The 63,133-nt window shown below is 30.7% G+C and overlaps 4 protein-coding genes across 9 annotated transcripts; 2 read left to right on the top strand and 2 right to left on the bottom strand.

The window, feature by feature from the left end:
• Positions 1–8,811: 8,811 nt before the first annotated feature.
• On the top strand, positions 8,812–15,674 carry LOC101250724 (protein ENDOPLASMIC RETICULUM-ARRESTED PEN3). 6 transcript variants are annotated; one of them, XM_069288855.1, is made up of 5 exons: positions 8,812–11,004; positions 13,462–13,626; positions 14,514–14,867; positions 14,962–15,015; positions 15,485–15,674. In XM_069288855.1, exon 1 carries the CDS (start codon positions 9,036–9,038, stop codon positions 10,452–10,454), a length of 1,419 nt encoding a protein of 472 aa, XP_069144956.1. In that variant the 5' UTR covers positions 8,812–9,035; the 3' UTR covers positions 10,455–11,004; positions 13,462–13,626; positions 14,514–14,867; positions 14,962–15,015; positions 15,485–15,674. The 6 variants fall into 6 exon arrangements, with proteins under 6 accessions (XP_069144956.1, XP_069144955.1, XP_010325797.2 ...); XM_069288854.1 differs by having other exon boundaries at positions 13,462–14,419; XM_010327495.4 differs by having other exon boundaries at positions 13,462–14,867.
• A 1,251-nt stretch (positions 15,675–16,925) lies between these two features.
• On the bottom strand, positions 16,926–20,072 carry LOC101251213 (starch-binding domain-containing protein). The gene is made up of 5 exons (NM_001324478.1): positions 19,738–20,072; positions 18,879–18,918; positions 18,625–18,785; positions 17,910–18,539; positions 16,926–17,317 (listed from the first exon to the last, which is right to left on the bottom strand). Exons 1-5 carry the CDS (start codon positions 19,930–19,932, stop codon positions 17,072–17,074), a joined length of 1,272 nt encoding a protein of 423 aa, NP_001311407.1. The 5' UTR covers positions 19,933–20,072; the 3' UTR covers positions 16,926–17,071.
• Positions 20,073–27,373: 7,301 nt separating this feature from the next.
• On the top strand, positions 27,374–30,574 carry LOC101267735 (uncharacterized). Its single transcript, XM_004246795.5, has one exon. The coding sequence runs from the start codon at positions 27,738–27,740 to the stop codon at positions 28,944–28,946; it is 1,209 nt and encodes a 402-aa protein (XP_004246843.2). The 5' UTR covers positions 27,374–27,737; the 3' UTR covers positions 28,947–30,574.
• A 5,420-nt stretch (positions 30,575–35,994) lies between these two features.
• On the bottom strand, positions 35,995–40,279 carry LAX1 (auxin transporter-like protein 1). The gene is given in 8 exon segments (NM_001246990.2): positions 35,995–36,594; positions 37,141–37,606; positions 38,583–38,680; positions 38,809–38,992; positions 39,093–39,205; positions 39,296–39,481; positions 39,561–39,749; positions 39,865–40,279. Coding segments are annotated over 7 exon segments (1,464 nt in total). The 5' UTR covers positions 39,741–39,749; positions 39,865–40,279; the 3' UTR covers positions 35,995–36,357.
• Between the last annotated feature and the right edge of the window lie 22,854 nt (positions 40,280–63,133).

The following is a 63,133-nucleotide window of genomic DNA, read 5'->3' as shown; positions in this document are numbered from 1 at the left end:
TCTTATCTTATATAAGTGGTGGATTGGAAGTTCAAAAATAAAATATAAAATCCAGGATTTAAACTTGGAACCTCATAAAAATTTTAAGTGAAGTATTAAAAACATCATGAACTTGTCGTAAATTATTATTTTCGTCATTAAACTATTAACAACTTTAAAAATGCTCATCTACTTGATTAATTAAATTTAAATGCACATCCAATTTATCACATGTCATAAAAAGTGGTATCGAATTCTTGTATGAGTATAGAGCTATTAATAATAAAGGTGAGAGAAGTATTCAAGATACTCCAAAAGTTAGAGAATATAAGAGTGTATTTCACTCATAAAGATCGAAATGTATTTAGGTTCAGTTAGTCATGTAAATTGATATTTTAAAGGTTATCACTAATTCATAGATGAAATAATAATGGAAAAATTGTATATAATAGCAAACTAATAACCTAAAATAAATAGAGTAGTTAGGGTTTTGATATAATTGTGCTCCATAGCAAACGTTTGCAAAAAATTGTCAGGTGCCTCTCTCCCAAATATCTCACTCGCCACTCTCCTCCAATCTCTCGCTCGCTTCCTCACTTTTTATACAAACACAAGTGTATAAAAATTGTTTCTAATTGTATAAAGCAGAGAAAATTGTATAAATATATATTTTTTTGTTCCCCGCTCTCACCTCTTTCAGATCTCGCTCGCCACTCTCCAAATCTCGCTCACCACCTTCGCCTTTCTCAATTATACAAACAGAAGCGAAATGTATAAATTGCGTTTATGTTTGTATAAAGCGTGAGAAAATTGTATATACACATGCAATTACATATATTTTCGTCCAATACACTTATAATTATACAATAAAAATACTTCCCTGCCCAGTTTCTTTTACCTTTCTCTCTTTCTCGTTTATACAATTTTCAAATTGTATCTAATTTCTCTCTTTCTCGTTTTATACAATTCGATTCAATTGTATATTACTTGTCAAGTCTCTTTTGTCTTTCTCTCTTTCTCATTTTATACACATTCAAATTGTATATAATTGTTCTATACACTTATAATAATACAATTCGTTTTATACACTTTGTTTTTATACAATTCTTTGCCCAAATGTCTTTCTCTTTCTTGTTTTATACAGTTCGTTTTATACAATTTGCTTTAACTGTTTATATGTAACGAATTATACAGTTTCTATGTTTGCTATGGAGCGCAATTATGCAAACTTTGTTATAGCATATAGCCATAAATTTTTTATTTGCTATACGTGAAAATTGCCCAATAATAAATCACATTGAAGTTTAGCAATATTTCAAACACTTATCTTAGAAGCAGGCCCATTGGACCAAGCCCACGTGATTAAAGGTTCATTTAATGTTTAAATTGTCTTTAATTTTTATTTTTGTAGGAAAACTACGTAAATTCCACTATTTTAAATTTTAATTACTAGGATTTCTATTAGTTTTTAATAGGAAAAATTATATATAATGATAAATTATTAATTTATATTAAATGTTAACCACAGTTGATTTAACTGTGCACTGTAGCAAACTGTTTGTCAGTAGCGTCTCTCCTTCAAACTCTCGCTCGCTACTCTCCCTCTCGCTTGCTCCCTCTGTCGCTCACCTCTCTCGCTCCCTTTGTCACTCACTTCTCTCGCTTTACACAATCAAGTGTAAAAGTTGTATTTTTGTTTGTATAAAGCGAGAGAAAATTGTATATACACATGCAAATATATATATCGTTGTCCTATACACTTATAATTATGTAATATAAATATTCCCCTGCTCAGTTCTCTTTTGTCTTTCTCGCTTTATACAAAATATCTTATCAAAATATAATCTATAACTTATGTTTGTAAAAAGCGAGAGAGAGACTGCCAACAATTTATACAATTTGTCTACCAGGGAAATTATATAAGTTTGAAGAGGAACCAACAAATTATATAAATGATTTATACAAACGAGAGGCTACCAACAATTTATACAAATGGCCCGCCAACAAAATTATACAAATCTGAAGAGGAGCCAGCAAATTAAACAAACGATTTATACAAACGAGAGGCTGCCAACGAAATTATACAAATCTATAGAGGAGCCAGCGAACTATACAATTTCTTCTTTTGTATGTATGTATAGCGAAATAACCTAGTTTCTTTTGTATATATGTATAGCGAAAATAATCATAGCAGGTTTGTTATGGAGCGCAATTATGCAAACTATAGCTATATTATACAAATAAGAATTTTGTGTTTACTATATGTGAAAGTTGTTATTTTTAATATTACTTTCTATACCACTTTCAGCTATATATCATAAGCCGTTAGATACATGTATCTAGCAGATTTTAAAGGATGAGATACATTATTTAACTGGTTTGAATTAAATTTTATAACTTAATTCCCTAAGTAAAGGACTAAATAATAGAAAATTAACAAACAAAACGGATTTAATAGATCTTTCCGTACCAACTATTATCAGTTTTAATATGAAATCTAAATCATAAACATTAGTAATTTTAAAATTGTTAACTTCATCTTCTTCATTAATTCCTTCTTTTGAATCTTCAATTTTCAAGGTTCTTTTTGCAAATGGTCAATATCATAGTATTTTTTAGATATTCGGGTTCATGGATTCCTAAAATCAAATTCTGGTTTAATATCACGTGTATCCCTAAAATTGATATATGTATCTCGCGAGTAATGAAACATGTATATCAAGGACGAATATTCAAAACTTTAAGATACAAAAGAAGAAATTGATGAAGAGGATGGAATTCACAATATTAGATACATAGATACATGAAAGTGGTGAAATATTCGAAACTTTAAGATACAAAGAAAGGATTTAATGAAGAAGATGAAGTTTACAATTACTAAGATACATGAAACTGGTAAAAATCACAGTATTATGAATCTCTTAAATCAATTATGAAAATTATAGAAGGACATAAGTTATACTTGTTAATTCAAAGTAATAAATTTGTATCTCAATTTTTAAAGTTGATGAATACACGTATCTCGCGATTAAAAATCAATTTCAAAACTCTAAGGATGCCAGGAACTTGATACTTGACATGTTTAACCATCTTACCGTCGGCCATAATGAATATTAAAAATAAGTATTTTACACTAATACGTCAACAAAAAGAAATGTATATGACAAATTCTTCTATTGGGATCTATCTAATCCAAAACAATTTGAATTCAGTGATATAAATTTTCCCCCAAAGTTAGGGCAAACATAGAGAAGGAAATGAATTGAATTGATATACAATGATTTATGGAGAAGGAAGATCTAGGGTTTCGATGGATGGAATTTAGATGAGAAGTCAGGGTGAGATACATATGGATAAAGGATTGGGGAGGAAAACGTTTGATGAAATGTAAGTGAAAGAAAATTTTTAATTGTTAGTGTTTCATTAATTAAGAAGATTAAAATTTAAGATAATTACTCATTGCCATATTAAAGAGACTTGTATATCTGATTTAACTTTATAAAATGTATAGTATAATTATTGAAAAATGATATTACATGTAAAAATTTTAAATTAGACGTAAATATCTATATATATGATAGTGAAGTATGTGTTATTAAGTAAGTTTTAAAATGAAAGGAGTCTTTAGTTATAGTAAAATCCTAACTTCGGAAAATATTATGATTCAAAAAATAAATATTTACAATTTACTCAATTTTTTGTTACGAGATATATATATTAAAAATTAACATAAAAACAAAGAGCAAGTATTAGAATAGCAAAAGTGTTTCTAAAACGATACTTTTAGTGAAAAATAATTATGTTTGTTAATAAATTTAGGAAACACTTTTAAATATAATAATTAGTGTTTTGGGTTATAAAGCCGAGGAGAATATTATCAACTCAATTTTCCAAATTATTTTTTTTTTGAGAAAAAGGATAAATATAACTCCGAACTATTACAAATGATATGTAGATACCCTTCGTCATACTTTAGAGATATTGTTGCCCCTGCCGTCCAAAACTAGAGCATATATGCCCTTCACGCTAATAAGATACTAAATAGGAACACGTGACTCAATCTTATGCATCGATCAAATGTCGAATCGGTGGATAAGATTATGACACATGTATGTCCGTTAGTATAAAGGGTATATATGCTCTAGATTTTGGACGATAGGGGCACTAACGTATCTAAAGTATGACGAATGATATTTGCATACCATTTATGATAATTCGGAAATATATGTGTCCTTTTTCCCTTATTTTTTAAAATAAAAATAACACCTCATACACATTTAAGGCTACATATATCGAGTTATAAACATACTTTTTAAAAATAAATCACTTATAGCAGATTATTATCGAGTTATAGCATATCAATTAAAATATATTTAATTAAAAATAAATTATAAGTAATTATTTAAATATTAATTAATATGTTTAAATATTTATTTTTATTTTTACAGTTAAATTTTATTTTATTTTTAAATAAAAAAAAAAGGTAAAACATGTTTATCCATTAATTGGTAAGTAGCACCAATTGTGGGATTTGAGTTAATTTCAATTAATAATGGATAATTAACACATTAGCATATATTAAGGAATTCAAAAAAGATTTAAATTATTCAGTTTCCTTAAAATGCTCAAATTAATTTAAATCAAATTAAAACATGATTTTTTCCTTTTTTCCTCTCTATCACGTTTCTCACTCTTCTTTTTGCAGAATTTTTACTCCCTTTTTTTCTTGACTGAGTTTTTCTTTATGTGAAAAAATTGTGATTTATTTTGATGGACAATAACTTATCAATATTAATTAAATATGGTGGCAGATGGGATCCGTCATGTTGGTATTTATTATAGTTTTCTGATTTTTTTAGTAATCTCTGTTAATTCATTGTATTAAGAGTCTTATAAGATTGTATGATATTTGTTTTTTTTTTGTTATTTGTGGATATGTGTAATACTAAAAGAATTGTTGGTGAAAAAATCGTATAAAATTGGTCAACATGATGTTAGTTGTCTGAATTGCATATTAATATTGTATGAAATATGAAATGCTAGTTTGTTTGTCTGTTTCTGATTTGTAACGCAATGTTTGTATTATTTTTTTTGACATTTATAATATGAAATGTGCATTATTTTGATATTAAAGATTTTTATTTTATTTTTAAATGACATATTTTTTGGAACTGTTTTTTAATGAGCATTGATTTTCCATTTTAGGTGATAGCACGACGGTTGATATGTATGTTGTTGTTGAGGGATTCAAAGAAGTACATAGTAAATTTAAACACAAGGTGTGTAGTTGCGGGAGATTTCACCATTCATGTAATTGCAGTTCTTAGATATAGGATACTTTCATGAAACATATTTATGTTCTGCTTTTTATAGCCTGAAGAATTTCAGAGATGCATATGTCATCTATCCCCTGCGAGAGTACGTGGAATATACCCAGTTATATTTCAAAGCTTAAATTGATGGCTTCCAATCCAAGTAGATCAGTTAGAAAATCGCATGTTGAACGCTGAAAGGAATTTGCTGATGTGAAATTCAAAAGGTCAAAGGTTACTTGTAGTAGATGTCGTCAAGTTGGACATAACAGGAAGACATGTTCAAATTATTCTGTTGAAAAATGATTTCATGATTTTTACATTTTGTTACACAACATGTTTTGTTTTATGGAATGAATTTGGTATAATTAATATTTGAGTAATTGTGGTTTTTTATTATTGTCCAACTATAAATAATATTGAAACACATTTTGTGTCCGTTTTCAAATTTTTTTCCTATATTAATATATAGTTAAACAAGAATCATACATAGTTCATACAAAAAGCATATATATTAAACAACTTTTTAAACATATAATTGTACAATAAAACTCTTCTTGAAATAGTTCATACATAGTTTATACATAGATCATACATAGTTCGTACAAAGTTCATACATATGGATCAAAAAATATATGATAATTGTCATACTAAAACGATAATAAATCAAAAGTGTGATATCATGTTCATACTAGTAGTAGTCAGACTTCATACATATTTCATCCAGACAGTAATCAGACTTCATACATAATCAATAATTGAAGAAAGATTCATACAAAAAGGCCAACAAAATAGAAATGTAATGTCATGCCCATACAATTACTAATCAGACTTCATACATACATCAAGTTATGTATCAATTCAAACATCATTCAAACACTGTCATATAAATGGACAACCAAATCAATTCATACACAAATCATGAAATGAAATTCTAAGGTACTTTCATACACAAATCATACAACAGTAATACATCAATGTATATATCAATTCATACAACATTTATACACAAGTCATATAAACTAATACATCAATCGACACAGAATTCATACGATATTAATACATATTACCAGTGTTTGAATGATGTTTCATTTTATATATAAATTGATGTATGTATGAAGTCTGATTACTAATTGTATGGGCATGATATTACATTTCTAATTTGTTGGCTTTTTTGTATGAAGTCTGATTATTAATTGTATGGGCATGACATTACATTTTTAATTTGTTGGCTTTTCTGTATGAAGTCTGATTACTAATTGTATGGGCATGACATACATTTCTAATTTGTTGGTTTTTTTGTATTAATCTTTCTTCCATTATAGATTATGTATGAAGTCTGATTATTGTTTGAATGAAATATGTATAAAGTCTGATTACTACTAGTATGAACATGATATCACATTTTTTATTTATTATCGTTTTAGTATGACAACTATCATATATTTTTTGATCCATATGTATGAACTTTGTACGAACTATGTATGATCTATGTATGAACTATTTTAACAAAAGTTTTATTGTACAATTATATGTTTAAATGTATGAACTATGTACGATTCTTGTTTAATTGTATATTATTATAGGAATAAAATTTGAAAATGGACACAAAATGTGTTTCAATATTATTTATAGTTGGATAATATTAAGAAATCACAACTACTCAAATATTAATTATACCAAATTCATTCCATAAAATAAAACATGTTGTGTAACAAAAAGTAAAAATCATGAAATCATTTTTTAACAGAATAATTTGAACATGTCTTTCTGTTATGTCCAACTTGACGACATCTGCTACAAGTAACCTTTGACCTTTTGAATTTCACATCAGCAAACTCCTTCCAACGTTCAACATGCGATTTTCTAACTGATCTACTTGGATCGGGTGCCATCAATTTAGGCTTTGAAATATAATTGGGTATATCTCACGTACTCTCGCAGGGAATAGGTTCAACAGGGATGACATATGCACCTCTGAAATTCTTCAGGCTATAAAAGACAGAATTGAAATATGTTTCTTGCAGTTTCTTGTATCTAAGCACTGCAATTACATGATTACATGGTATTTCATAATGGTGAAATCTCCCGCAACTACACACCTTGTAGTTAAATTTGTACTTCGTTGGTCCTTCAACAAGAACATACGTATCAACCGTCGATGGCCTTACCTAACATGGAAAATTAATGCTCATTAAAAACAGTTCCAAAAAAATATGTCATTAAAAAATAAAATAAAAATATTTAATATCAAAAATACACATTTCATACTATAAATGTAAAAAAAAAAATATACTAACATTGCATTACAAATCGGAAACAGACAAACAAACTAGCATTTCATATTTCGACCAATTTTATACTATTTTTTCACCAACAATTCCATTAATATTACACATATACACAAATACAAAAAAAAAATTACTAAACAAAAAAATAAATATAGCTTTCATCATCACAAAAAAAATTAACTAAACAAAAAAAAATTAAACAAAAAAATGCAGTTTTTATACAAAATTCATACAGAATTATATCACCATTTACCTTCATATGCCAAAGAGAAACATATATTCTAATTTCAACAAAAAAGAAACTTCATACATAATTGATACAAGTTTCATATAAGGTTCATACACGATTAATACAACTTTCATACTTCAACGATTCACATAATTATAAATACTTATTTTTTGACTAGTGACTAAATACACAATTATAAATACTTATTTTTTGACTAGTGACTAAATACACTGCATCATCAAATTCATTTTTTATATTTTTTTCATAAATTAAGTATTACGCGAACAATTTTATTAAAACTCAAACACATATACATTTACATGTTGTTTTTCAGATACTGTATATATACCAAAACACTGTTTCATCCCAAAAAAAATAATCTATAATCTATATCAAATTTTAAAATAACAAAAAAAAAATCGACACAATGTTCTCCATGTTAAAACCCAACAAATCATAATTAAAACCAACAAATCATAATTAAAACCAACCTGATGAATTTCACCTTCCACCATGTTTAATTAATATCGACACAATGTTTTCCATCATAGCAAATCAATTTTTTTCCAACGTCAAAATTTCTTCAATTACTAAAAAAAAACGAACTGATATCTGCTGCAAATCCGAAAGAATAGTGAAAATTGTAAAGAAAGAAAAAAACAGCTTGTATGTTGATGTCAATTTGTTAAAGCTTTTTAAGGAATTAAACCAAAATTTATCCTCATTTAAACTAATTTGAGAGATTTAACGCAACTAACTAATCTGAATATTTTTTAAATTTCCTTAAAACTTGTTAATCAATTAACACCAATTAATAATTGTATTTAATTTAAGTAATAAAGGATGTCATTTTCCATTTATATTTTTATCCATTTTTTATTCAATTTTTAAAAAAATAATTTTTTTAATTATTTCAAATTAACATTATAATTTATAATAATATGCTATAGCTTGAGATATTAAATGTTATATATTGAAATACACACTCTAATACTATATTTTAAGAATATTATTATAGAAAATGTTATATACCTCATTTACACTTTTTTAATCAATTGCCGATTGAAGTAATTTCTGCCTAATTAAAAAAAATTAAATCATATTCAGATTTATTTACTATTTTCCACCAAAAATAAAACAGCACGCTCCGGTAACTTGGTCAACTCAATCTTTTTGCTCAGTTCAACCTTTCGCCGGCATCACTATTTTTCAATTCTCCGATCAATGGAAGACGACGGTGGACGACGTACCATTCTAGGGCAAGGTGGTGATCGAGTAAAGCTCAACGTCGGCGGTAAGCTCTTTGAAACCACAGTATCAACACTTCGTTCTGGTGGACCAGATTCTCTTTTATCCGTCTTAACGAATCGGAATTCCGACGAGCCTGTTTTCATCGACCGGGACCCAGAAATCTTCTCGGCTCTTTTAGCTCTTCTCCGGTCTAATCGTCTCCCTTCAACAGCAAAACGTTTCTCTAATCAAGAGCTTATCGATGAAGCTGTTTATTACGGAATTGAATCACAACTCAGATCTGCACTCGCCCCGAGTCGACTCAGTGGAATCGACGCGTCACTTTTCTCAACCATTCGTCCTACCTCTGATGGCGTTGTAACGGACTTCAATGCTGTAGACTCTGATGGCTCCGTTTGGGTTGCTCACGGCGGGCAGGTTTCTGTTTATGATTGGAGTTTGACACATACCGAAACTATTAGGACACACCTTGATTACATCAGCTCCATTAGGAAGGTTGGACCCGATTTGGCTGGTGTTGCTTCTGAATTCGAATCCGGGCTCCATTTTTACAACTTGGCTAATGGACGTAGAGTTGGCTCTGTGGAATGGACCGACCCGTCTGACCCGAGAATCTACAAGGCCCGAGTACACGCTGTTGTTGACTCGCCGGACTCTGTTTTTGCTGCCTTCGAGTGTCAACATAGAGAAAATTGTGTTCTGAGTATTGATAAGTCTACGATGAAAGCGGTTTCGGAGTTGGGAAGACAATCTGGTAATTCGGCAAAGTCAACTGTTGTTGGAAAGTTAACATTTTTGCCGGAGATTAATGCGCTAGTCGGTGTTTCAGTTACTGCCGGAGCTTTTGGGTATGCCGGTTATGTGCGGTTGTGGGACTCCAGGTCCGGAGACGTTGTCTGGGAGACGAATGAGCCGGGTTCAGGTCGGAGCAGTCGGTTCGGGGACTCGTTTGCTGACGTTGACTTTGACAGGGAGGATTTGACTATGTTCAAGATATGTTCAAAATCAGGTGATTTGGCTGTGGCAGACCTACGTAAATTAAGTGAAGATCCATGGGTTTATCTGGAAGAGAAAAATCCATGCATGAGGAATTCAGGTGGTGGAACTAGTAGCTTGATTCACTGTTATAGACAGCAGGTGTTTGTGGGAAGAGAAGGAGGGCTGGAAGTATGGTCGAGAATGGTGGAGAATAGAAGTGATGTTGAGAGGGAAAGGGTGTTGCATGAAGGATTGTATAGGAGGAATTATATGGATAAAGTGGAGGATGCCGGAAGAGGGATCATAAAGAAGATTGAGGGAGCTGGAGATAGGTTGTTTGTTTCTAGAGAAGATGCTGAGGGGATTGAAGTGTGGCAAAGTTCTCAGTTTTCCGGTGCTGTTTTAAGTTTGTGATCGTGTGGAGCTGTGAGCTTTGTATGAGCTTACGTTGCCTGTTTCATGTCCTAACAGAGAAGAGGGTTGCAATCAATTGACGATTCGAGTGAAACTACGAGCCGACCTGAGCTACTTTGAGATTGAGCAGATTTGTTGTAGTATATTTTTGAGCTGTTTGCAATGGTCATCAATGGGAAGTTGGTCTATGGTCAGAGTAAAGTTAGAATCCACCCCGAACTAGTTTGAGATTGAGCTTAGTTGTTGTTGTATATATTTTAGCTGTCCAACTACAGCTTGCAATGGTCATCAATGAAATGAATTGTGTATTTGGTTGGATGTCAAGTTGATCAATCAAGGAACAATGTGCAAAGATTTGATACGACCGTGACAAATACCTGAAATCAGATTCTTGTTGATCCATTTTGGACATGATGTTGATCAATCAAGAACAATGTGGACGCGTGTTATGCCATCATGTGAAATGAATTTGGGGTTTATTGGTGAATTTGGGCATCCCTGTTATCAAGAAAGAATGGTATCCAAGCGTGTTTAATTATTTGTATCAGAGGTAGGCCTCTAATTGTTGCTTTTGATGCTGTATTTGTATTCATAACTTTGGTTGCTAGATTGCTGTATCATTTGGTTAGCTACATGTACACGTGAGGTTATAACGTTTTACCTTAGTATCATCCGTAATTCCACGTTGACAAGACTCATACCATATTCCTTAGAAAACTAGGTGGCAAAGCAGATTTGTAAGTATTGTATTCTTTGTTTCAGCTGATAGTGATGGTGAGTCATTTCAACAGAAAGTAACTCTTTTAGTTTACATGTCGCTTTTACCCCAAATTAGAAGTAATCCCTGTTCTTTTTATTGGTACTTGTCAAACTCTCTAGCAGGTGGTTTTTCTATTTTAATTTTTTCTTGATCTCCCCCAAGTAATAAAGTGAAAAGCATGTTTAACACTTGTTTCTTGCCATCTGCTGTAATTTATGTGCTGGAGGCACATTCTTGGGGTTATGTGGTTGTGTTACTAGTCTAGTAGGCAAGCAAAGTGGTGGCTTGAAGAATATGAGAAACAACTCTCCAGTATTCATATTTTCCTGTTGGGGAATCTTAGTAGTTCAGTTGGTTGGTTACTTGAACTCCTACCTTGTTGATGAGGGTTCGATTCCCAACATTGTGACCTTCTTCCCATTTCCCCTTCCCCTCCCCCCAATTTTTGAATAAATAAATTTTAAAAAAAATCATATTTTCCTGTTTAAAGAAGCTATAACTGAACATTGAAATTTTAATAGGCATTGAATCTGGGCTTTTGTGTAAAGAAACAAGTGCTGCTGTAATTTCAAAATCAGCAATTAAGCTTATCTCAAAAGATTGAAATCCCTAGACTACTAAAGAGAGCAACCTATAAGAGGAAAAGAATAAAGAGAATATACGGCGAAAGACTGAAGAAAGGGAATTGTTGTTTGCTGGTTTAGGAATGAATACCTTTCTTTGTATAGGGGCTGCTTTAGTGATGGCATTGTAGAGAAGTTATAATCTCCCTCTCATAGTTGTTGAAGGGTTAGAGGAGACATGAATGAGCTTAGAATTGATGGTAAAGGATCATATGATACCTGAAAGCAGCAAGTGAAAGTGTAGTTTCTTTATCTGTTTGCAGTCAATGCTCATGAGACCGAAGTGCTTTTCTTTGTTTATTTGTGAAAAATCTCTCCAGTCTGTTAAGCCCTCACATCATCTGAAGGTTTGTTGTGCTTGGCGATTACGAAGTGTTTGATGCACATACCAAGACTGAAAATTCTCTTTTGTGAAGGAAGCATTTCGAGTAATCTGTTCTGCTCTAGTCATGAAGGAGTAGGAACAAGGATTTCACTGAAAGAACAGGAACATCAACCTTTAGCTTTTTGTTTGGACAGTTAGTGGGAAAGAGTAGCTCTTGATAGTAAAAACTGAGGAAAAGATTTAAGGAATTTAAGAGGATAATGTTGCAAGTTTACTCATTTGTAGCAGCTTATTTTGAGAACCTCTCAAACATAAAAAGTTATTACGATGCACTTACAAATTAAAAAAAGAGGCAGCCTGGTGCACAAAGCATCCCGCGGACCACATCCCAAAGGGTGTGATGTAGACAGCTACCCTAATGATCCACTTGCAAATGCATTAAGAAATTGTTTATAATCCTATTACTGTCAGGCCTTTTCTTTTAAAAACTGTAAGACCATTATTTATAAGCTATAGCAGTAGTTATAAGTTTTCCCTCCTATGCATCACACCTTCTTGTCTTATTTGTGAGTTGCGACATACCTCCAACATACATGCATACTTCCATAACTCCACAATTTATGGTCGTTTTTGAAGTGTTCCTATGTACTCCAATCTTGTCGTCAGTCCCATCACATAAGGGGGCACATAAGTGTGGAGCAAACAGTGACTTTGGATATTGTTGGAGATGGAGCTAGAGTTCTTCCCTCGGAATGCTTTGTTTAAGTTGTGATTAAAGCTTAGATTCATTTTTGTATATTTTGTGCTTAGTGGCAGAGCCACACTTGGCCAAGGGATGTCGATTGACGTCTCTCCACTGGTTAATTATACTGTGTGGATAGGTAACTTTTTTGTATGTATGTATACTATTTGTTGAATCCCCCACACTTGGCCAAGGGATGTCGATTGACACTTCTTCACTGGAAATTATACCGTGTAGATAGGTACATTTTTTTTATATATATACATACTATTCGTTAAAGCCCCTTCGCTTCTTCATATGTTTACTTCTTTATATTTTGACCCCCCTGTGAAAATTGTGGCTCCGCCATTGTTTATGCCACATCTAATAGTTGTTAATGAGGATTAATTGTCTATACTGGTGCTCAGCTTATTTTAGAACTACAAGCTTAATATTTCATCAACCTGGACATTCCATATCACTTCATGAAAACATACTTCACTTAAAACTGATATGGTTGCTAGAGTCTACTGTAGAATATTGTACCCTTTCAAGCTGCTGATAATGCCACTGTGCAGGTTCAAGGACTAAGGCCTTTTCAATTAGTTCTTGTTAGAATTGTAGAGGAAAAGAAGTTACTCGCTGATGGAGTTGAATGATCCCAAGCCAGTAATATTCTTGAAGGTCACATTGCATACCAAGCAGAACAGCTGGGCTGCAAGCTTGGAGATCTTTAGGGTTTGGTAACCTCATTATTTTTTGTCGTGTTAGTACATTTACCTCAGGTCCCATGTTTTTCTAGGAATCTTTTAGTGAGAGAAAATAGTGAGAATCTAGTATTTGTATTCTGTTTCAAAAAAAAAGAATCTAATACTTGTATTTTTGTTCAATACTGGTCCAAGATGAGCTTAAATGGAGCAACATGCTCCGTGAGGATTTACATCGCTGACCCCAACTTGCAGCGTTGTTGTAAATTGGTTTGTGAAAATTTTCTTAGGAGGTTGAGATGCGCGCTATTTCCAAATGTTAAATGAAACAAAGCATGTCGGTCAACTAGCATAAACACTTGTAGTAATGCTCCATTGGCCATCCTTGTTGTTTAATTTCTTGTTATATGTTAGTTATGTAGGACAACTTTTCTTGATATTTATTAATCTGCTCATTAAATCAGCATTGTGTGTGGTGGTGGGTTATTGCCTCTCTTCAAAGCATTCTAGATTGACTGGTTAACCTATGTATATTCATTTTCTTACAGAGCTAACTATAGTAAGTTGTTGTAAGTAAGCTTGCAACATGATTTGCCTAATAGATACTGTATAATTGAACTACAGTAATAAATCATTCAACAATTATTGTTAATTGCTGTTTGCATATATACTATGCCTGGATGCTTTAGGAAAATAGTTCACAGTAAGTAACTTCTGGCCTCAATTTAAGTTTGACTGAAGTCTCTGCTGCTACTGATGTTTTCCTAAGGGCTAGTTTTCAGCTTGTGAATATGAGCCCCAGCTATCAAATTATAACAAATCCAACTAGGTGCGTGTTTATTTATTAATAATGGCGTGGGATATAATTTATCCAAACATGTAAAGAAGGCTGGAATTGCATACTATTACTTGTTGATTGCCAGGATGGTGGTATGTGTGTATCTTTAATGATCAAGATAGTGTTTGGCGGTGTTCGGGAAAGCGAGCGCTTCATTGCTTTAAGCGATGAAGCGAAGCGAAGCAAGGGTTCAGCGCTTCAGCGAGAAAATCATGAAGTGACCAGAAGCAGCCCCGCTTTTGGGATTGAAGTGTGAAGCGAGAAAAGCGGCACTTATATTTTTTTGATTAATAAGTGATCATTTTAAAGAATAAAAAGAGTCACCACTTGTAAGGTTTCAGTGTACTCTTCCCTTCCAACTAGAAGTTGGGAAAATGAACTTCTTGCATCTTTAGCTACTGGAGTGCTGCGAGAAATTGGACAGCGATGCAACTCAAAGGTATGTGCTACATACTTTTTAGCCAAGATGTTATCTCGGTTGATTTTTCTTGGTTGTCATAGTAAGAGCTCCACCAATGTGTCTTGTTTTGTAGGTTGAGCTCAGGCCTGTGGTGAGCACCAGTGAGGAATTGCAATTTTCAGTTGAGGTTAGAAAATTCATTATGGAAGAATGTTTTTCACCTATCCGAAGCTATTGCAGGGATTGATTAATTGCATTGTTTGTCGTATAAATATGAAGAGAAATTTCCGTTAAACAGCACTAGCTTCCACTGATAGTAATAGTGTTCCTCTTTTGATTCTAACGGGATACTAGGATGTACTGTGCAAGGTAATGGCTGACGAGATACCTGAAAGTCGTGTGCTAATGACTTTGACATTCATGGATATGTCTTGATATTTGACTCTGAAAATTGTATGAACTGTCTGTTAATGTCAATCTTTGAAAATGTTCATTTTGATATGGGATTGTTGCTCCTGTCATATAGAAGTGCATAATTATTTTGGCATCTGAATTTAGACAAACAGCATAAGGTTTTAGAGTAGTTTGTGCTTCAAAGAATGGTGCATAAAGTGATTCTAGAGATTATTTGTAGACTAATATTTGATTATACGCAGGTAATTATGTCTCAGACAGAAAAATTGTTTGCCCAGTTGTTCATCTGGGCCATTCTTGATGCTTCTTATTTTGGAGGTATAATGGTGGTTTTTTTAGTTTGTAATTCTACTCCCATCACAATTTTAGCAACTCATTTTTACCAGCTTGTATCAACATATATTTGATGGAATAAGAAGTTGAATTTGTTTACATTATGATAAAAATATTTAAATTATGTAACAATCATACGACTCACCTAAACATTTTTTCTCAATTATGTAATCTTTCACTAATAACTTAATTAAAAAAAGTCAAAAACATAGCATATGCAAATACGAATTTACTCCCAAACCAAAATTAAGCCTCAAATATACTTCTTGCACATTTCCAAAATGAATTCTTTATTTGACAAATCCTCTTTTTAGTTTTAGATAAGCACATTTTAATTTATTTTTTATCAGATTGATTAATTCAAATGTGTTCCGTCCAGTATTGTTTGTCATGATTTCTATTTTTAGAATCAAACTATAAAAATTTAGAAAATACTCAAGTACCCCCTTAATCTATGTCCGAAATTCTAGAGACACACTTATAATATACTAAGGTTCTATTACCCTCCTGAACTTATTTTATATGTAATTTTCTATCCCTTTTTAGCCTATGTGGCACTAGTTCGAAAAAAAAAAGTCAATCATCGTTGGGCCCACAAGATAGTGCCACGTAAGCTAAAAAGGGGTAAAATAATTTTAATAAAATAAGTTCAGGGGTAATAGGACCTTAGTATAGAATAAGTGTGTCTCTGAGATTTCGGGCATAGGTTGAGGGGGTACTTGGGCATTATCCCTAAAAATTTTACCTAACGATGCATTTTTTTATTATATTAATATAAAAAAATTGTAATTCATATTATTTTTTATATAATTTTAGAATATCTAAATTTTTTATTTAAAATATCAAATTATTATGATTTAATTTATTTTTAAAAATTATACGAATTGACTTTCGATAAGCGCAAACATCATTAATTCGTTAGATAGTGGGGCAAAAGGCCATGGGAACAGCGTAGGCGTTACGTATGGGTGGGGGCAGAATTCCTAGTGATAATAACAAGAAAACATTGAGATTTGTGAACACATTATCTTATTTACCTATAGGTCAGAACATATACTATTTCTTCTTGTTCTTCTCGCTTTGTCTTTATTAAATATCATAAAACTTAAAGTCTTTTTTATTTTCTTAAATTTCATTCTTTTCTGTCTAATGAATAGGAAGTCCACTTTTAAATCGTACACCATGCATCCAACTTCTTATTATATGCTTGAACACGAATTACACGAGGGTAGATTAAAAACGTATGATAAATACTATCAAAATGGAGACTATTGAATAAATTTACTATGATAAATATTTATTGACGTTTCAACCTTCCTTAGGATCTATTCGAAAGAAAATCCAAACAAATTGAAACAGAAAGAGAGTAGAACTATGTATTTGGAACAAAATATAGTACACACAGCCTCAAGATCAAAAGAGGATCATCATTCATTATTAGTTGATATACACAACTTTTTGTTTTTTTCCTTCTCTATGAGCTAATTTTTCATCCTTCAAGCTCTACTTTTACAGAAACCCAAACTTGCAAAGAACTTCAATAGTGTCTTTTTACCCCTTTGCATATCACTTACAAACACATTCTCTTTCATTGGCTTTCCATTAGACCAATCTCCTCCTCCTTCAACCATTTCAGACTTTTCTATATCTTCATGTCCTATTCTTACTTCTTCCTTCCCATTAATCTTCACCTTTTCTGGAGGATGTGTTGTATCCGTCGCTAACTCTTCCTTTGTACTCAACTGGACATTTAAAAGTGACAAACATATCAGTAACCTTAAAAGGCCTTTGAGTAGTTAAGATATGAAAGATTCCACCAAGTATATAAATGGAACCTAAAGCATACATGTTAAAGCAGACTAATGACATATGCAATACTTGAATTCTCGGTGTAGATGTTACATTGTTGGTTCTCATTCTTCAGGGATTACGAGTGTAATAAGAGCATCTGTTGACAAAAGGATCACCCTAAGATGTTCATCTCGTGGACATAGTGGGGTTGCACGTTTTGGTTTGTGCGTGTAACTTTTACAAGAACATCCATTGTTACAATGTGATTTAAAAGATTGTGCTATTCCCAGTTTTTCTTGAGAAAGAATTTAGAGAATGGAAATATTTGTTCGTTACTCGATATCAATTGGTGAAATGTCTCTATATCATTGTACGAAAGCTTATTTATTAAGAAGACAAACTGAGAGGATCGAACTACATTTACTAGAGACACTTTCCTCCATACAATTATCATTTATAACTGATATGTAAGGGGTCATCGACTCATCATCACTTGCCAAGCTTATAAAGAAACAGACTTTTTAAGAGGTGTTAAGCAGTTACCTCTGTTACACTGAACTCCTCCTCCGATTTCAATCCAATTGAGCCCTCAACAACAACTTTTTCCGTGTGAGCTTCATCCAACAACAGATTACACTCTTCACTATTTGATCCAGCTGAACTCTCGCCAACAACTTTGTTAGCGTGAGCCTCTGATGTCAAAATGTGTGTTAAGCCAGGAACCAAGACGGGAACTTGTTCTTCCTCCACTAAAATGGACTCATTTCTTGAGCTCAACACATCGTCAATAGAGGCCTCCATATTCTTGCCAATAGCTTTTGCTTCCATTGTGGTCTCCTCATTTCGATTAGTGTTCACATCCTCGTTTACTTCAGTGATATTTTTCGCGACTATAGCTAGAACATCATTAGTTTTTCCCTCATTTACACCATCTTCTATGGCTACAACTGACGGTGGAACCAGATTCTCAGCTATTAAAATTTCTGGGCTAACTGCAGGTTCCTCTTCTACAATTGTCTGCAGCTCAGCATTGTCCCAATCTTCAGAAACTGTGATCGTTTTATTCGTTTCCCATGTTTGAAGAATTCGATCAGGGCCTTGTTGCCACAAGATAGTCTCATCATCTACTGTCATAATGAACTTGTAGCTTATAGTTTTTCCACTCGGTATATCCTAAAAAAGTTCATAAAATTAGAACATCCTTAAGTTAACTACAACATTATCCATACTTAAAGATCAATCAACAACATGTTCTTACCAACTCGACGTTCCATACATGTCCCTCTGACCATTCAAGTGGCACTGCATTTGATGGATCCCATAAACCGAGCATTGGATCATCGCCCACTAAGTAGAAATGCTGACCAAAGGAACATTCCTTATTCAATTGAAATTTTACGCGAACTGGTTTGTATTGATCTAGAAAGAAAACAACAGAATCAAGTTGATTTAGTTTTTTGCAATAAAAATAGCTCCTACATCTAAGACAATGTCACAGTAGGATTGACTTACTTGTATCAGTTGTTTCTGTTTCTTCACTCTGATTATGTATCTGAATGAGTTATAAGTTAAATATCAATTATAAATTTTCAACCAGTTAGTGTAGATACCATTAATACAAATGCACCAAAGATTCAACTTTATATCTTAATATTAGTATATTATCTACATAAGCAGAACCAGTGGTGGATCCCCCTGCACGGACTCCACTTTCGATGCCGCACCCGTGTCGGATTCTCCAAAAATACACTTCTTCCACCAAATCCCACACACGCAGCCTTTGACATTATTGAAGAGTCCGAGCAACATAGGTGGAACCACCTTGCAATTAGGGGGTTCATCGTGAACCCCTTTTTGCCAGAAACTTATATGATTTATATGTGGTTAAAATATTTCTTAGGTATATATACTACATGTCGAATCTCCTTAGACTACTTTATGTGTCTATTTTTAAATTTTGAATCCCTTATTAAAAAGTGACTCTGCCACTGCAGAACACATGAGTGACTATAGTATCATGTTTTGGTAAAGAATCATCACAAATAAAAGCACCAAACTATGTGGCTAGTCAAATAGTGTCACATAAATTGAAACGAAATCGAGGGGAGTTATATCTTATTCTGAGCTACCATTAACTTCACTTCGAGGTGAACAATTTCAACTCTACAACATTTTCCATTATATTGCAAGCCAACACCTTTCTACTCAAAATTTGAATAGAAACAAACAAATTAATTAAAGGTGAACTACAAAGAAATCAACAAGAATCAATTTTTATTTTTTTTTTGCCAACATAAATCAAATCAAGCCCTAAATGAAATTGAAACTAAATAAGTAGTACAATATTCAATAAAAGAAAAATAAAACAAACCTGAGTGTCAGAAGCACAAAAAATAGGTTGAATAATTTTGTGCTGAACAGAACATGAGGTAATATGAACAATCTTCAAACTTGACAATCCAAGAAAACAAATTTCTGATTTTTTACCCAAAGATAAAATTTTGTGTTTATCTAAAACCTTATCTAAACAAACCCCTTTTATTGATAACCCTGTTATAGACTCCATAACTAAAAAGTTTGAAGCTTTTTTCTAAATCTAAATAGAAAAAACAGAAAAATATGATGATTATGTTTTTGTTTTTCTTCAGAAATAGAGTGTTTGTTTTGTCTTTTTAACAGTGGGAAGAGAGACTGGTGGCTATTAGGGAGTGGGGGTGGGGTTAATTTAAATACTACTTTATACTTTTTCGATTATTTATTTTAATTTTTGTGACATATTTAAAATTATTTAAATTTAAATATATTATTTTTACAATAATATTTTTATATTCAAACTACATAATTTTGTCCCCGATTAATATAATAGTCCAGAGAGCTTTCCTTTTAGTCTGTTTTAAGAAAACAAACATATTTACTCAGTACTCTTTTCGTCAATATTTAATTTGATAGAGTTTAAGAAATAATAAAAACTTTAAAATATTTATTAAAATGTTCTCTTAAAAAAATAAGCTCACTTTTATTTATTTTTTAAATGTATTTGAATATTATCTTTGAATTAAGTGAGACCAACAAGATTATAATATTATCATATAAAGAAATGTGACATTCTTTTTAGAATTGACCAAATAAAAAAATAATGTCACATAAAATAGAGCGACGGAAAGAATAATTATAAAGCTTTTCTTTTAGTCTGTTTTAAAGAAAACATCATATTTATATATTTAGTTATAATTTTTAATTTCAAAATATTTATTTATAGCCACACAATTCACGAATATCATTACTTAATTGAAACCACAAATTTCAAAAAGAAAAAAACTTAAGTTTAGTATCTGATCAAACTATATCACATGATTGAGACAAAAGAAAAATATAAATTATAATGATTAATAAATTAAATTATTTTTTTTAAAAAAAATTAAGAAACCTTTGTTAAATTTAAAAATTTTGTGTCACATTAATTGAAATCGAGAGTGTGGGGTCCAGTGGGTGAAATGGCCACGGATCAAGTACTAGGTGACTTCGTTGCCCACAAATTGAATCTTTTAACGTTAATTAGAATCTAAGTGAGTAGTGATTTATAATAGTGAAATCATCAAAAGAATGGGATACGATTAACTGTGAAAGTTGATAGAAGGTGAATTCAAATTTACCGAGTTTTAATATGAATATTGAACTCTAAGTAAAAGAAAAAGTAAATAATAATAGAAATGTTTTTTTTGTAATTTTCTTGTTCTTGGGAGTTTAAATTAAATAATTAAAGGTAACGCACAGCTTACGTTCTTACCACTAATTTATTTTATTTTATTTCTAAATAAAAAGGGCCCTAACTTTTGATCCTCCACATAATTAATAGAGTATTTACTCGTGATGTATTGTATTTGGGTCACATTATGGTCCTACAAGTGGACCTGTTTTTGGATATATCATTTTTAATTTATTTGTTTTTAAATTAAATTTCTTGAGTCGGATTCGTGGATATTGAAATATAAAAGAATTGATATTTTACACAAATTTAAAATTCATGAATTTGATTCTAGAATATATATATCTACTATACTATACATATAATAGTCGAACAAATTCAAAAATTTAAAATTTTTATGAGTTTGATTCTAAAAATAACGGTATACCTGAATTTGGAAAAATTTCTGAATATTGAGCACTCTTTTGAAAGCTGAAAAAGATATCAAAGACATATATTTTCCCAAAAAGGAATAAAAGAATTAAAAAAAAAGAACTTTATTTTTCTTATATTTTCCTAATATTTATTTCTTTGAAAATGCCAAAGACAGACCGGTCTTAATTAACTCAATTATTTCTGAAATTCTTAAAGCTAAAAGTTAAGTACAAGTTTCATTCAATTATGGAATTTATTACAATATCTTTTTTTTCTCAATCACTTGAATCACCTAAAATAAATAAAAAAGATTAATCAATAATAACATAGCCGTGAAATATCATAAAGTAGGGGCTAAAAAAGTAAATTATATACAAATCTTATTACTATCTCGGAGAAAAAAAATATATATATATATATATATTAGGTTATTAACATTTTAATATTAATATTTAACATATTAAATTGCTTTATTTTGGAGTTATAAGAATGACTTTTGGTTGGCATTTGTGTTTTAAACTACCAATTTAATCATGTTATTCATATTTGACTTGATAGTCATGTAATGCCATTACTTTTGGCTTTATTGGTTGAATTTATTGTAAGATAAAAACATTCCAAAAACATTGGAATGGATAACTTCTACATCATCCATTAGCATTGGTTGTCCATCACTTTATTTCATTCTTAATTCCTCCATTACTCTTTGTAACCTATGTAACTCTTATTGTAACCTATGAAACTCCTAAGGCCATTATCTTCACTATTTACTACCTCCATTATCTTCCCATTACTTTTGGCTTTATTGGTTGAATTTATTGTAAGATAAAAAACATTCCAAAAACATTGGAATGGATAACTTCTACATCATCCATTAGCATTGATTGTCCATCACTTTATTTCATTCTTAATTCTTCCATTACTCTTTGTAACCTCTGTAACTCTTATTGTAACCTATGTAACTCTTATTGTAACCTATGAAACTCCTAAGGCCATTATCTTCACTATTTACTACCTCCATTATCTTCCTATTCATTGCTAGGAAGACTTCTTGTAGTATAAATAGTAGTGGTCTTCATTTGGTTTGATACACACAAATCACAAGAGAAAACAAAGAGTGAAAGAGTTAGTCTAAAAGAGAGTTCTTATTAGTTGAAGACAAGTGTTCTTTTTTGTGGAGCTTTAGACTCAATTCTTGTCCAGAGTTGTTGAGTTATACTTTGTGAAGGTTGTTGTATCCTGGAGGGGACAAGCCAAATAGGACTTCTGCTGGACCGGTGAAAACATTTGCTGCAGTGGGCTTGAATCTCCTTAAAGAGAGCGAGTTATCCGCGCCTCAACATGAAGAGATTAATTTCTTCATTTTATTTTCAATTGTAATCTTGCAATTTTATTATCTTGTAAGTTTTTCACTAACAATTTTAAGGAGATTCAAAGATGGCTACAATTGAAAAAACCGCGGATGTCAAGATGGGAGATCTTAACAAGCCATTTCGGTTCAATGGTAACCATTTCAAGAGATGAAAGAGTAAAGTACTTTTCTACTTAAGTCTTCTCAAAGTTTCTTATGTATTAACCGAGAAGAATCCAAATAAAGAAGACATCACCACTATGAATGATGATAAAACTATTTCTCATCTAGAGAAAGTGAAAAAGTACGATGGTGATTCCTATAAGTGTATGTATTATCGTTTTAATTGTCTATCTGATAATTTTTTATGATTATTATGATAGAACTTACTCTAGTGCAAAGAAAATTTGGAAGACATTGCAGAGTAAGTATGATACCGAAGAGGCTGGAGCGAAAAAATATGCAGCTAGTAGATTTTTTCGTTTTCAAATGGTGGACAACAAATCAGTGGTAGATCAAGCTCAAGACTCCATCATGATTGTTGGAGAACTTAGGTCCGAAGAGATTAAAATTGGAGATAACCTTATTGTTTGTGGCATAGTGGATAAACTTCCACATTCTTGAAAGGAATTTCAATAAAATATGCGTCACAAATAAAATAAAACCTCTCTTGAAACATTAATAATGAAAATCCGCATGGAAGAAGAAGTAAGGGGACAAGATGCACTTTTACAAATAGAAGAGAACAACATCACATCGAAGGTAAATTTAATTACTTCGAATAATGCTACTCCTGAAACTCACAAAAATACTTTTTTAAAGCCTAAGAAGAGAAAAATTCAAGAAAAATAATGGTGGACCTCCCAAGAAAAATAATAGTAAAAATCACCAAGCACAAAATCAACAAGTTCAAGAAAAGGGACCATGCTTTGTTTGTGGCAAGAGTGGGCATATTGCTCGATTTTGCAGATTCTAAAAACGTGGTTCTAACCCTCAGACAAACGTTACTGAAGAATCTTTTATGGCGGTGATTTCCGACATAAACATGGTTGAGAATGTTGATGAATGGTGGGCTGATTCTGGTGCAAACCGTCATGTCTGTTATGACAAAGACTGGTTTAAAAAAATATACTTATTTTGAGGAGTCCAAAACCATCATACTTGGTGATGCTCACACTACTCAAGTCCTTGGAAAGGGAAATGTTGAATTGTGTTTTACTTCTGAAAGGATATTAACATTGAAAGATGTACTTTATACTCCTTCTATAAGAAAAATTTTGATGTCTAGTTTTCTTCTTAATAAAGCAGGCTTTAAACAGATTATTGAATCTGATCAATATGTAATAGTGAAGAAAGGTTATTTTGTGGGGAAGGGGTATGCATGTGATGGGATGTTTAAGTTGAATGTTGAAATTAATAAAACTTCTACTTCTGTTTATATGCTTTCTTCTACTAATTTTTGGCATGCTCGTTTGTGTCATATTAATGATCGTTATGTTGGAATTATGAGTAGTTTAGGATTACTCCCAGTGGTTAAAATTTTTTTTGAAAAGTGTGAGGCTTGTAGAAAAGCCAAGATCACTAAAAGGCCTCATTTTCAAGTTGAAAGAAAAACTGATTTGTTAGAATTAGTTCATACTGATATTTGTGAACTTGGTGGAATTCTAACTCGTGGAGGTAATAGATATTTTATCACTTTCATTGATGATTTTTCTAAGTTTACATATGTTTACTTGATGAAAAATAAAAGTGATGCTTTTAAAAATTTCAAAACTTATCTCAATGAGGTTGAAAATAAGTTTGGAAGAAAAATAAAAAAGAATTAGAAGTGATAGAGGCCGTGAATATGAATCAAATGAGTTTAATTCTTTTGTTAGATCATTGAGAATGCTTCAGGAAACTCCTCCTCCTTACTCTCCTTCGTCTAATGGAGTAGCATAAAGGAATGTAAAACTTTGGTTGAATTTATTAATGTCATGCTTATTGAGTCACATGCACCTATAAATTTTTGGGGTGAAGCTATCTTAACTGCTTGTTATGTGTTGAGTCGTGTGCCTCATAAAAAGTCTAAATTGACACCTTTTAAATTGTGCAAAGGTTACAAGTCAAGTTTATGATATCTAAGAGTTTGGGGTTGTCTAGCCTTTATGAGGCTAATGGATCCCAAGATTAATATTGTAATAGAATCTGGTGATGTTATTTTTCATGAAAATAAATTTCCTTTTGATACTAAAAATAGTCAAAGGATTGAAGAAAATATTTTTTCACTACCTAATTCTTCTACTTCAACTTTGAAAAATAAAGAAGTTGATGATTTTGAGTTAAGAAAAAGTAAAAGAGCTAGAGTAGAAAAAGATTTTGGTCCTGATTTTTATGTGTTTAATATTGAAAATGACCCTCTAACTTTTAATGAAGCATTATCTTCACATGATTCTATTTTTTGGAAAGAGACTATAAATGATGAAATGGAATCTCTAATTTCTAATAAAACTTGGAAGTTAGTTGATTTACCACCGGATTGTAAAACAATTGGTTGCAAATGGGTCTTAAGAAGAAAGTTGAAACCGGATGGTTCTATTGGTAAATTCAAGGCTAGGCTAGTTGCAAAAGGTTTTAAACAACTAGAAGGCCTAGAATTTTTTAATACTTTTTCTCCGGTAACAAAAATTACATCAATTAGACTTTTAGTTGCTATGGCTGCAATTTTTTATTTGCAAATTCATCAAATGAATGTAAAAACTGTTTTTCTAAATGGAGACCTAAATGAAGAAATTTATAGAGCTTTTCTTTTAGTCTGTTTAAGAAAACAACATATTTATATATTTAGTAATAATTTTTAATTTCAAAATATTTATTTATAGTTACACAACTCACGAATATCATAACTTAATTGAAACCACAAATTTAAAAAAAAAACCTTAAATTTTGTATATGATCAAACTATATCACATGATCGAGACAAAAGAAAAATATAAACTATAATAATTAATAATTTAAATTATTTTTTAAAAAAAATATTAAGAAACCTTTGTTGGATTTAAAAATTTTGTGTCACATTAATTGAAATCGAGAGTGTGGGGTCCAGTGGGTGAAATGGCCACGGATTAAGTATCAGGTGACTTCGTTGCCCACGACTTGAATCTTTTAACGTTAATTAGAATCCAAGTGAGTAGTGATTTATAGTAGTGAAATCATCAAAAGGATGGGATACAATTAACTGTGAATGTTGATAGAAGGTGAATTCAAATTTATCGAGTTTTAATATGAATATTGAACTAAAAAAGTAAATAATAATAAAAATGTTTTTCTGTAATTTTCTTGTTCTTGGGAGTTTAAATTAAATAATTAAAGGTAACGCACAACTTATGTTCTTACCACTATTTTATTTTATTTCTAAATAAAAGGGGCCCTAATTTTTGATCCTCCACATATTTTATAGAGTATTTACTCGCGATGTATTGTATTTGGGTCACATTATGGTCCTACAAGTGGACCTGTTTTTGGATATATCATTTTTAATTTATTTGTTTTTAAATTAAATTTCTTGAGTTGGATTTGTGGATATTAAAATATAAAAAAATTGATATTTATACAAATTTAAAATTTACAAGTTCATGAATTTGATTCTAGAATATATATCTACTATACTATATATAGAATAGTCGAACTAATTAGAAATTTAAAATTTATGAGTTTGATTCTAAAAATAACGGTATACCTGAATTTGGGAAAATTTATGAATATTGAGCATTCTTTCGAAAGCTGCAAAAGATATCAAAGACATATATTTTCCCAAAAAGGACTAAAAGAATTAAAAAAACAAAAAACTTTATTTTTCTTATATTTTCCTAATAATTCCTTTGACAATGCAAAAGAGAGACCCTTAATTAACTCAATTATTTTTAAAATTCTTAAAGCTACAAGTTATATACAAGTTTCATTCAATTATGGATTTACTACAATATCTTTTTTTTCTCAATCACTTGAATCACCTAAAATAAATAGAAAAGAATAATCAACAATAACATATCCGTGAAATATCATAAAGTAGGGTCTAGAAAAAGTAAATTGTATGCAAATCTTATTACTATCTCGGAGAAAAAAAATAAAAAAATAATAATAATAAAATATATATATATATATATATATATATATATATATAATTTCTAAATATAAAAATATTTAATATCTGTTAAAATATCCTTGCTGTTTGTCTTATTGTAATGTAATGGCATGCTTACACTTAATAATTCTTAGGCACCCTACATAATTTTTATGGAAAAATTACTTTTAATAAATAATTATAATATTTTGTTAAAATATCCTTGCTGTTTGTCTTATTGTAATGTAATGGCATGCTTGCACTTGATAATTCTTAGGCACCCTACATAATTTTTATGGGAAAATTACTTTTGATAAATAGTTATAATATTTGGTGATATTTTTTTTGTTTATTATTATTTATAGCAATATATAATAATACTATGACAAATTTACACTGTGAATAAGAGATCTTCTTTTTTAAACGTAGATATTCTGAAAAGACCATTTTTATTTTCTGTTCAATATATAAGTGTCCAAGAAACCTCATTTTCTGTTAGATTACTTTGTCAGATTCCTTAGTCCTTTATGAAATAAAATATACAACATTTTTACTTTTAGGAAGCCAAACAATATCAATTTATTCACTTAAGCTTTGTAGAATTTTGGTAAATATATACTTAACTAGGAATTGTTCACATTTCAACACGTTAAAACATTCAAAATGCTTCTTCACCAATTTTATTTTCATGCAAAAGACCATTATTCATCATTCATATATATTAGGCCTAATTGTTGTAGTTCTTTCACAATCCATAACTTTCTATGATACACTAAGAAGTGTTATTTTTAATGTCAAATGATGTTTAATTACTATACAAAGTTTAAACTTTTCTTTTTTTTCTATTTTGCTTTGATCATTTCCCTTATAATCCTCTATGATTCTCTCATAGCTAACATTTCATCCAAATCAATTGTCTTTCAAATCAATGTCAATTCCTTGCAACCATTGAAACCACCTTTAGCTAATCGACCGTTGTTTTCGACTAAGGAAGAGCCTAGTAATGAAGTTTATTTGAAGGAAGAAGAAGATCATGCACATTTGGTACCTCCTTATAATCTATCACAAGAAGAAAGAATTTCTTGGTTTAAGAAAAACTTGGCATATTTTGAGATATTAAAGTCAACAAATATCTCAAGAAAATTCAATGATAGAGTGAATGAATATTTTACAAGTCATTATTGTAGTGTTCAATTCTTTATGACATGGATTTCCCCTACAAAATCTTTTGGTAAAAGAGAATTTTTTACTCTAGAGAGTTTATTTAAAGCACATCCTAAAGGGTGTTTGATAATTTTGTCACATACTTTAGACTCACCAAGTGGAACTATGATATTTAAACCTATAGTTGAGTTGGGCTATAATATTCTTGTTGTCACTCCTGATTTGTATTTTTTGTTTGAAAATACACCATCTAAGTCATGGTTTATTGATCTCAAGAATGGGAAAAAGGACCCTGGTAAAATTCCTTTAGCACAAAATTTGTCTAATTTGATTAGACTAGCCATTTTGTACAAGTATGGTGGTGTTTATCTAGACACTGATTTCATAATCTTGAAGGATATTTCAAGATTGAGGAACTCAATTGGTGCACAAAGTGTGGATAGAAATGGGAATTGGACAAGATTGAATAATGCACTATTGATTTTTGATAAAAGTCATCCACTTGTTTACAAATTCATGGAGGAATTTGCTTTGAATTTTGATGGAAATAGATGGGGATATAATGGACCATATTTGGTTTCAAGAGTTGTAGAAAAGGTAAAAGATTACAACTTAAGTGTGTTGCCACCAAGAGCTTTTTATCCAATGAATTGGAATAGAATTAAAGGATTTTTTAATGCTAAAAATGATTCAAGATGGATAGAGGCTAAAGTGCTTGAGCTAAATGAGAAGACTTATGGTATTCACTTGTGGAATAGACAAAGTAAAAGTATGAAAATTGAACAAGGAAGCATCATACATAGATTGATATCTACTCATTGTGTGGTATGTAGTGACATTTAATTAAGTTGTTAATCACTTATGAATTTTGATTTCCTAGATAAGTTAATATAGAGGGAATGAATGTACCTAATTTAAGTACTTTTTAATACTTTTAAAACAAGTTCTTGATTTTGGTTGAACAAGGTCAAACTACAACAAGTCTAGATGTTTTTCTCATTCATTTTCTTTGTTTTCTTCATTCTTGTCATCATTTCGTTTTCTTTCGTAAAGATTAAAGGCAGATGTCATGATTAAACATGTTAAATTGAATTTAATATATTTTACAAAAAACATGATATATATATATATATATAATGAATAAAAAATTTAATAAGCATTCAATAACTTTTACAATTTGAGTATATAATTTCAAAAGTACAATGAATTTATTGGTAATTAATTATAACATAAAGGATGGATGAAAAATCAAATTTGTGTCTACTAAAAATTGTTTATCATCTATATTTCTATCTATACAAAAATAAAATTGTCAACATTTAACACGACCACAAAAAAGAAACCTCAATCTTCTTAATCTAAATCCACCCCATCTCCATAAATTAAATCTAAACCTAGGCAACTTTCTAAATGACTTTTTTCTTTTCAATTTATGCTTACCAAATCTTTGCTTTTTCTTGATGCCAACAATTTCTTGTTTTGTCATGAAACTCCCTTTTGCATCTTTTTGTTGTTGATGATTTTGTATCGAACTCCAAGGATCAGGATCATGATCAGGATCAGAATCACTGCCCCACAAAAGATGTGGTTTAATAATAGGTGATCCACTATAATCTTGAAAATGTGATGATAAACTAGTATGTTCCATATCAAATAATCTCCTTAATGATGTGCTCCCTTCTTTCATCAAATTTAATAAATTACTTCTCTTGGAGAATGAATTAGATGAATTACTTGAACTTGGAGTAGAGGAAGTAGAAATTGATGATAAAGATGTAGTACTTGTTGAAGAAGTTGAAGAAGAAAATATTAGAGATTTTTGGTACTCAATGATTCTTTTAATATTATATCTTTGAGCTTCTTTATCCATTTCCCATAAAGAATCTACATCTTCTTCTTCATTAATTTCAATAATTTCAGATGACATGATGTCTTTGTATTATAAGATAGGAATTTTGGTAGCTAAAACATATAAATTTTACTTGAATATATCTATAATTGAAGTGTAGTCTTTTTTTTTTTAATTTAGGAAAAGTAGAATAATAAGGGAAAAAGGGAGGAACCAAAAAAAAGTTTGGAATTTTTCAAAGTTATAAAATGATTCAAAAGCCGGCAGTTGGGGCAAATTTGTAGATCAAGTTGTTTCTTTTATTTTTTTGAGGAATTTTAAAATCAATTTGGGAAGTAGTTAATGACAAGATTCATTGACTTAATCAATGTTTAGCTTATTAATTAGTTGATTATATTTGTTTGTCCTTTATAATGTTTTTTAATATACATGGGTGTACATGTCCTCATCCTCATACTTGTTTAAATCATCATGATCAAGACGTGCATAAGAAATCATTATAATAGTTAAGGAGTTAGATGGTTATTGTTTCATATTTATCTTGTGTTATATCATTTGGTATTGTATTATTTTAAAGAATATAGTATTTGAATAGATTGTATCGTTCTTCGTTATTATATAATGTCATATATTTATAATTTAAATGATAAACCTATATAAAAAAAAGTAGCATACGGGGTAGAATTACTATAAAAAAAATAAGGTAAAGAATAGAATAGAATTATCAAATAATAATAAAGATAGAATAAAAAAAAAGCTAAACATGATTACACCAAATCTATTGTTACATAAAATAGGTCTTTCCATCTTTACCTAATAATTGATTCTTCTGATATTTTATTCACTCAAAATAATTCATATTGTGTGATAGCTCAAATGTTAATACTTGAGCTTCAAAACGGGTAAAACTTATCTGCACATGGTGTTTACACCAAGTCAATACATGCATGCCATGTGTTCAAATTTATAGTTCATTTTACTTCTTTAAATATCGTAATAATATTTTTTGCATTTACTTGATGTAAACACCCGGTACGAATAAGTTTTTCCTTTCACATCTTTTTATAAATAGCTCAAACAATTTTCTCCACTTAAACAAGGTTAAAATTACAAGTTATGTACCAATTAGGCCAAGTCTGAGTATATAATAGAGAATTGCGTTGAAATCGATAAACTAGACAGCTTAAGAATAGGGGTGTCAAATGGGCGGGTTGGGTTGAAATTAGAAATATTAAAATGGGTGAATAGAAATCGGGTTGGGTCTTAACCCCCCAAACTTACTTTGGCTCAAATGGGCTAAAAAATGGATTGCATCTTGACCCGTCCAATTTGACCCGATTAATCTCAATAATTTAATATATTGATTTTTAACTTTTATAATCACAATTTAAATTTCTGCTCAAGAATTTTTGTTAAAAAAGTAAAAATGAATTAGTAAATCCTAAAAGATGTCAAAATAGATAATAATACATCCATACCTTCACATGTCTTAATAAAAAAAATTAAAAAGGGTTAAAATTGAAGATTGAATTAGGCTCAATTGAGAATTCTTTTCAAATAAATTAAGCTTGAATAGGTTGAGCTTGAACCCAATGAAAATTATCTTGAGCGCAACCCTTAAAATCTGGGCGGGTTACCTGTGTTTGGGCTCATTTTTATCACCCCTACCAAAGAGTGTTGGGCTTTTTCATAAAGGCCTTCAATGAAGGGAGCCAGCCCAGATGGCCCCATATAGAAGCCCAATATAGTTACTTCTGCCAGCCCAAATCTAATATTTTATCTTTTTGGGCCTTACTAAACCCTTAAGAACCTCTTCAATTCTTAAACTTTCAGTATAGCCCATGACCTTTACTCAATGGGCCTATTTGATGGAAGTCAAGTTTGACACCAATTGGTCACTGTACTTTGGTGAAATGATTTTTTTTCGTCTCAATTTAGGTGATACATATTTTAGTAATACGTATTTTAATGACTTAAAATCTTAACGTTGTCACTTTTGGCAAGAATTATTATGCTACAAAATGAAAAAAATTAACGGGGTATCCAATTTTCATTTTACTATTTAAGTTCTAACATGTTTTTTATTAAAATTTATTTTTAACTTGTAGTAGCGATAAAGATATAGGTAAATTGAGGATTTTTGGATTTTATGTATTTACAATAATCTCAAATTAATGTACAATTAACCTCCTCCTCTACTAGTTAAAAGCAAATTCAGAACTTTTAAATTTTATGTTCTTATAATAATTTCAAATTAATGTAAAATTATCTGGACCAATGGAATGGATTCTGAGCTAAATATTAGTATAAATTTTACTAAGAAAAAAAAAATACTAATTTGGTGAACCCCTAAACGATTGCACTACACCTGCCCTTTCTGTTTAGCGTGTCTAAAGTTATTGTCAAGCAAACTTTCAACAAAAATATCTAAGATTTGAAATTGTTCCGAAGCTTAGAGTCGTTAGATCCAATTTTAAATAATAAAGTCTTTTTAATATATCAAAAATTCGAATTTCAGATATATGTTGTACGTATGATATTGAAATAATTAAACTTATAAAAAATTATAAAACTTAGACTACACGTCTATAAAACTTAATAGATTTTTATTATATTCTTTTACTCAAATTAAACAATACGTTTGACTTACTCCATAAAAGAAATAAATTTAATAAAAGAAAGTCCACTAGCTAGGAACACAATTTAAGTTTTACATCTTAGATTTGTTCACACAATTAATAGTATAATGTTATAAATTAAATATTTGATTTTAACCGAGGAAGATTATCTTGTACTTAAAGCCGTTAATAAACAAATCTTAAGTCATGATTAGCATGATAATATTCACAAACACAAACTACTTTTGCTAAGTTTTGAATGAATCAAAAGTCCACACTTGTGGAGACAAGATTTAAATCTTACCAATGTGTTTCCACATGCTCATGCGTATTCTTCAATTTAACATTTTTTTTTCACATTATATTTATTGATTTGATCTCTAATCCCATGACCCAAGATTTACTTGTTTTATTTTGTTTCACAAGAATTCACATTATGAAAATTACCAAGTCAAATGCTCTGAGCGTCTTTGAGTCGGGAATCTATCTTATGACAATTTATCTGTTTTTATAAGGTAAGAGTAAAATAATATATACATCAGCATTTCAGATATTTCTTGTGAAATTATAAGATCGTTACTGTAATGCACCAAGCCACCAAAGACAAGAATTATCTTTCGACAAGGAAGATTATGTATATTTTAGAAATTAAAAGAGTGGTTGATCGAAAGAAAAGGAAAGCCGTGAAATTTAAGAAACTAACATCCATAATATTATGATTAGACTTTTATAGAAGAGAAGTTTAATTGTTCGTCATTAAAATACTTTTCGAAAAGTAAAAAAATATTTTTAATCCAATTATGATAGTGAATTGAATATATTCATCGTTAGCTATGAGATACTTTGATGTTCTAAAATTAATGCACACATTAAATCTGAAGTATTGTGACCAAATTCATCAAGTATAATAAGTAAGTGTAGATAAGCAAAAAATATAATTACCTTTCTAACAAAAAAATTGTCAACTCTATATATAGAATTATTTTTTTTAATAGAGAGAGATGTGAGCTGAACATATAGTGAATGTGACCACACTATTGCAACTGCAAGTACATTTACATATAGTGACAGGTCAATAATTTTAATAAGGGAATTAAAGAGAATGTAAGGTTATCAAAATGTTTTCGGATGCAAAAAAGGTTTCTTACAATAGAAAAAAAAAATTCAAATAGAAATACAAAAACGAATCGCTCAAGCGATATTTCTAATTCAATATCTCCTCGTTGGCCACTCAACGTCCCCAACCCCCACCTCCCGGCTCCTGCCATCTCCGAACCCTACTTCCACTCTATACTATTTACGTAATATTTCGTTATATTACATATAAAAGTTTTAAAAATAATATTTATTTGTATGCTTACCAAACAATAAAAAATAAATAAATAATTCACTTATTTAATCAGAAATATAATTATTTCTTACCAAATACACCCTTTAAGTTCAAAGAATAATATTTATTTGTATGGTTACTAAACAATAAAAAATATATAAGTAATTCACTTATTTAATCAGAATTATAATTTTTTTTACCAAATACATCCTTAATAACAAAACGACACATATATGCCATCTTCACTTTTGATCCAAGGATTAGAGGTGTCAAATGGACAAGTTGAATTGAATTTGGACGGTGTTAGTAAATGAACACATTATAGACCTTTTCAAAAATTACCTACGCTGATTATAGCCCAACCAGTTCAATTCTTACTAAATTTTAATTATTTTATTTGTTCTTTTTAATATGTAATAAAATTATATTTTTTTGTTCATTTGTATAATATATCATATAAAAAAATACTTTTTAAAAAATATTTTAATAAATTTTTCTTGGATCAATTTTAAATTATAAAATGACTTAAATTAATAAATGACTAGATTCATAATCCATTTAAATATAAATGGATTGAACTTATTGAATTTAATTTTGTCAATTCAAACTATTTTCTCTTTTGAAATGACATATGCACTTTATTCATCCATTTCCAAAAGTGGAATACCAAATTCGGCTACCCAATTACACTAAACCACTTTTATTTTATTTTTTCTGTTTTTCTCACTTACCTATATGCTCTAAAACTTTTCTAAAAATTGACCTATAAATTAACATATAATCCATTAAATATCACAAACAAAGAAAAAGTTTTAGATTTAATTATTCTAAAAGAAACAGCATAACAACACCTTAATCCGGATATTACGCAATATTATTTAATTAAAAAGTACAACATCATATTGAGTCAAAGGATCCTCAAATCTAATTACTTACTCAGTTCACCCATACTCGTCCACCGTACTATTTTGAAATATTCAGTATTTGTCAAGTTGATAAAATTAGTAAATAACTTATCATCATGCGTCTAGTTGACTTATAGTTAATAAAAGTAATTTGATAACGTTATCCTTATTATTTACTGCTTCTTTATATCAAATCAATAGTAGACAAGTAATATCTGTTACGGTAAAGAAATAAAATAATAGAAAATATTAAGAAGAGACTTTAAAGTGAGAGGTTCATTGCATGTTCAAGATTTTGATAAGGCATGTGAGAGAATATGTAGGAGGAAAGAGTGGCACATGACAAGGTTTTAACAAGCAAACGTGCATTCCATGTGAGAGGGAAAAAACTTTGGGTCCAACACCCACTCCTATAATAAAGAAGAATATCAACTCAAAAAGATCACATCCTAAACCAATTATTATTGATATGAATAATATTTATATAATTAGATCATTTATAACATAATTATAAGCACATTTTTATTATAATAAAGTGAAAAATAAAATTTGATTTGTTATGACATGTTAAAAATATATATATATATCACTATCAATATATAGTGCAACTTAAATCGTTAGTATAATTATTGTTATCATATAGACATGGATGGTAAGTAACATTTATGTGACTATAGGAATCGGACACCTTGAGAAAAGGAGAGAACAGAGAGTAGCGATTAAGATAGAACGTTTCAAGTTATTTCAGATCTAACAAGATACCTTAGATTAAGTAGAAAAAAGGGGTTTATAGGAAGCGAAAATACTAAATGCTTTTACATGTTTCTTAGGAGTTAGAGCTCGAGGAAAATGTCATCACTATCTATTTGGAGAGTTTTTAAAAAATGAGCCCTAATTTCCTTCAAAAATGATTTAAAAGATCCAAAACTAGAAATAGTAAAATTTGCTAGCAAAAACTTAATTAAGACAAGCTCTGGTGAATTTTAATTGAAATTAAACTTTGACCCCTTGATCATATTGAAGTGTTGAATTGTTTTGGGCCATTAATTAAATTATTTGTATAATACAATTTTTTTGGGGTTAAAAAAATACAAAAATACTTGTATTGGATCATGCCCCATGGAGATTATTAATTAATTATATAATCCAGAAACATGACTAGTAATAATGAGACTGTAAGGGCAAAAAGTTTCAACAATACCAACAAGGCAACAACTATATAAAATCCTATTTTATAACAACAATCATTTACTACTCCACCAAAAGTGGGGAAGAAAAAAAAATTACTTCAATAAACTAACACATCTTGATTTAATTATCCTATGCTTTTGATAGCAAAAGGATTCATCACAATTTAACACACTATTATATCTAATAAAATATTGCTGTAAGAAGAAGAAAAAATTTAAAACTTAAAAAGAAAATGAAAATTTTGACACACACCACATGTAAGGGAAGTATTGCAACAACCCCATGTATATAATACACAAGATATAGTCTAAGGATATTTTTGACTCTGTTCTGACATCCCTTTGGCGTCGAGGTCAACTTCTTAGTGATGGATAGGCGCGGTATGTGGTGGTATACTTGCTGCTGGTGGAAGTGAAGGTTTGCATTGATAACATTTCGCGAAAAGGCCAAATGTATCAACTTGTTTAACGAAATTGGTCATGCTAGCCCAACCTCCGAATCCAAATCCAACGACGAACACCCAAACCACAATGAAGGTGTTGATAACATACATAGCAGTCCAACTTGGCATGAAAAATGGTGGTTTCTCTGCTGCATTCTGCATTATTTAGATGAAACAAATAATATTACAAAGTTTTTTTTTTATGAACACAACAAATATAACATATAGTTTTAAGTAGGGACCAATATGTTAAATTAAAGGGTGTGTATAGTAAATATGTCAAACTCAAGAGGGGCATATGGTTGTCAGTCAACTAGTTAGCCAGCTCATTTCAGACATAATACTAACAGAGAGACTGTAGCTTATAACTAAATGAAATAGACTTTCCACCTATATCATATATTTCCAAATCCATTCCATTAATGCCTTTGTTGTACCTTTGCGTCCCACCCCCACAAGTCACGTACTCTGATAGTGTAAAAATTATTTACGCTCGATAATATAGGAAGTATATCTATCTCACAAGCCCTAAAACAATAACCCCTTGAATTTTTAGGTCAATCTAAAGACTTAAGTCACATAAAAGTACTTCCTTTGAGACAATTGTTACTACTTCATTTTAACTTGTAAGAACATAATTTTATGATGAATCCTCGTAATACAGACATAGTACGATTGGGAGGTAGAGAAATAAATGTGTACCTGACGAGCGGATGATTTTCGATAAGTAAGCATATGGGCAAGAGCTGGTATGATGTAGACAGTGAAACTAACCAAAAGAGCCCCAACTGCAGAGTTAATAGGACCAAAAAATGGGAAAATAATAGCTAAGAACCATATTGGTATAACAACAGGTAATCTAGCTAATGCCCTCAAACATATACTTCTTGTATCATGCATCCCAATAACTTTCTCCCAAACAAAGTATAACGGTGTACACGCGAATCCAAACGTGATGAACTGATGAATCAACATCAAGATCACAGCAGCATCACGCCACCCGTTTTTTGGTAGAAGTGAGAACGCGTTACTATGGTTTAAAAGTTGATCTCCAAACGCCCAGTAAACTGCTGAAGCTGATGGTAGTGTTAGAGTGAAAACATACAATGTAGCTATTAAGTAAATGTACTTGAACTTTTGTGGTTTCCACATTGCATGCATAATTTCCCTGAAATTCATTTAAACCAAAAAACAAAAACAGGGTAAATATACGAAAAAATTAACTAACATATATGTAATCGAATATGAATTGCTCTTCTGCTTCAATTTATTTGTCTTACTGTTATAATCACCACATATGAACAATTATATGTACATAATTAAATGAATACGTATGGATGGATAGTTAAAAGTCACTAAAATAAAATAAGAATATGGAATCTAATCATATGCTATAATTATCAAAGAGATATAGTAAAGTAGTACTTTTTGACATTATGGGGCATTGGATTCTTTAAATATATAAAATTCTAAGCTTTAAATGTTTTTAATGAAATGAATAATTCTTAATGGGACTCATTTAATTGACTAAATAAATCATTGGCTTAGCTAGTTCCCATGTACCAAGAACATGTCAAAGATACGAGGATAAAATCATAGTCAATAATTTGAAAAAAAAAATTAACCAAACTATATTTTTAAGTAGAAATTAAAGTGAGAAATCAATTTTTTTTAAAAAAAAAAAAAAGTGGAAACAAAACTAAATAACAATATACTCGAGAGTAATTTGGGGATTTAATAAGTGTTAGACCTTATTATATCTTGAGCGATAAAAAGACTGTTATCGATAAACGAGCGATTGAAGGAAAAATAATTTTATTTATTTTATAAAAAGAAGTGGAAACAAAACGTGAGAAAAAAATTGTACTATAGAAATGGAGGTCCATTTTCACTATTTTTGTTGTTTTTTCATGTGAAGCAAAATGTTGTTTTCCTAGCTTACAAAATAAAAAGAAAAAGTTATTTTTTTCATTATTTTGTCGGTTTTTACGAAAATCGAGATAGGAGGCAAAAGCTGCAAAGAGAAACCGTGTAGAAACAAATACTAGCAAATAAAAAAGAAGTAAAATATATTTTGGATAAAAATGATTACATAATATTATTCTAAATATAAGTAAATTACAAAAAAAAAAAAAAAAACTTACACTGTAACAGCATGTCCACCAAAAGTGTAAAGAATATTGGTTGCACCAGTAAAATACAACACTAGCTTTGATGGAGCAGTGTGTTGAACATTTTCAACCTACACACAATAATACAATAAAAATTCACTTTTCACCAAATAAAAAAATTCAAAAAATTTTATTTCTACAATTATATCTTTTTTTTTTTAATATAACCGTTAGTTACATGTAGTTATCTTTTATATACCTGACCATGAACCAGAGCCGCTACAGTTAAATACCACGCTGTGTAAGTAGTCATTCCAAGGCCTAAAAATGACCAAATCCTATAGTTGTGGAAAGAAGGAATGAAAACAGTTGTTGCACAACAAGCTCCAAATATATAAGTCCATGTCCTCTTATCCAAATGATCATTGATGTAATATATGTTACTGTTACAAACAAATCCAAAAAGAGAAGAAAATATCAAGATCAGTATTATATGCTACTAGTAGTTTTTTTTCTCCTTCAAATCATGTAAAATTATATTACCTTGCACAAGCAATTAGTTGTATGACAGATCCAAACAGAAGAAAAGTACAGTTGAAGGCAAGGCCTGCTGCTTTCCAGTATGGTCCCAGTAATCCATCAAGCACTTCAAACCACTGCCATTAAAATGAAAACTCGTAAGCTCTCGATTCAACAATTCGATTATATATTGAGTCTATTGTTTTATTTTTAAAAATTATACGAACCTGAATGACATGATTTTTGAAGCTAGCACCTTCTTTTTCCTTTCTGCTTCTATATTCAATATAGAGAACACTGATGAGGTATGCAGTCCAACTACCAATAAGACCATAGAACACTTGTAGTACTATTCCTGATACCATACCAAGTTGAGAAAAAGAGTATGGTAATGTCAACAACACTTGCGCTACCTGTTCAAAAAAAATTAACAACAAATTATCAATCATATTTTTCTTCAATATATATCGTAAAATAGTTAATTTATTATACTTGATTTGAAGCACAACTGAACCAAGCATCCCAAGCAGAGCCTCCATGCCAGAGAAAACTCTTGACATTAAAAAGTGATTGATCGTCGTCTAATTTTTCAACTTCTTCTTTGCTGCAGTTTCCATCATTATCACTGAAATTTGGAACAATCGCTTCCTCTGCTTGCTTCTGACCCAACATTATCAATTTCTACAGATCTCAAAAGAAACACAAAATGAGAGAAAAAAAAAACAGAGGACTGCACAATTCTCCTTGTTCCACAATTCTTCAGATCCAAAAAAGAAAAAAAAGTTCTATATCTTACCTTGTAATACTAAAATATCTTTTTATTGAAAACCAGATCTCTGTAAAAAAAAATGACGAAGAAGTAGAATACTAATTGAACTTAATATTCCTTTTGTTAACTTAACAGCAACCGCCCCAATTCATTTTATAGTAAAAAAAAAAAAAAGTTGAAAAAGCAGAGAAGTAGAAGAAGCAACTTCAATTTTTTTTTTCTTGAGTGAATAAATGCAAGCTCAGAATAGTAAATTGAAAATATGATTAAAAAAAAAAAAGCAGAATCAATTCACTTAAATGCTCTTCAGTTTTGAAATTTGTATGATAAGTATGAGAGAGGCGGCGAATAAGGCCTTAAAAGAAGGGAAAAAAGAACAGAGCTTTTTGGTTGCAGAAAGGGAAGGAATAGTGGTAGAAGCTAATCTAAGCTAAGCTCACTGGTTGGCAGAGGTAGTATGTATATATATTAATTGCATGTACCATTTTATTTATTTTTATTTTTTATTGAGTTTTGAATTATTTTTTTTTCCTTTTATATGTTTTTTTTCATCACTGTAATCCACTCATGATTCTTACTCTCAATTAAGGGTCTTTGTTTTTGGTAGGAAAGGAAAAGAGACATGAATGTTTATGGTGACAATGACTCGATTTGTTTGGATTTATTTATTGTAAGTGTTTTAATTTAGAATATTTTTAATTTTATGTGATATATTAAGATTTTTTTTTAAAAAAAAATATGGTTTAAAATAAACGATAGAAAATTGTATGATTATAAAATATTTCGTAAAGGTAAAGTGAATATTTTATAGTTAAATTGTTAATTAATATAAAAATAAGTTGTTGTTTTTTTTGGAGATAGACTAAATGAAAAAATAAGTTTATATAAATTGGGATATTTGAGATGGACTAAAAAGGAAAATAAATTATATAAATTGAGACATTTGAGAACGACTAAAAAGAAAAATAAGTTGTATAAATTAAAACATTTGAGACGGACTAAAAAGGAAAATAAGGTAAATATATAAAATTTGGACATTTGAGACGAAGTAAAAAGGAAAATAAATTAAGCATATGTACTGGGACATTTGAGACAGACTAAAATGAAAAATAAATTATATAAATTTGGAAAAAGAAAATATTTAGTGTTAAGTTGAAATGATAAAAATAAGTTAAATATACTTTCAAATATTTATTTGACTAGATTGTAATGCCTAAAAGTTGGTCAAAATAGTTTTTTTAAGGAAAGAATTACTTTTATGTATAAAATTATAATATTTTATATAATAAAAAAAAAAGTAAAAATGCGATTTTAAATTTTCTAAATTTTAATTCCAATAAAATGAGAGTTAAAACAATTCTATTTTTCATTCAAAATCAATCAACTTAGATGTTTATAATAGAATACTTTTAATTAGAAATTTTAGATTTGGATCTTTTAAAATTCTCCATCTAAAATGGCATTCTTTAATTGGTCTTAAGTTGGGCAAACGGAAAATAATCATGCTCAATATTAATTGTAAATACGAGGTGGTGAATAAAAAATAAAAATTTAACTTAGCATACAAATATGATAATTATTAATATCAAATTATATATAATATAAAATCTCTTTTTTTAATGTTACTAATTTGACTTATTACATAAGATTAGATAATGAGGTATTGTTATTTTCTTAGTGATTTAATAGTGTAACAATATTATATTTCTACCATCAAAACCTATTAAAGTTTACTCATCAAAATTTCTTTTCATTTTAAAAAATAAAAAAATATGAGAGGAAAATTTATTTAAGAGTGTTATTTACATCTAATGATAGTAATAATTAGGCTTACGTCTCTATTGCTTGTTTTATGGGTGTTTGGTAAAAATAAAGTTTATCGTAGAAGCAATTATCATTCTATGTTTGACTGTCATTTTCCCTTGTGCATGTGATATGCTATTTATTTATTTTTAATACAAAGAAGATTCCAAAATTAAAGAATTTTTTTTTAAAAAAAATTTACTTCAATATATAAACGTCACCTACAAGATCTGCATTCTTTTTTTTAATTCTCTATATATTAATAAAATAATAATAACGGTACTTAAATCCATGTTCAAACACTTAACACTTTGACTAAAACTTGAAAAATAAGCATGTATATTTCAAAAAAAAAATGATTTATTAAAATCACAAGTTGATTGCATTAAAAGAAATTAAGTCTAATATTTAGTTGCTAAATATATTTCGATTTGATTCAACTTTAAAAGTTAGTATGAAGTAAAAAATAACTAAGATATGCGGACGTCCGATAGGTGATTTAAATATGAACTCATGTTTAAAATGTCATTTCAACTAATTTTTTTTTATGTTTAATTAATTGTCATTCAAATAAACTTGAAGAGGAAATTCATCATACATTAATTTCCAATTCAATATATAATAACTTTTTGGTGTCACATGTTTATACCTTCATTCTACATACGTTATATTTAAGGGTCACAATATTAGTGTGGAACAACACTAAGAAGGACACCAGAAATAATGGTTTATACTTTTTCCATTCTTATAGCATAAAGTTGTGGGAGAAAATATTTCTTAAATACATCAATTTGTAAACTTCTAGCAATATTTTTGTACTTATAGTTGATAAGTACTCCGTTCGTTTTAATTTATTTGTCTGATTTTGACTTACCACATAATTTTATGATCTTAACTAAATGTACGTAGCATACATCAAGATATTTTTGAATCATGTAGTTTTAACATGTCATGTAAATGAAATTAAAAATACGTTGAAACAAAAAGATATATGTTTTTTTTAAAAAAATAATAATTAAAGAAGTATGTAATAAACAAAAAATATTTTACTTCAAAATAGAAGAACAATTTATAAGAGTATTGTGACCAACACACAAAGGCGCGTTTGTACTCTAAGAAGAAAATGTAGTATAATTAAAGTGGGCCTTAGCACTTAGCTGTAAAGCCCATTATTTATTTATTTATTTGGCAAATTATTTAATGTAATTACATTATTAGATACTTTCAAATAATTGTAGTCTGTATTTTATAGTGATATTTCTAAATAATAACAAAACATAGATATCTTTTATATTTTATAGAAAAGGGAAAATGTTATGATATACTCCTCAATTTTGTCATTTAGATCTGATATATTTCTCATTATGAAAGTAACGCATATGTATCTTTACTGGTATAGAAATAACTCACACATATCCCTTTCTCTAAAGGAAGTGAAAAAAATTAATTTAGTTTAACTTTTTAATAAAATTTTTAAACAAAATATAATCTCATATGGATATACTTAATCCTCCTTACACATATTTTTTTTGTTTCAAGGACTAATTTGATTTTTTTATTTTGATAGTAAAAAATATTTATATTTCACTAATATTCTTGTAAAATTTATTTATGTTTCACTAATATTCTTGTAAAAAATTTATTATAGATGACTCAATTCTCTAAATACAAAAATTAAATTACAATCAGCCGAAAATAGTTTTAAATTATGATATATCAAAAAAATTAAATTTTTCTCTTACAAGAAATAAAATAAAAAATAAATAAGAATAAGAATGAAGTCAAAAAAAATAATTTATGAATAAAAAAGATTAAACTATACCTTAACTTTGCTAGAATAATCATATATATCCCTAAATGATTTTTTTTAAGTTAAAGGTTAAATATCTAAACTTAAAACTTTTTTTTTCACTCCCTTTATATGAAAGGTATATGTAAGCTTAATTTGTAATGGAAGGGGTATATGTGAATCATTTGTATAACGATAAGAGTTTATATGAGTTACTTTCACAATAATAGGCATATCAACTCCAAATGACAAAGTTTAGTGGTATACCAGACCATTTTTCATATAGAAAATATAACTAATACACGAAACCCTAAATCTGATGCACATTCTTATATGTGCTATGTATAATACCAGTGTGTATATATACCAAATAAATCTTGCATGTACATTAGTTTATATTTTACTAAAAAACAAACACCGACACATTGTAGAATAAACTAAAGTTTGTGACAACAAAAAATAAAAGTATGAAACAATTTAAGTCAAAGGGCATTATATTCCAAAACGCTATAAATATAGTTAATTAATTTATTATTGGATTATCGATTAATCCATCGAGAATAAATCTCAAACCATTAAAAATCAATAATTCGATAATAAATTTTCAATAAATTAATTAATTTTTTCACATTTCAAATTATAAATTTTCGTTCAATTTTAAATAACTTTATATGTAAGAAATAATTTAAGACAATATATACAATTAAAATTATCAATATAAATCAATTCAATTTATTCAAATTTACTCGCAAATTTGACGAATCAGATCAGGACATCGGGTTCACTCATCATGTTAAAGATGATATTCACTTGCAACAAGAATTGTGACTACGAATTAAACCAACACTACTAATAAAATTGTATATTACGTTTCATAGTTAATTGAGTATGCGTAAATAAGCACAGTAGCCGGCTGCTGCACGCCGTAAAAGGTGAACACGCGAACCATCAAAGCCTCTTAGCCCCACTTCACCGCCGGCTAATTTTGCTGTTAAATTGGCCCATTCAATCGGCGTTTTAGGGACCCTACCCGCTAGCCACATTACAATTTTCACCTTTTTTTTATTATTATTATTTTCTTCCCCTTTATGTTTAAAATTTTAAAAAAAAAAGAAGAGGAGTTTCCAAAATTAGCAAAGACTTGAAATAGATTAAGATAAAAATAGTTATAATTTATCAATTACGATTTATAGCGGTATGTTAGAGCTCAAAAAAAGGTGAGCAAGAGTGGATAAAGAGTAGAGACTAGAGAGAGATAAATTGTACTTTATTTATCTGTTAGATAGTTGTATGTAGGGGTGTTCACGAGTTGGTTTGGATCCGTCAATTTAATCGGTTTTAAAATTATTAAAATTAAATCAAACCAAATATAATACTTCTTTCGTTTAAAAAAGAATGATCCTATTTCCTTTTTAGTCTTTTTAAAAAAAATGACTCATTTTCTTTTTTGGCAACATTTTAATTTTAACTTTCCACATGACATGTTTAAAACCTCAAGATTAACCGACATTTTGGTACATTTGACAGAACTTTAATTTAGAAACACAAGATTAAAAAGTCTTCTTTCTTTTCTTAAACTCTGTTTCAAGTCAAACTAAGTCATTCTTTTTAAACTGAGGGATTATATATTTATCTGTTTGGTTGTTATCTTTAGTTCTATTTGGTTTGCTTATGGTTATTAGTCATAGACAAAAATAAAAGAAATAATTCATTCAAAACATTAAAAAAGCGATAATAATCCATTTAAAATCCAACCAAACCTAACCATAATAAAAATCAATTCAGCTCAATTTTTCAATTATATATATATATATATATATATATATATATATATATTTATTAGTCGTAAACACCTCTAATTATATATATGTATAGCTATGAATAATTATATTTTATATCTACCCGATAAAAAGATATTATTACCTTAATTAATTTGCGTCATGTTTACCTTTAATTACTCCAAGTATTTATTATACATTATTTTCCCTAAAAGATATCACCGGTTCTTTATTGCTACTTTCCGCTTCTTCCTCAACCATTTTTTTTATAAAAAAAAACAACAAAATTTTCATAAAAATTAATTATTATGTATTATAATTATAAAATATGGGAATATAATTTTATCGGCTCGATTCGATTAAATCATCAGTTTTTCTTTTGAACAAAATCAAACCAAACAATATGCATTTTTAAAAATGTAAAACTAAGTTAAACCATATTTAAATAAAAACGATTTAGTTCATTGATTTGATTTATTTTTTATCCAAATATTGAATATTTCAAGCTATCACAATGGCGTAGCGATATGTGTTTAAAGATGTCTCTTTAAGAAAATTATTATATTGTCACGACCCAAAACGAGCCGTGAGTGGCACCCACACTTATCCCCCTATGTGAGCAAATCAATTAATCTAACCCCAACGTTTTCAAACATAATAAACAGAATAAAATGCGGAAGACTTAAAACTCAATAATATAACCAATAAATAACTTCTAAAACTCAAAACTTATCATTATCCCCAAAATCTGGAAATCATCATCACAAGAACATCTATCCTCAAATTACTAAATCTAAGAGTATCTAAGAAGCTAAAATAACTAAACAGCTAATCTATGCCAGAACTTCAAGGCATCAAGACGTGAAGAAGAAGTTCCAGTCCAAGCTAGAAACAATAGCTCACCCTGAAATGTGACGTGATGAAGACTGGCTAGAGTTGCGGTTGAGTTGAAGACGACGGTACGTTTGCTGCACTCCACAAATAACAAAGAGAAAACATACAAGTAGGGGTCAGTACAAAACACGAGTACTGAGTAGATATCATCGGCCAACTCAAAATAGAAAGCAATATATATCAGATAATATCATAAAATCAACTACAATACTCAACAGGTAGCAGCAACGAGTACAAGAATCATTGATAATAACGCCAAGTACACCCATGAGGACTCAAGCCTCCATACAATACTCATTTGGGAAATAGGTTCATTAATTTGAGTATATTAACATGATTCAAGATTCATTCTCTTTACTATCCTGGTGTCGGAACGTGACACCTGATCCACTACTACTATCCTGGTGCGGAATGTGACACCCGATCCATTAATACTATCCTGGTGCCGGAACGTGACACCCGATCCATTAATACTATCCTGGTGTCGGAACGTGACACCCGATCCATTAATATTATCCTGGTGTCGAAATGTGACACCCGATCCATTAATACTATCCTGGTGCCGGAACGTGACACCCGATCCATTAATACTATCCTGGTGTCGGAACGTGACACCCGATCCATTAATACTATCCTGGTGCCGGAACGTGACACCCGATCCCCTAACCTCATTCTTTTAGTTCATCAAGCCTTCTTTTATACCAAGACATCATCATTAACAAAGAGGTTTTTAAAGGTTTAAGATTCAACAGCCTCATCATGCTTATTTTATCACAATTATATAATCACATCATGCAAGCATACAATTAAGCATATAAAAGGGTTTTACAATACTACCCAATACATATCATTCGTTATTAAGAGTTTACTATGAAATAGCATAAACCATAACCTACGTCCACCGAAGAATTCGCGATCGAGCAAGCTATCCCCCAAAACCTTTGCTTTCCTCTTCGTTTCTCTCTTCTCTCGATCGTTCTCCCTCTCTTTCTCTTTTTCTGATTTTTCCTTATTCAAACTCTTTTTCTTTTACCCTAATTACCATATAATTAAGTATAAAAGATGACCAAAGTAACCCACTAATTAATCCAAGGTTGTCTCCTTTAACCCCCAAGTAATTGAATTATTAACATTCAACCACTAACTTTATAATTATAAGCAGGAGTAGTCCAAAACGCCCCTTAAAATTTTTAACAGAAATCCGACCCAGTCAGGGTTACGCAGTCTGTGACGGGCCGTCGTGCCTGCGACGGTCCGTCCTGCTGCTTCCGTCACAAAGTTCAGAGACTAACTTTTCACTAAAGGGCCTGTGACGGTCAGTCGTGCCCACGACGGTCAGTCCTGCCATGTCGTCGCAAAGTTCAAAGAGTTGTTCTCAGTACCCAATTTTTCAGAATTCTAAGTGTTTTGGAACGAGACACCTCGACGGTCCGTCGTGCCCATGACGGTCCGTCGTGGGATCCGTCGACTCAGACAGTTATTACCAGAAAATAAACCCTACTGCTCAAAACGACCCACAGGTCGTTACATATTTTTAATAGAAACAAATTATTTTCATGTATATATTATATATTGATGTTTTTTTTATTTCTTCGTGAACTTATTTATTTATATTTTGATATTTTGGTTCCATCATTGCTATATGTTTTTCAGGTTCTAAATTAAGTAAAAGGTCTTCCTTTATTCATTTTCTTTGCTCTCACTATCCACTAGCTCATCCTCAACAACCAATATAAATAAAATAATAAATTAATGAAGGCCAAGACTAGGGCTACAATTTAGTATAAATTATGAATATTATAACTCGATTGCAATCGACAAGATTAGAATAATTGAGTACTCCCTTTTTTTGTAAGTAAAAAATACAAAATGAAAAAATATTAAGAAAATATATAGAAATTTTCTAGAAGGTGCAAAGTTTAATTAATATGAACAAACTTGGATCAAGCAATAACCAACTACACTTTCAAACTTCAAATTCACACATCTTTAATTCTTCTAGTAAATAAGTATACAATTTCCTAATTTTGCATGGAGAAAACACGTCCTATTTTTTAATTTTTATTTTTTGGATTGTTAAAAAAAAATTACAAATGTTTTAGTCAAATTAAAAGATATTCCACAACACTCTTTTTCCCCTTTCCTTTTCCCTTTCCCCAAATTCCACATACTTTTTTAACGTTGCAAATTAATAAAGCAATGCCCACGGACCATATATACATAAGCACAAATAAATAGAAATAACTAAGGTACATGATAATGGATTTTTTGCTATTTAAAACTTTGGGGGGGATCACAATGATGTCCTAAACGATAAAACTTCTTATGTGGGGTTTCAACTTTTATCTTTTTAAAATTTAAATTATATATATTTATTGACAAGACAGATAATCGTATATTACAGACTAATTAATATTTTTACGAATAAAAAAAAGTAATGATAGTTAACGGAAAGCTAGAGTGAAATACTTATTACGAGTAACTAGTAATTATACTTTTAAATAAAATAATACAAAATTATAAAAGCATACGAACTATATAAACCATGGTCTAACATCTTTCTTTACATTGTTAATACATAAAATATATAGTGTTTAATGTTTATATCACGAAAAAAAGTGGCTCGTAGCATTCTTTAGCATATTATTATTGTTATTATTTTGGTAATGTCATTGAAGCCAAAAAGAATAAAAGGATCTAGTGGGGGATTTTAATTTGACCCTTTTATTAAGGTGTGCAAGTTGATAATTATTGTTTATATATTTATGTGTGTGTCCTTTTTATTATTATTATATTATATAATAATTAAATGATGTTGTCAATATAGGCAAAATATGGTGGTGGTGGTGGGGAGTGGCCGGCCGCCGTAGTGTGGTGGAGATGGTGGATTTTCTTTTTGTCACATTTTATTGTTTTAATGGAAATATATTATGTTACATAAATTCCATACAAAAACCCCACGTTTGCCCCGTTCAAACGGGATTTTGTCGACTTTTTTAAAACTTCCAAAATATTTTCAACCCACCAATTATTTTTTTTTACAAAAAAAAAAATCATAAAATAAAAAAGGAAATATTTTTATTACATCAAAATTAGATCTTTTAATGGAACTCTTATCATGAATATATTTCTTATATTTTTATTATTAGGTCCGACAAAAAAAGCATTTTGGACTTATCTATTCCTTCATTGATCGTATAAATTCAAGTTTTAATTTTCTTACGACAAAAAAAAAACTACAAAAATTAATATACTTAGGCCCAAAGCATATTAATGTGGTCGTTTGGTATAATCGATATCAAAATTAAGTAATTAATATTAAAATAAGTTATTTTTTTTTAAAAAAATAAAATAATATCGAAATTAGTATTCATAATTAGCTATTTTCTTGTCTTGCCTTGTTAACTAAAATATTGATCAATTTTTTTTTCAATGATGACAATTATTGTTTTTGCAATTTTTGAGAAATTAAAATGATTTTTTAAGGGGTAATGTAAGTGGGAGAAGCAATGATTAAGGCATGAATTTATAAACCACGAAGGGATTAAAATTCGGAAAAATGTTTCCATCGTTGGCATCCATGTGGGTCCCACTAATTACCACTTGTGTTTTTACTAATCCTTTAAGTGGACACGTGGATCTGACCTAGGAGAATTACATTTCACTCTCCCTTCCTGCTATCTTGCGTAGATCTCACATCGAACTCCATATAAATAATGTCTTCAGATTTTAAATGTAAAAAATTTTGTCGTTAAATCTAGATTATGATTGTGGTAGTTATATTCGTGAACCTTAAGCTACATGAATGCATAAGCTATAATCCGGCGTTGCTCCACTAATATACAAGCCAAATCAATGTCAGATACATCACAATATACTGTAAAGCCTTCGCCCTCAATCGGAAGAGTTTTCAATAATCTCTTTTTTATTTTATTTTTTCAAGTGTTTGGGTTGGTGTTAAAATAGCTCCGTAAATTCTATATGAATTAGAGGTAGTTTTGATGTTGATTAAAGTTATGTAAGTATAATCAGTATTATAAAATTAGTTACGAGGAAAACTATGTATTTTTTTATGAGTATATTAGCTTATGTAATGTTTAGTTATTCATGTATTACTTATTCCACCTTTTGTCTTATAAAAATGATACATAGATTCTCTTTCAGTCTCACCAAAGACCCAGACTTGAGATACGACATTGATCCAAAACACGACTCTCGATCCTTACCCAGACCCGACCTCAAATTGATGTTTGTTTCTCAGGTTGGGGTTAAGAATCGAGTCTTGGGTCGAGGTTGAGTCTCGAGTGTTGATTTGGATTGCGAGTCATGTCCTTGGTTAGGGTTAGGTTTCGAGTTTCGAGTCAAAATCGAAACTCAAGTCTCATGTTGACGTTGGGAGTCAAGTCGTGGATTGTGATTAGGATCAAGAGTCAGTTCAAGTCCCGAATTAGGGTCAGGGTCTGGTGAGGAGTTGTGTTCCAAGTTAGGATCAATATCCAATCCCAACCCAGACCAAAGACTCTATCCTAACCTATTTTGAGACTCGACCCAGAAACTGACTCGACTCCAACCTTAAATCAACTCTTGAATATAATTTGAATCGGACCGATCCCGATCTCAACTCCAAATTATAATATTTTCCATATTATATTATTTTTGGATTATGTATTGTAATATTTTCTCATACTACGCCCCAATTCGGTTAGGATAATATATATTTTTACTAAACCAAAAAATAAAAAAACTTATCTTTTAGAAAAAAACTATATTTTTCTTTAGGGTCCCAAACACATCCTAAGTGTAAGTTGAAAGTTGATTGGACCTAGCTAGTGTTATGTAAGTTGAACATGCATCACTTAATTACTCATTCTTTGAAGTTTATTATTTTAATAATAATTTGAATTAATATACATATAGAGGTAATTAATTAACAATAATATCAAAATTTTACCAAAAATAACAAAGAGCCACTAAAGCCTATACTGACACCTAATCTAATGATAATTAATTAATACTAGTAAAATTTTTATTCCTCTATACTAATATATATATTTACTATCGTTAAAACTTATTTTATCATAGTAATATATATTAGTATTGATAATAATATTAACTAAAATTATTGACGTAAACTCATAGCTAACACACTCAATCTGCCACTGATCTTGTATTTGACTCTGGGCACATTAACATGTGAATATTTTTCTTCCAAAATCGTATGTATAATTATTTTCCCCCCAATATATGAGATATCACTCCCATCACCTATCCCAATAAATAATCTTTGGAGTAGTGGGCAACATATTGTTGGTAAGAAATTTATTAGTCAAAGATTTCACTTTTAAGTCTTTAAATATTACCAACTTCTACTTATACATAATTATAATAATTATGACTAAATTGCATGGGTTAGGTTACGTCTAATTATATATCTTCAATAATTCCCTATCCCTCACACTCACACTTTGATTGTTGAAGCATCCTAAGAATATGACAAAACCCTTGCGATAATTTCAAACCTTTTATATATTTCAACTTTTTAAATTTCTATTAAAAGAAGAAATTAAGACCAGAGTTGAAAAAATCGGGTCTATTAGAAAGAACCTTTTTCGTTTTCAATGTAAGGATAAAGTTTGTGTAGACGTACACCATTCTTCTCGGCCTTTCCGCCTTCGCAAGGTAGGGACTAAAGAAGGTCCATATACACACACTTTACTTGTGAGATTATATTGAATATATTACGATTATTGTAAAATCATTTTTAGCTTAGTATTTTTTGGAACAAACTTTCATTTTTACACTTAAGAAATTTGAAAATAACACGAGAAATTTTTAAAATGTTATTTTCTTCTATTTAAATGTATAAATAGTCATATAGGACTATATGTATATTTCATTATTAAGGTTATGGTAATTCTAAGCTTGAACCATTGATTTATTTGAGTGCACATAGTATTAGGTGAAAGTAGTTGATATAATATGTTTCTTGCTTTTACTTGTAAGTCATATGGGGATAAAAAATTCCATAGTTGGAGATACTTTATGGCTGTTAAACACAAAGATTCTTTTTTTATTTATTTATTTATTTTTATTTTCAAATAATATAAATGTTGGATTCAATATTTTCTTGAGAAGAAAAGGTGTACAAGGGTGTTTATTATGGGATGCTTTTAGCATCAACGTGCACAACTAAAATAATGAAAAGAATAAAATAACGAATCTTTAGATATACATTGAAATTAAAAGGTGATAGGTGTGTAGGGTACACAAAAAGGATTATTAGAGTCCAAATTAAAGTGTTACTCTAATGACGGAAAATGCCTTTTGAAGTTTTTGGTTAGTGCACATATAATTAACTTTTAATTGATAGTTAATACTCTATATAATACTCAAGTCCCTTTCTTTATATACTTCTCTAGGCAATTGGCATTTGCCTTTTTTCTCTTCTAAATTGTTGTCAACTTTACTTTCCCCATTTATCTCTTAAAAAAGCTCTTAATAATATCGATATTCTATGTTATGTGATAATTTTTTTCTATTTAAAAATTTTAAGAAAAAAAGAATAAGTTATAGGAGTAAATATTTGTATCATTATAAATCATCTGATCATCATGAAGGACATATTAAAGAGAAGGACTGACAGACTTGTAGACTGACAAACTTTTACAATAATGATTTTCACAACAATTTAAATTTTTAATACTACGTATCAACAATGTTTGCTTTGGCGAGAAATAAACAGAAACAATCTCTTATAATCACTTATAAATTAATTTTTTTTTAAAAAAAAATCTTTTCAAATTTCATATTTGTAAAAAATTAATATAAGACTATTTTTTTCATCAAAAGATTACAAAACCAAATCTAGGGTATTATTGTTGCTATCTTTTCTAGTGGAATTTTTGATTGATTAGCATATACATATGGAAGTCTTATTCTTGAAAGGTATAGTTTTTCTTCCTATCTTTCCCTAATAATTGAAAATCAACGATCATATTTGCAAGGATGCAATTTTCGTCAAGAAATTTATGTTGGATTGCAAGTTGCAACATATTTAATTGATTGAATTTTTTAAAAAAATATACATTTGAAATTGAAAGACTTTATGACATGATACTTTAATTTACGTTTAAGAGTTATGGCTTTTGGACTATCAAACATTCTATCTTGTATGTGTCACGTCCATCAATTGCAAGTTACAACCATATTTAATTATTGAAACTTTATTAACCGATTTAATTAGAAATTTATTAATATATATCTCCCGCAAATAATATTAATTATGTGAAGTATCTTTCTATTTTTTTTAAAAAATGAATCTAATATTTGTGAATCCAAAAGTGTTACATTTTTTTTAAGATAAAAAGAAGCCTCAAGCAACTAGTGTTTATTATACAAATCACATAATAATTTTTTCTGATAAGATTAATATTATTAAGACAATTTTGATTACTACAACTTAATTTAAAAAATCAATTTTAAAGGGGGGAAAAGTTCAAATTAATTATATTTGCAAGGGAGATAATACTTTGAAAAAAATAAAACTCGAGATTTATCCTTTTTAACGATATATTAGTGACGGATTATTAATACCACAAATAATTTAACGATAATTTGCGATGAAGTTAATAAAAAAAAAGGGATAATGCACAAGTACCTTCTCAACCTATGCCCGAAATCCCAGAGACACACTTATGCTATACTAAGATCCTATTACCCCCCCTAAACTTATTTTATAAGTAATTTTCTACCCCTTTTTTAGCCTACGTGGCACTAGTTTGAAAAAAAAAGTCAACCATCGTTGAGCTCACAAGATAGTACAACGTAGGTCGAAAAGGGGTAAAAATTATTAATAAAATAAGTTCAGTGGGGTAATAGGACTTTAGTATAGTATAAGTGCGTCTCTGAAATTTCAGGTATAGGCTGAGGGGATACTTGGGCATTATTAAAAAAAAATAAATATAGAATCTTACTTTAGTAATTCAAAAAGAGGTTGTCCACAAATTAGATATAAAAGAGTATATTATAATATATAAAAGTCTAATCTCAAAAGGAATATAATATATAAATCTTGATATCATTATTGATGACAAATGACTTGACAATTAAAGGGTATTCAGAGGAAGTGATAAACTTAGTGCTAGTTTTAATATTTGGACCCATTGAAATTGACCCCTCAATTTAGTCAGAATATTACTTTGCACCAAACTATCATGTCAAAAACTTCAAACAGGTCCCCACTATCAACCCTTATTTCATTTTCAGTAATTTAAGCATAAATCCTTGCATACTTGAAAAAGGAAATTTGGGTTGCTAGGTTTATTCCTTTAATTTAATTTCTTGTGCATTTTGTTGTTAAAATTTGATGGAGTTAATTGATCTTTCGATATCTTTGTAATAATCATCATCTGTAATAATATATTACTAATGGTCAAGTTTTTATGACTTTGATCATATTATGTTATGTTAGATTTAACGTGCATACCTAGTCTAAGAATACATATTTAAAATTTGTTTAACTTAAATTATATAATTTCACGATGGCATGATGAGGCAAAGTCAAGTAGGGTCATATTTCGATGTGATCCATCTGAATTTTCTGCAGCAAAAAATTGTATTGTTTATATAAGATTTAAATAATCATTAATATACATATAAAAGATTTCGAACACAACTTTTTCATGTTTTGAAACCCTTAGTGAATATTTAGACTATGTCATTGGTGGTAGATTTGCTTCCCTAATCGATGTTGTGTATACTATTCCAAAAGGCTAGAAAACATTTCTCTGCATTTTTTAGTTTCTCGAATATGATAAATTCTTGATCAAACATATTGAATGTTTAATTTATTGACATGTGTGTTTTGATTCGCTTCACAAATTTAACGAACTTTTAAGTGCTAAGTCATATAATTATCGATGTGCTATGTGAAATTTGTAATATTAAAAATAATTTAATTTACATGTACATAAAGGGACAATAAACATACATTTTAGTTCATTAAAGATTAAATGTGTTCACTTAAAATTTCAGGGACTGAACTTGTAGTTTTTAATAATGGGAGAACCAAATTTCAATATGCTGAAATTTAAAAAAGTAAAGGTAACTCTGTCCATGATTTTTAAATATTAAGTTCACTAACAAGAATTACTTAAAAATAAATTGTCTATACAAATCATATAATTTTCTTTTAACACTATTCGTATTTGTAGGATAAAATGATCAATTTTTGCCTAGAACTATGCAAAATAACATGAATTTATCTTCTACGAGTTAAATATATTCTCACTATTTCTTATTAAAGTCAGATATATCTCTAAACTATATATATAAAAAAAACAAATTTGCCATCATTTTTAAGTGGCAAGTCTAATAAGGTTAACAAGTGATAAAAGGATGAGGACTTTTTGATTAGCATTTGATGATGTCACGTGTCACACAATTAAGAAGTAAATTTTTAATGAAGAACAAATTTAATTTTTGCCATAATTTTGGGAACAAATTTAATCCTTTCCCGTAAATCAAAATAAACTCATCAAAAATAAATAACAATATATATTGTGTGCTTAATTGAATTAGCACATTTTTTTGGCATCATAATGATGTAAACATAGGTCAAGAAGATTGAGCTTTAAACCTTTTTTTTTTCTTCTCTTTTTGTTGTCATTTTAAATTGTGACGCGTGCGTATAGAGGAAAAAAGAACAAATGATCCAAAAAATAAGATTTAAGATAGTGAGGTCAATGGAATAAAAAGGTGAAAGTTGTGGGCTTTCTCGAATAATAACTTTAAATCATGACTTATTTATTTAATATTAAAAATAAGACTTGTAACTAATCAATATGGTGATTTTTTTTATTTTTTTGGATAAGTTAAGTTGGAAAAGGGAAAAAGATGGGTCATTTTATTCTTTAGAATCATTTATCTCCAATTGTTTTAGTGGGGGTAGGAGAAAAGATTGATAAATTGATGATTTATGGAATCCTCTAAAGTACTTCTTCCACTTAGAAAATTGGAAAACAAGGAATACATACTAAATTAATGAGATCAATTTTATTGACATGCTAATAAAGTGAATGAAAATCTACTATAAAGGAGAATTATTTTCTTTTTTACAAATTGATAATTTGAATTGAAAAAAATTATTAGTTTATTAGTATTGGGTTTGTTAGTTTAGCGGTTTTGATTGTTTTTGGTTATCGAATTATCATTCTTAACGATTTGGGGTTTTTCTTAACGGATTAACCGATAACCCGATTGTAAATTAAATAATTATATTTATACTTTTTTTTTAATATAAAGTCCTTAACTTAGAGTTTGGTTTCCTACTTTTATTTCTGGTTGTCTCAAACAATTGGTTATTCTACAATGTAAAAGTATTTGCACTTGAGCATGATGTAACTTGTGAACTCATGTGCATGGTTTATTTGGTTTGTCACTTTGTTTCTAAGTGATTTTCAATGTTCTTTGATCAAATATTAATGGTTAAACCGATAACGATCAAAAAATGATAAACCAATAACTGATAAGCCAATATCTTAATGGTTCTATAACAATTAGCATCTCTACAAATCGATAATCAATAAGTCAAACCGATAAACTTTAAAATTGAACTGACCGATATGCAACTCTAATGCACATCATAAATAATTTGTCTAGTAATAGAGCTCCGCAATTTTCTTTTTATCAGCAAATTTCACATATATAGCAGCATAAAAATCATATTTGTATGTTATAAATATAGTTTGTATAATTGCGCTCCACAACAAACTTTGTCTATTTCGCTATACATATATGCAAAAGAAGCAATTGTATAATCTTTTTCGGTACACATATACAAGAAAATCAATTATATAATTTGTGTTTGTGTAAAGAGAGAAAGAGAGAAAGATAAAAGAAAACAAGGCAGAGAAATATCGTATTTGTATAATCATTAGTGTATAGGTGTAACGACCTGTTTAGTCGTTTTGAGCAGCAGATTTTATTTCTGGAAAAACAGGCTGAGACGACGGAACCCACGACGGAACGTCATGGGCACGATATGTATTGATAATATTGTAAACCCTGCTATGTACTTAATTGTATGCTTGCATGAATGTAATTATATAATTGTGATTATATAAGCATGATGAAGTTATTGAATCCCAAATCTTGCAAAACCCTAATCTCTTTGTTAATGATGAGGCCTTGGTATAAAAGAAGGCGTGATGAACTAAAATAATGAGATTGATGATGCCTTGGTGAGAAAGAACGCTTGATGAATTGATAGAAGGAGATTAGGGGATCGGGTGTCACGAACCGACACGTAGATTTAGGGGATCGGGTGTCACGAACTGATACGTAGATTTAGGGGATCGGGTGTCACGAACCGACACGTAGATTTAGGGGATCAGGTGTCACGAACCGACACGTAGATTTAGGGGATCGGGTGTCACGAACCGACACGTAGATTTAGGGGATCGGGTGTCACGAACCGACACGTAGATTTAGGGGATCGGGTGTCACGAACCGACACGTAGATTTAGGGGATCGGGTGTCACGAACCGACACGTAGATTTAGGAGATCGGGTGTCACGAACCGACACGTAGATTTAGGGGATCGGAGTGTCTCGTACCGACACAAGAGGATTAATGAATATGAGGGAGCAGAGTGTCACGTACCGACACAAGAGAAATAAAGATAATGAATCTTGAAAGATGTTAATATACTCAATCTAATGAACATGATTCCCAAATGAGTATGGTATTGAGGCTTGAGTCCTCATGTGTGAACTTGACGGTAATTGTAAATGATATAGTGCTTGTTGTTGCTACATGTTGAGTATCATAGTTGATTTTATGATATTACTTGGTATATATTGTTTTCTATTTCGAGTTGGCCGATGATATCTACTGAGTACCCGTGTTTTGTACTGACCCCTAATTTTATGTTTTTCTTCTTGTTATTTGTGGAGTTCAGCAAACGTGCCGTCGTCTTCAACTCAACAGTAATTCTAGCCAGTCTTCGTCACACCAGATCTTCAGGGTGAGCTAACGCTTCTAGCTTGGACTGGATCTTCTTCCTCATGTCTTGATGCCTTGAAGTTCCGGCATGGACTAGTTTTTATGTATTTTTAGTTTATTAGAATACTCTTAGTTTAGTACTTTGATCATAGATGTTCTTGTGGTGATGACTTCCAGATTTTGGAGATAATAATAGTTATTGATTTTATTAATGAGTTTAAGTCTTCCGCATTACTTTATGTTGATATTACATTGAAATGTTAAGGTTTAGATTGGTTGGTTCGCTCACATAGGAGGGTAAGTGTGGGTGCCAGTCGCGGCCTGGATTTGGGTCGTGACAAACTTGGTATCTGAGCATTAGGTTCGTTGGTCTCATCACACAAGAACGAGTCTAGTAGAGTCTTAAGGAACGGTAGGGGGACGCCTTTACTTTTCTTTGAGAGGCTATAAGACTTTAGGAAAATTTCATTCTTTCTTTCTTTCGTGCTATTACTTGGATCCAATTGGTATCTAGGTGATACAAATTGGTATCTGACCATCTTCACTCTATTTCGCGGATGGTTAGAACTAGAGCAACGACTGCGCCAACACCAACATCGGCAAGACAAGAAGCGTCTGAGCCAGCCACTGGGGCTGTAGCTCGAGGAAGAGCAACGGCAAGAGGCCGTGGTAGAGGTCGTGGGAGGACGTCTACTAGGGGAAGAGGACGAACACCTAGTCCATCTGATACTAGGGCAGTGACTCCTCCACCGACTGAGGAGGTAATAAGAGAAGGGGAGGATGTGGAAAATGAACAAGTGCAGAATGAGGGATTGCCACCCCAGCCTATCCCAGAGATGATAAATCAGGTGCTCACTTATCTTAGTGGGTTGTCCGATCAGGGTCAAACACCTCCAGTTTTTTCTGCACCAGCACCTCAGGCTCCGGATGTACAACATGCGGCTAATGTGGCTCCTCGTATGGATGCCTCATTGGACATAGGCACGTTTCCACGTCTGACTACTGGGCCTAAAATGACAAATGATCAGCATGAACTTTTCAGTAAGTTCTTGAAATTGAAACCTCCAGTCTTCAAGGGTGCGGAATCTGAGGATGCTTACGATTTTCTGGTTGACTGTTATGAGCTACTACACAAGATGGGTATAGTAGAACGGTTTGGTGTTGAGTTCGTGAGTTATCAGTTTCAAGGGAACGCCAAAATGTGGTGGCGGTCACCTGTTGAGTGTCAACCAACAGAGGCACCACCTATGACTTGGGCCTCATTTTCTAGCTTGTTTATGGAGAAGTATATCCCCCGGACTTTGAGGGATAGGAAATAGGGATGAGTTCTTGAGCCTAGAGCAAGGTAGGATGTCGGTCAATGCATATGAGGTCATAGTTGCGGATTTCAGCCTTACAGGTAGCGACTACGGCAAAATCCTTTTAAGAAATGGTTGACTTCGATGTAATTCTGGGTATGAATTGGTTTTCTCCAAATTTTGCAATCTTGGATTGTAATGCTAAAACCGTGACGTTAGCCAAGCCTGGGACAGATCTGTTAGTGTGGGAGGGTGACTACACTTCCAATCCGGTGCGTATCATCTCCTTTCTTTGTGCTAAGAAAATGGTTAGTAAAGGGTGTTTAGCCTTCTTGGCACATTTCAAGGATGACACTACCCAAGTGCCTTCGATTGAGTCGGTTTCGGTGGTCCGTGAGTTTCGGGATGTGTTCCCTGCAGACCTTCCTGGCATGCCACCGGATAGAGATATTGATTTCTGTATTGACCTTGAACCGGGTACTCGCCCCATTTCTAAACCCTGCTATGTGCTTAATTGTATGCTTGCATGAATGTAATTATATAATTGTGATTATATAAGCATGATGAAGTTATTGAATCCCAAATCTTGCAAAACCCTAATCTCTTTGTTAATGATGAGACCTTGGTATAAAAGAAGGCGTGATGAACTAAAATAATGAGATTGATGATGCCTTGGTGAGAAAGAAGGCTTGATGAATTGATAGAAGGAGATTAGGGGATCGGGTGTCACGAACCGACACGTAGATTTAGGGGATCGGGTGTCACGAACCGACACGTAGATTTAGGGGATCGGGTGTCACGAACCGACACGTAGATTTAGGGGATCGGGTGTCACGAACTAATACGTAGATTAAGGGGATCGGGCGTCACGAACCGACACGTAGATTTAGGGGATCGGGTGTCACGAACCGACACGTAGATTTAGGGGATCGGGTGTTACGAACCGACACGTAGATTTAGGGGATCGGGTGTCACGAACCGACACGTAGATTTAGGGGATCGGGTGTCACGAACCGACACGTAGAATTAGGGGATCGGGTGTCACGAACCGACACGTAGATTTAGGAGATCGGGTGTCACGAACCGACACGTAAATTTAAGGGATAGGAGTGTCACGTACCGACACAAGAGGATTAATGAATCTTGAAAGATGTTAATATACTCAATCTAATGAACATGATTCCCAAATGAGTATGGTATGAGGCTTGAGTCCTCATTTGTGAACTTGACGGTAATTGTAAATGATATAGTGCTTGTTGTTGCTACATGTTGAGTATCATAGTTGATTTTATGATATTACTTGGTATATATTGTTTTCTATTTCGAGTTGGCCGATGATATCTACTGAGTACCCGTGTTTTGTACTGAACCCTACTTTTATGTTTTTCTTCTTGTTATTTGTGGAGTTCAGTAAACGTGCCGTCGTCTTCAACTCAACAGTAATTCTAGCCAGTCTTCGTCACACCGGATCTTCAGGGTGAGCTAACGCTTCTAGCTTGGACTGGATCTTCTTCCTCATGTCTTGATGCCTTGAAGTTCCGGCATGGACTAGCTTTTATGTATTTTTAGCTTATTAGAATACTCTTAGTTTAGTACTTTGATCATAGATGTTCTTGTAGTGATGACTTCCAGATTTTGGGGGATAATAATAGTTATTGATTTTATTAATGAGTTTAAGTCTTCCGCATTACTTTATGTTGATATTACATTGAAATGTTAAGGTTTAGATTGGTTGGTTCGCTCACATAGGAGGGTAAGTGTGGGTGCCAGTCGCGGCCCGGATTCGGGTCGTGACAATAGGAAAAAAATATGCATTTGTATTTAATTTGTATATATAAATTTCTCTCGCTTTATATAAACACATACACAATGTATACATTTGTGTTGGTATAATAAAGTGAGAAAGACGAGTGAGAGTGGCGAGCGAGATCTCAAAATGGGTAGTGGGACGAAAATATATGTATATATAAGCGAGATCTGAAAAGGTGTAGTGGGACGAATATATATATATATATATATATATATATATATATATACGCAAACACATTTTATACATTTGATTTTGTGTAAAAAGAGAGAGTGGCGAGCGAGACTGCCCAGCGAGAACGAGAGTGGCGAGTGAGGTTCACCCCGGAGAGAGGTGAAATAACAACAATTTACTACGAGATACAATTAAATCAAATTATAATTATAACATTTAATTTGAATTAATAGCTTGCTATTATATATAATTGGGATAATGCCTAAGTATCCCCTCAACCTATGCCTGAAATCTGAGAGACACACTTATACTATAATAAGGTCTTATTACCCCCCTGAACTTATTTTATTAATAATTTTTTATCCCTTTTTGACCTACGTGGCACTATCTTGTGGGTCCAACGATGGTTGACTTTTTTTTTTCAAACTAGTGCCACATATGTAACGACCTGTTTAGTCATGGGCACGACGGACCGTCGAGGGTGTCTCATTCCAAAATACTTAGAATTCTGAAAATTGGGTACTGAAATCGACTCTCTGAACTTCGTGACGAAAGTGCATGACGGGCCGTCACAGGCATGACGGGCCGTCACAGGGTCTTAAATAAAAAGTGAGTCTCTGAACTCTTGTGACGGAGCAGCAGGACGGACCGTCGCAGGCACGATGGCCCGTCACAGGCTGCGTAATCCCAGGCGAGGTCGGATTTCTTTAAATGTTTTAAGGGACGTTTTGGACTATTCCTGCTATAATTATAAATTTAGTGGGTTAATGTTAATAATTTTACTACTTGAGGGTTAAAAGAGATAACCTTGAATTAGTTAATGGGTTAATTCACCATCTTTTATACTTAATTATATGCTAATTAGGGTAAAAGAAAGAGGGTTTGAATAAGAAAAAGAAAAGAACAGAAAGAGAGGGAAAGAGGGGATCGAACGAGAAAGAGGAGAAACGGGAAGAAGAACAAAGCTTTGGGAAATTGCTTGCTTGATCAAAATTCTTCAGTGGAGGTAGGTTATGGTTTTTATACTATTCGTAGTAAACTCCTGATAGCGAATGATATGTGTTGGGTTGTATTGTAAGTCATCTATATGCTTAATTGTGTGCATCCGGTATTTCATGTGTCTATGTTGAAAAGATACCATGGGGATGGAAACTACATTATCTGTTAGGATTCAGTTTTGCTTGATGAGAATCTGTCTTATGAGGAAGAACCTGTTGCCATTCTAGATAGAGAAATTCGCAAATTGAGATCAAGGGAGATTGCATCCATCAAAGTTCAATGGAAGAATCGACCCGTTGAAGAAGCCACTTGGGAGAAGGAGGCAGATATGCAAGAAAGATACCCACACCAGTTTACAGATTCAGGTACTCCTTTTCGCCCTTGTTTTTTTTCTTCTTACGATCGTTCGGGAACGAACGATGGGTAAATTGGTATCTATTGTAACGACCTGTTTAGTCGTTTGAGCAGCAGATTTTATTTCTGGAAAAACCGGCTGAGACAACGGAACCCACGACGGACCGTCATGGACACGACGGACCGTCGAGGGTGTCTCGTTCCAAAATACTTAGAATTTTGAAAATTGGGTACTGAAATCGACTCTCTGAACTTCGTGACGAAAGTGCAGGACAGACCGTCACAGGCATGACGGGCCGTCACAGAGTCTTAAATAAAAAGTGAGTCTCTGAACTCTTGTGACGGAGCAGCAGGACGGACCGTCGCAGGCACGACGGCCCGTCACAGGCTGCGTAAT

Source organism: Solanum lycopersicum, chromosome 9 (assembly GCF_036512215.1).
Source record: "Solanum lycopersicum chromosome 9, SLM_r2.1".
In the NCBI taxonomy this organism is placed as follows: Eukaryota; Viridiplantae; Streptophyta; class Magnoliopsida; order Solanales; family Solanaceae; genus Solanum; species Solanum lycopersicum.
The sequence above is the reverse complement of the archived record's forward strand: the minus strand, read 5'-3'. Positions and strand labels throughout refer to the sequence as shown.

Excerpts from the sequence above, each read along its gene's own strand:
- LOC101250724 (XM_069288855.1), top strand. The coding sequence starts at position 9,036 with ATGGAAGACGACGGTGGACGACGTACCATTCTAGGGCAAGGTGGTGAT.
- LOC101251213 (NM_001324478.1), bottom strand. The coding sequence starts at position 19,932 with ATGGAGTCTATAACAGGGTTATCAATAAAAGGGGTTTGTTTAGATAAG. Across the intron at positions 18,919-19,737 it reads TTTGTGCTTCTGACACTCAG|ATACATAATCAGAGTGAAGA; the intron begins GTTTGTTTTATT and ends TAACTCATTCAG. Across the intron at positions 18,786-18,878 it reads AACAGAAACAACTGATACAA|ATCAATACAAACCAGTTCGC; the intron begins GTAAGTCAATCC and ends TTTTCTTTCTAG.
- LOC101267735 (XM_004246795.5), top strand. The coding sequence starts at position 27,738 with ATGATGTTTAATTACTATACAAAGTTTAAACTTTTCTTTTTTTTCTAT.